Below are 72,089 nucleotides of genomic sequence, written 5' to 3' on the forward strand. Positions count from 1 at the left end.
CTAGTTTGTTTGTAAAAGCATTCAGAGCTGAAATCAGTTGACTTTCAGATGAGGCTATACTGTAATAAACTGCCTGTGTAGAATCTCAAATCCGATTACAATTTAATCATTAACAGGTTCCTCTGAATCGGAGCTATGGTGTAAAGCCCCAGACTACACTTCCTTCTAACTTTTTCCTTTCTTTTTTAAACTCATTTACATATAGACAAAAATGGTCTTTTGTTGTTTGCTGTGAGCAGTGGCTTTCAGTTCCTTTAGAAAGTAACTGAAGAACTAAAATCAGACATTAGCTGTTATAGCTGTGTGTGTGTGTGTGTGTGTGTGTGTGTGTGTGTGTGTGTGTGTGTAAAACAATATATGTATATACAACAACCAATAGCTGTTAGTATTGCGACTAAAACACATTTAATTTTTAGTTCCTTTGTGCTGGGAGTCGATTCCAAAAAGAGTCGATTCCTAGACTCCTAGAATCGAACCAAACACTGTAGAGTCGATTCTATAGCGTGGCATGTATTTGGCTTCATGTCGCGCATGTTAATTGACTCAAATAACAAAAGCACTAGAGATAATAATATAAACAATTATAAAAATGTTATGCAGCAATGAATTCATGATAAATGAAAAAAATCCTCAATAAATCCGACTCAAATGTGAGACTCGTGTAGACCCACAGACCTGCTTTTTATTTACCTGCTGTCCAGGTGAGAAAACTCAATCGGATTTGTAATTAAACTGCAGTTGTTTATTAAGTTTAAATAAATATCTGGTTTGATTTTTTTAGCCATTAAATCTATCATGCACAACAAGTAACCTGATAACTAAATATCTGCATAGGGACTGAAAGTATAACGAATATTGTAACTAATGAGCAATCCTAACAACATTGTATAGGCAATCAATTCAGTTACTTTCCAAACTCCAAACCTTCTTGTCTGAGATAGTCACAATACTCAATATGTCTTAAAATAATTACATTTACGCCTTTTGGATGTATAAAGCTAAAAATGTACAGTATATTATATTTCACAGATATTAATTAAGTAAAAAAGGTGTCAATTCTTTTAAAGCCATGTGGGACATATGAAATGGTATATTTAATTGAAAGACACCAATTTGACAGGTTTATATGTTCAAAACAATGTAAATCATCCGAGTTAAATGAAAGGGAGAGAGAAAAAGGAAGCAGTGGGAGAAGGTCGCCATCTTGTGGCGGAAAATGTGCTCTAAATCAAAGTTATTTCTTGCCTCAGATTTGTTTCTTCCTGGATTTTACAATGTACAATTTCTAAATTATTGCATAAATTGTACAGGACTCACAAATAATTTTAATATTTAATAATAAACATAGAAAATGTACAGTTTATATTTATATACTGTATAGTATAAGATAAAATTGGAGTTTATATTCAATCAGATGTCAGCCATTACATCAGGTGTTTTTCTGGGTCAAAGGGGTCTGTTTGCCATAAGCCCTTTGTGGGCCCTTTTGGGGTACACACTATGTAGCTTGAAACTGTTACCTTAACCAATTGGATGGCAATTTTGCCACTCCTGGGCCCTCAAAAAGGCATCCTATCACGTCAACATTTTCATATTCTTTAAATGGATGGCAAGAGCATGCATAAGTCAGAGCTCGACAGCTGTTATTTTTTTTATTATTTTTTTTTTATTCCGCATTGACTGATTGGGGAGAAGAAATTGATTTGATCACAGATACACTTGTAGAAATGTATTCTGCCAAAATCGTTTGAAAAGTGTTGTTAAGCTTTTTTCATGAACCGTTTGTACTTTTGTTTTCTTTCCTGTTGAATTTGCACAAAAACACAATTTGAATTAAATAAAATAAAATCATCAGAAAAACCTTAATGCATGTACAAAAATGTATAGAAAACCTGTGGTCATTTTTTGTGGTTAATATTGATGCTTTTGCTAGAGATGATGCATGCAAGCAGCACAGCTGTGGCTGCAGTGAAAGGAGACTTGTTGAATCGTGTTCATTGGGGTTCTTGCTTTAGTAATTGCTTTTTCCTCTTGCTGTATAAGATACCTGTCTGTGATCCAGCGCTCTGTAATACTGCGTTACTCTATAATATGGTTTCTACATCCTGCAAAAGACGACTGATGGTCTAAAGCTCATTAAGAAGGCAAGAAATATGACTCATTAGTATTAAAGTACAATTTTGAAAATAAAATAAAAAAATGGAGAAGGTGTACCCAAATGTTTGACTCGTACAGCCTTTTTTTTATTATTATTTTTTTAAACCCAAACTAAATTTCAATTAACACAGTCGAGCCTTTTTATATATGTACAATCAACACTAAACATATTGTGAAAAACAGTGTAAATGTCAATTATTACCACCAGGGGGGGATGGCCGCCAAGTCTTCTTATGTCTTTCAGGAATCCTGGTTAGAGTTGGGATATTCATTCACTGAGGAAATTCAGAGTCGTCAGTCCACCAAGAGTATTTTTGGGAAGTCTGAAAAACAGAAAACATCTAGGAAACTCTCAAACACAGTAAAAACATGCAAAACAAAGCTCAGGATCAGACCTTAGATTTTTAAGGATAAAAATGTAATTATTTTGCTGCATTAATGTTTTGAATTAAACACACCAGAGAAAATATCATTAATAAAATTAATCTCACTATATGTTATGTGCTGATTGTTCTATATTATTTTAATAGTTTGTGTATTACCATCATGCAGCTGTATTTTCTGTGTGTTTGCATCACAATGATTTATTGTTTGTGTGGTTAGGAAACAAAACAATTTTTCTAACTGGAAATTGCATTAAAAGTTTGATGGGATCAGGAGATTCATTGTCTTATAGGGATTTTAATAATAAAAATAAACTTTTGAGCAACAGTTTCCAATTAATAGGTCCATTTATTCCCATGAGGATGTCTGGAGATGTGTTTTGGGCCAGATTTAATGCAAGCATTGGAGGCATAGATGTGATTACTCAGATTGTAATTGAGTTAGTCAAATGTTTTTTTTTGCTTTGTAAAATGAAAAATCCATATTGGGCTTGGACAAAGTAGAGTATGTGTGTGGTTGTTTGTTTGTGTGTGTGGGTATTTACTGCATCATAATACTTCATTTATGCACAGAAATCAGTCACCCATAGCCTTAAAACCACCCGCCAAATATTGTTAAGGTTGCCCCTGTGCCTCCAAATCACCTCTGACTAGGACAGCTGAAAGTATGCTGTGGTATGTGACATCATGTCAAAAGTTATAAGGTGGGGCGGCCTCCAAGACGTGCTGTTTTGGAGATGCTCTGAATGAGTTGTCTATCAGCTTTGAGAACTTTGAGAGCTTTGAGAACTGGCTTAGGAAGAACTTATAAATATATTCCACTTTTTGACAGCTGCAAGATATTAAGGTATCAAGATAATTAATAATGTTCACTTCCTGGCTTTAATGTTAAGGGTGATGTTTAAAATGCTAGAAAACGCCGTGGTAAAGAGGTAAATACTCCGGTAGCACATGGACACGGACCCAAGATCCGTCTCTAACAATGACATTTCCATTCAATTTTGGGTCAGTATTGGCACTAAGAATAAAAGTGTTGACCCTGGTGTACGAAATTGGATTATTCCACTTTTGCCACACAATACTGATCCGGCAAAACAGCTAATGTAACTGGAAAGAGATCCCTTCTTCACCATCTATTCCAGACACGGTATGGAAAGCATTGGGACATCTGACTTATCCTGACATATTACGGTATTCCCAACCTGTTTTTTTTTTTTTCCTTTTTCAAATTTGTTTTATCATAAAGTCCGAGGGCAAAGTACAAGGTTTCTTTGGATGCAGTAGAATAAAATGTTCCCATCACTTGAACTAGGAGACCCAAACCTGTTCCAACATGACAAATACAAAAAATAAAATAAAATGCATGTACATAAGTATTCAGACCCTAGTTAATGCACCTTTGGCAGCAATTACAGACTCAAGTCTTTTTGGGTATGACATACCAAGCTTTGCACATCTGGATTGGGCGATTTTCTGCCATTCTTGTTTGAAAATCTTCTCAAGCTGGGCCGGTTGGTTGCAGACCACCGGAGGACAGCCATTAAGGTTTCGCCAATTGCATGGCATGTCTAGACACTCATAAATAAAATTTAACCAAAGCATGTTCTTATGTATATATATTTTTTTAACTTCACACAAGTGACTGTCCATGACCTCATTGTACAGCAGGGTAAAGATGTGGACTAACAAGAATTAAAGTTGTCATGGCATTAATTAAGAAAACAAAAAAGTGTTCTACAATCTCCTCAAGATTTGTGGAAGATTCTGTGCTGTTAGTTTAGTTAAGTGTGGTGCAAGAGTGCTAATAGTTATGATACATGTGATAAAAAAAAGAAGATTTTAATAGAATTAATGGTTAGAATTAATAGTTAGATGTCTGTCATATTGTCATTATGAGATTGAGGTCATTGATAATAAAGAGTTGTAAAAATCCATATTTGGCTTCAAGGGTGCCAATAAATCTGGAGCTTTGTGTATGTAAATGTTTCTCATTAATGCTGCTAATTCTTGTATGTAATAATCTTTTTCCTTAAGCACAGAAAGCAGTGATATTTTAAAATGACTATGCAAATTTTCAGATTCACATTACACATCTGTGAGGAAAAACTTTTATAAAGAAGGAAAAAACACACACACAATGCTAGCTTGATGATGGTATGTGGATCATTGGTTTTTTGAAAACCATCTTTTGTATTTCCCAGAAGGCCATTCTGCGCGCTGAGGCATGGGAACTCTCCTTCATCTTAGGGCCAGAGTGGCAACATTATGACTGCAGGCAGATGGAGAAAGGTTCTTCTCTTTACTTATAAACAGTCCAGTTCCTTTATTTATTTTCATGAACTATCTATCTATCTATCTATCTATCTATCTATCTATCTATCTATCTATCTATCTATCTATCTATCTATCTATCTATCATCTATCTATCTATCTATCTATCTATCTATCTATCTATCTATCTATCTATCTATCTATCTATCTATCTATCTGTATATCTATCTGTATATCTGTATATCTGTCTGTATATCTATCTTTATATCTGTATATCTGTCTGTCTGTGTTAAGAAATATGCTAATATGAATATTTCTGTTTTATAAGATGATTTTAAAATTACTGTGATATTTTGTCCCATTGATCTTACAATTACAAATAAGTACAAAAAGCACAGTCAAAGACATTTTATATACAGCTACAGTTTCCTTATCAACAACCAATAAACTATTTATTGTATTACTTACTAAGTACTAAGTACATTATAGTTTAAAGTACTATAATGTAAAAAAAATCTGGAACTACTAGAACTCTAGAAAATCTACTATAACTTCGCTTTACCTGTAAATGGAATCACTAGACGTGAATAGAAATACTTGAATAAAATATATATACAGCGCAGGTGAAAAGTAACTAAGCTTAAAAATTGGTGATATAGTCCACATTACTAATACAAATTTATTAAAACAAATTGAACATGTACTTTATTACATAGGAAAATGCACAGGTGGCAGCAACCAGTTTCTTCAAATGGATGAGAATGGAATGCACAGCTGAAGGAAGTCATTTGGAATATTGCTGAGAACCTTCTGAATCAGTGCCTCCAAGTCCTCCACTGTGCTAGGCTTTGCCTATACATCTCCTCCCTCACGTAGCCCTACAGGAAAAAATTACATGGAGTGAGATCTGGACTTCTTGGAGGCCATTCATGAGGTCCGTATCGTCCCAGTCAACGTCCTGGTAAAATGCTGGTCAAACCACCCACGCACAGTAAGAGCAAAATTGGGTGGTGCACCATCCTGCATGAAAAAAAGTGTGGCAAGTTCTATAGCCATTAAATATTACCTAGTTTTCACTTTTTTGTAGGTATTTCTATTCGCCAAACACTATAACTTAAAACAATTAATAGTCTCCTTGCACAGCAATACAGTGCTCCCAGCATTCCTGCCACTTCTGGAATGTGTCCTGGTAGTTTTCTATTCGAAGCGAAGCTTCTATCTATCTATCTATCTATCTATCTATCTATCTATCTATCTATCTATCTATCTATCTATCTATCTATCTATCTATCTATCTATCTATCTGTCTGTCTGTCTATCTGTCTGTCTATCCGTCTGTCTGTCTGTCTGTCTGTCTGTCAAATGTTCAACAGGAAGTTTGCATGATTGGAATTTATGGATGATTAGAGGAAAGAAGAATATTAAGTCCTCCCCCCCAGGTCTTCCCCCAACACATCCTCAGTGATATTAAGAAAGTCGCATAGAAAGTGTAAACCTATTGCCCAAATTTTAGTTTCCAAGTAAATTATATATGTAAATAAAAAAATAATTTTGTTAGTTATTTGCATAAAATACACAAACAAAAAAAACTACTTCTTCTTTCAGCTTCGCCCATTAGGGGGCGCCACAGCGGATCATCCATCTCCATACCCCCCTGTCCTCCACATCTGCCTCTTTCAAACCAACTACCTGCATGTCTTTCCTCACCACATCCATAAACCACCTCCTTGGCCTTTCTCTGTTTCTCCTTCCTAGTGGCTCCAAAATGTCCTACATGTGCTGTCCCTCTAATAAACTTGTTTTCTAATCCTGTCCATCCTCGTCACTCCTAATGAAAACCTCAACATCTTCAGTTCTGCTACCTCCAGCTCTGCCTCCTGTCTTTTAGTCAATGTCACTGTCTCTAAACCATACAACATCGCAGGTCTCACCACAGTCCTATAAACTTTCTCTTTCACTCTTGCAGACACTCATCTATCACAAATCACTCCTGCTATCGCTCTTCTCCACCAATTCCAGCATGCCTGCACTTTTTCTTCACTTTTTCAACACACTTCCTATTACTTTGCACTGACCCCAGCTACCTAAACTCCTTCACCTTCTCCACTCTTCTCCCACCAACCGCACCACTCCACTGCCCTCCCTCTTCTTCACACACATGTACTCTGTCTTACTCCTACTGACTTTCATTCCCCTTCTCTCCAGCGTGTACCTCCAGCTCGCCAGGCTCTTCTCAACCTGCTCCTACTCTCACCACAAATCACAATATCATCCACAAACATTATAGTCCACGGAGACTCCTGTTTGACCTCGTCTGTCAACCTGTCCATCACCACTGCAAACAGGAAAGGGTTTAGAGCCGATCCTTGATGCAATCCAACCTCCACTTTGAACCAGTCTGTCGTTCCTACTGCACGCTTCACTTCTGTCACACTGTCCTCATACATGTCCTGCACATGGGTGTCACATACTTCTCTGACACACCTGACTTTCTCATACAATACCACAACTCCTCTCTCAGCACTCTGTCGTACACTTTCTCTAAATCCACAAACACACAAAGGTCCTTCTGACCTTCTCTATACTTCTCCATCAACATTCTTAAAGCAAATAAGGCGTCTGTGGTGCTCTTCCTCAGCATGAAACCATACTGTTGCTCACAGATGGTTACCTCTTCTCTCAGCTTGGCTTCCACTACTCTTTCCCATAACTTCATGTTGTGACTGATCAACCTAATTCCCCTGTAGTTACTGTAGGTCTGCACATCTCCTTTCTTCTTAAAGATCGGTACCAGCACACTCCTTCTCCATTCCTCATTCCAAAATCTTGTTGAACAATCTTGTTAAAAACTCCACTGCATCTCTCCTAAACATCTCCATGCTTCAAACAAACAAAACAACTAATCCCCCAAAAGATCATTCATTTGTAGTATGACTCTGGTAAATACTGTTTGAGTTGAGCTTTATTTAAACCTTAAAAGTACTCCAATAACTTTACATATAAAGTAGCCTAAATAAAGACATGAGGACTGCTTTTACCTGCACCAAGCAGGGGCAAAATTTCACCACTGAAAACATGGCATCTTCATTAGCAAAGCTGAGTGGAGCTGTATTGTTTCAGAGATCCTGCACGACAGTTACACTGTTGATCTTATGCACTTGCGTCCATTAGGAAAGGTCATGTGCTGTAAGGAACAGAAGCTAATTGGGCATCTGCTGCAGTGAAAATCGTGTAAATCGGAACTGCTCAATGTGTCCTGCAAGGTGGACCTCCTGCCTCACCATGAGTGTTCTTATACATCGAATATCCAGTTTATTACATACATCAGTCTAATAGCTCATATTATACTGCCTATATTGTTTACTGTTTTACTTAATGCTTTCTGTATTATATTTTTTTTGTCCTGTTCTTTCTTTCTTTCTTTCTTTCTTTCTTTCTTTCTTTCTTTCTTGATTTGTTTGCTTGCTTCCTTGTCTATTTTCTTTGCATTTGCTGGTATTTTAAAATATTTTCTTTTTTTGTTGCATTGCATTGTCTGGGATTATTATATTTTATTATTTATTTGATTTGTTAGACATCAATTTACCACAGGAGTATATGCAATGTAAATGTGCTTAGCTTTTCTAGAAATACATAACAATTTAGAAGTTAGCTATGCTAGTTGCTATTAAATTAACTAAAATGAATCCTAGATTCAAATGAGACGGTATATAGCTTTTTTTTAATTAAAATCTTTTTTTATATAGCTAACCTTATAATCTAGCTAGGTAGCTATGCCATGCACTTACTGCTATTTATACTGTTGTTATATTAACACAGTGAATGTGTTTTTGAATTAGCAACATTAACTTGTTAGAGAGCTATGTAGTAGTTAGGATTTGGGCTGCCAAGAAACTTAGATAACTTTTTTATTTTTTTATTTTATTTTTTTTTTTTACACATTTTGATGTTTAATATTAAGCAACGGCTTTTGATTTTCAGTGATAAGTGCCCACAAAATTTCTTGTTTCCAGAAGTTATAGAAAATGCAGACCCCTTTGTAATTGCCATTTTCAATATCTAGCTAGTTGCTAGTCTGTTGAAGAAGGTTAAACGGAAGTGTGTTTTTTTAAATAACATTTTTGCCCATTGGATGTTCACTTTTTTCTTCCCTATTTCCTGGTTTTGAGGTGTAATTGTACTTGTCTGCTAGTTTCAGTCCATGACATGTAACCATATAAAGCTAAGTGATCTAATTCACTACATGACACCTTCAGGGTGATTTAATTGATTTTATTACTCATCAGCCCTGAAACACCTTGTTCGAAGGATAGCAGCCTCGTTTGTAATCATCATAAAATCAATAAATCACGTCCAGATACCTTAAAGTACCTAGTGCAGTCGAGGTGTAGAGAAAATCCTATGATGAATCAGCATGAAGAGGAAAAGGGGCTTTAGGAATTGCTCTCCGAAGCTGTTTATCGTTGAGAAGATACCCATATTAGGTTCACCAAGAGCTGACTGATTGTCTAATGTGTTAGTCTACACAAATGCAGTTCGGCATGTATATATTTTTTTAAATCACTTCACCGCAGCCGCTCTGGAAAATGAAGATTTATCTGTGACACGTGACACCATAGATTAACGACCTGTGATCACAAAGCTGTGTATTAATGTTGCGTGACTGTAGTGTGTAAATAGAGCGTGCAGTCGGTATCTAGGAAAGACCTTGTCTCAGGAGCATACAGGAGGTGTCTGGTGGCAGGCTTCTGTTTTTTTTTTTTTTTTTTTTAAAGCTGTCTATCAAATCCTGTCACGGGGCTGCATTTTAATGCAACGGTTTGCCCTTGTCTCTGAGCATGGCCATTTCTGTCGCTCTGACAGCGTTTGTTTTTGTTTTCTCCCCCGGTCTGGCCCTGCCATTTACCTTTTGCAGAAACTATGAACAAGTAAGCGATAGACCGTTGTTGCATCATCAGTCATCAGTTGTGACCTGGTGATAATAGGGGGTCAGTTTATTGGTGTGGCGTGCTAGTGCAGTAAATACCATACTTCCTTGTCATAGCTCCAGGTTCCCTGGTGCAAATCTGAACTTGGAACATTGTCTGTTTTGCATGATCTCGCCTCCTTTGTGTTCTCTTGTTTCTTTCAAACTCCCTAAGGCATGCTGTTAGGTTTGATTGGTTATGGTGAAGGTGAAGGCTTGGAGATTTGGGCTGTACTTAATGTCAACAGTCTACTACACTGGCTCAGGACCACAAGTTGCATTTAATCAGCTATCACTTCATACCTCAACAACAATCAGGGTTTCCGCAGGTTTCGCCAAGTCAAATTTAAGACGTTTTAAGACCATTAAGAATGAAAATCAAGATCTATATCACAACATCAAAAACACACACAAATATGTTGTTAGTGACTGGTTATAACTGAGCCCAAAATTCATTCTTTTCAAGCCAAATATCGATAATAACGCTTTACGTATATGGTACAATCCGAGAGAGATTTGCCCAATAACAAAAATCTGATTGGCTATTGCATGTTGGTCTCATTTTTAGTCTTAAAACAGCTAATTTATTTAGACTAGCGAAAGAAAGGACTACAACACCATGGAAACAAAGATGCGGATGAATTCCCTCTTGAATCTGGTTCCTCTAACGGTTCCTTCCTCATGCCATCTCAGGGAGTGTTGCCTTCTCACAGTTACCACTGGCTTGTTCATTAGGGACAAACTTATACAATTTTAATTACTACTTCATCTCTGTAAAGCTGCTGTGACACAATGTCCAAGGTTAAAAGCGCTATACGAATAAAAATGTATTGCATTAATTGACATTTACATTTATGGCATTTGACAGACACCTGTAGATCCCTGTGTGACGAGTCTTGAAGCAGGTCTTCTATGTAACCTGAAAGATGGTGAGATCATTCGGTTTTATTTGAGATTTGGAGGTGGCTTGGTGCAGTGTGGGTGAGAAGTGCTGTGAGGTAAATGGGTGGTCCATTTTTGGCTTTCTAGGTAAGCATCAGTGTTTTAAATCCATCCAGATTGTATTCCTTCACCACACCTCGGATAGTTCCTGGACTAATCACGACTCTGGCCAGGATAAAGAAAATGAATGAATGTGCTTTGACAGAACTAAGATGTGGTATCAGTATCAGTATTGATGTATCCCAGTCTTACCATTTGTTATGTCTCCCATTGTTTGTTCTTGGCACTTGAGCGATTTTTCCCTCAATGAAATCCAACAGAAATTTCTTGTTCTTCTGAGAGACTCGTCCATATTACGTGGATCGACAGGGCTCAGCTGGGCTTTTTTTTTTTAATAGCCAAGCTGGAGTATTAATAAACCCACCATATAAACTCATGCTTCATTTCTGCTGCTATGAACCAGAGGGCAGCATCGATCTACACAGTCACACAGCTGTCACATTAATACACCTTCATGCCAAGGAAGCCAGATGCACAATATACACAATCAAGTGAGCCAAGCTGCGTAAATGCCCGTGACTTACGACCACTCCAGCATCAAACGGCGCCCAGCGATGTCACAGTGGGAGATATATTCAGCTTTTTAGTTTTGCGTGTCTAAATTGAGCTTGAGGTCTGACCTCAGAAAAGCACGATGCTTTTCCCTCGATGGCTGCCATTTTGAAACGCACCATTAGAAGAGGCATCTCATTACTGTTTGTAAAGATGCAAATACTTAATCAGTCCTGACATTTTGTTTCTTATCTTTGTTTCATCTTCTTGATCTTTTCTGTTCGGGTGCTAAAAGGACATAGTGGCAGAATAATCCTCATTAAATGTGTTAGAGAATGTGTGAGGAGGAAGCTGGTTGGAGGTTTGAGTTTTCATGTGTCTCCACGCCAGCCTTTGCTCCCCCAGGTTAGCTACAAAAAAAATGTTGCCCTGTCAAAAGGAGTAAATTTGAACAACAATAATTTTACAGCTATCCATGGTCAGGAATCAAGAATGCTAAACTGGATTTATTGGTAGCTTAGCTAGCTTAGGTTAGCGTATTGAATTTTGGATCCAAGGGTCATGATTCCAGTAACATCAAGCAGCCACTTCTTGGCCCCTGAGCAAGGCCCCTAACCCCATAGCTGCTCAGTTGTATGAATGAGATAAATGTAAGTTACTATGAAACGGTGTCTGCCAAATGCCATACTTGTAAACGTCTGCTTCTGAATCACATGCATCTGTGAACTCGTGTATGCAGAAGAGGGCAGATTACACTGTCCTCTGAGGGTATTAAGCTGCCCATTAAGCATCATGAGTTGACTGCCTTTACATGTCTCTGAGGAATCATGTTTGCAGTCTTCCTCTGACTGTCATATGCTTGGGGGGAGCGATGGGAATTAGCAAATTGAACAGAAAAATTTGAAAGAAACAAATTAATGCTACAGTACAGTGTCTGGAAAACCGAAGGAAAAAAATCCTTAGTTTGCATTAGATTTATTTTTGCTGTTTGTATGATTGCAAGGTTTAATCTCTAGTGCTATTGTCGACTCGATTTGGTCACACAACATTAACTCGTCTCACTTTCTCATGTGCAAATTTGGTCTCTTGGTGATATCGCTGCCAAAAACGGCTCGCCATATTTAAAAAATAAGTACGTTACAAATTAATTCTAGAAAACTGGAGAGCTAAGAATTAAAAACAAAATGATGTATGGTGTAGATTTTATTTAATCTAGATTTTATTAACCAATGAATTACATTTTACATATGCTGTTTCTCTGTCATTGAACATTTAAAAGCTCTGGCATAAAGGAGTTGATGTTGACGTTGAATCAATAATGAGCTTGTTAAGTAAGTTGAGCTAGTTTACGAGTTGCTCAGTAGCTCTTGGTTACACAACTCCAACTGACTGCATAAGAAATATAAGAAAGGGCATTACACATCATCACACACTCCAGTGCTCATGATATTTCTCACTCTCCGGTGTTTGTAATGTTTTAATGATTTTTATTTACATGGATGGTGTTCCCATTTTAAGTCTGGTTCCTCTAAAGGTTTCTTCCTCATCACCATCTAAGGGATTATTTCCTTGCCACAGTCACTTCAGGCTGCTCATCAGGTATAAATACACATACATTTAAATATAAGTGAATTCTGTTCTATAATTCCTACATTCTGCAAAGCAACTTTGAGACAATTTATTATTCATTATCATTTGATGTCTTGTTTGTCAGTTCACTGTATATATGTACTGTGTTTTTTTCCCCTCCTCATCCACAGGTTATACTCATATACATATACGCCATAAATATGCCACAGTTGATGGAGTAGGACCATTCTCGTTTAACTTTTCATCGACGTCAGAAGTGACCTTTGATCCGTTTGCGGCGGCATCCCATACTTCCTGCCGCACGACTCTCCTCTTCACCTTCTCGGCCGATGTGATTGGTGGCTCTGCTTCCTTCTCTAAGGGTTATGGCTGCACCTCGACGTTTTAATCAGCTCTAATGGATCTGCTGGCTGGGGCTCAACTTGGTAAAAATCAGCCACACACACACAAGCACGCACGCATACACACACTCAGAGACTCCACCCTGTGTAGATATGACCCTCAGAAAGCCTGATGTGCTTCTGTTACTGATAGAGCCTGAACATCTTGTACAAATGCATCAGTGTAATGATAAAAGCTCGTTTTATAGCGAGGTGCTCTTCATAAATATGACAAATGTTCCTAAGAACATTTTTTTAAGTGACTGCAATGAAAATGGGTATTTCTTATGTCTTTATTTCAAACACTGATACTGTGAAGTGTTATTGGAATGCCGTTGCCTTGAAGCACTGCAAACAGTCATCATGAGAGTTTGGAAAGTATTATATAAATGATCATTATTAAAGAATATATATATTGGTGTATAATCCAGCGGGGATGGTATAAGTCTTTTATTGATAATATTTCTAGAGGTGTTTAATAACCAGTCTATTTCACTAGGATTTGTTTTCTAAACTCTAGAATTTGAAGCACTGATAAACAACACTACATTAAAAAAAATAGTCATGTCCTCACCAACTTCTTGTTTCTCTCTCTCTTTATGTGTCAGAACAATGTGTATTCATATTAACCTGTAAACAATGGTACAGTATTTACTATATGGACAGATTTGTGCTTCTTAAACATCCCATTCCACATTTAAATTTACAGGGAGGACTGTGGTGAGCAGGACTGTTGAATTCCATCCCTGGAATAGGCTAAGAGCAGGAACAAACAGGTCTTCACAAAGAGACAATGGAAACATTGGAGTATAAATACAAAAACTAATCAAAAGGCAAAAAATAAACAGTTGTGGGATGTTATTTCATCAACCACCTCCACACTTCTGGGAAGATGTTCCACTATATTTTAAAATGTCTGTGGAGATTTGTGCTTATTCAGCCACAAGTAAAGTCAGATACTGATGTAGATGAGGTGAGGAGACCTGTGGTGCGGTCAATGCTCCAATTCATTTCATAGGTGTTCAATAGGGTTGAATAGGGTTGAATAGGGTCCACTCTATTATCATGGTGCTGGCATAGGGGCATTGCCATGTTAGAACAGCTTTGGGTCTCTAAGTGAAGGGACACTAGATGTTAACACATCTAGAAACATCCTATACAATTGTATGCATATGTGGTAACAGTTTGTTGAAGAACCACATATGAAGAGAAAAGTTGGATGTTCCAATACTTGTGTCTATATACCGTAGTGTAAATCCCCAACAGTTAAACAAGTTAATCTGACATCTGTCCACATCATTTATTTAATAAAAACCTTTCTTTTCACCAAGGTTCTATGTCACTTGATTACACGGTTTAGATACCAGACGTCAGTTATATTTTGCATGAGTGCCAATCACACCACTGCAGTTCTCCTTCGTCTATGATTGGCATCCAGCAGTGAATAAGTGGACTGTGATTTTTTTATTTATTTTTTATTTTCCCCCACCCCCCTGCAGGGTTTTGTGCTCTTAATACACGGGAGGGGGGCAGGAGTGGTGTATGTGGAGTGTTAGAGTGGTGTATGTGTGTATGTATTAGAGGACAAATAACTGAGGGACTGAAATGGCAAAAGAGAACGGAACGAGCAAGCTTGTGGATGTAGAAACCTTTTTGTCTGCTAATAAAACAGCACTGATTTATGTCCAATCAGCAAGACGTGAGGGAAAGCAGATGCTGCGTCAAAGCACGAGAGCCGAAAGTAACACGAGGCATAAAATAATGGACGATAATGGAAAAAAATGGCATTTATTTTGAATCAAGTAATAGACATCCTTAGGAGAAAAATCCGATTATTTACTATACTCAAATCATATATCTTTAAACCGTTTGTAGGAGTGGTATGTGAATGTTATATAATTTTTTCTCTTATTTCTATGAAATTTCTCTTATTTGTAATAAGGGAACATATTGGAAGATATTTAAGAGAAAATAAAAATTCTAAATTGTTTAATTTTTTTTTTATAACATTTAATATTATGAAATTGGGATTATATTTCAATATTGTCAAATTATTTAATTGGACTGTGTGCAAGTAGGTAGTATGTAGAAAATCATACATGTGAGTCTAAAATGTATTTTGTAAAAGTAGTAAACTTCAGCTTGTTTCATTCCAGCACTGTGTTGCTGAGATGCTCTGCTACATGTCCAACATGCTGCACTTTTTGCTTAAGAGGATCAGATAAAGGTGCAGTGCTCTCATCTGGAACCAACACGACGCTTTATTGAGATAAATCGGTAGAGGAGTGTGTGTGTGTGTGTGTGTGTGTGTGTGTGTGTGTGTGTGTGTGTGTGAGAGAGAGAGAGGGGGGGGCATTTTTGCTTTGCACATCCTCATAGCATTCTTTATCTCTTTCCTCCCCCTCTTTCTTTTATACATACTGCTCTCTCTCCCATTTCCACCCACCATCTTTCTCCATCTCTCTCTCTCCCTCCTTACAAACCCCAATCGTGTCCTCTCTCTCTCTCTGTCCATTTTTCAATTAGACGTCTTGCAATTACATTATAGGGGACATCACTTAAGGAACACAGAAATAGTACAGCACTGTTCAGTTGACTAAAAATGAGGGGGGAGAGGAGGGAGAGAGAGAGAGAGAGAGAGAGAGAGAGAGAGAGGAGCAGTGAGGTTATACAGTTCATATGAGAGAATAAGACAGAGAGACAGCAATATACAAATCGGGTTTATGATTCCAACATGAACAATCCCTTCGGAAAGCAGTAGGGACATTTAATTTTCTTGAAGTGTAGATGTGGATACCTGCATTTTCAGCATTTCATTCATTAAAAAGTGACACATTTTTATCCGTTCATAGTTACATTTAATCCCCTTAAGGGAGGTGGTAGCTCATTGGTTATGGCTCTGGGTACTGATCGGAAGGTCGGTGGTTCAATAGACCTTTGAATAGACCTTTAAGTATGACATTTATGACCTGTATCACGTCTTAAACTTACACAAAAATAAACTGACACACAAATAAAACTTGCACTTCCACATAGCTGAAAAATAAAATCTGTTTTACATCTGTGGAACAGTCCAAGAGAGATTAATATCAATAACAGAAAGCTAAATGACTGTTGCATGTTAGTCTCATATGTAGTCTTAATACAGCAAATTATATTCAGACTAGCGAAAGAAAGAACTGCAACACCACTTAAACAAACAAAAATAAAAGTGCTGTGGGAACAATTTATTGAGCATTAGAGGTAGAGTTACATGGACATCGGAAAATTAAGACCTCTTTAAAATTAAGTCTTAGAACAGCAAAATTATTATGTTTTGAGGCCTATAACTTTTTGAGACCCCTGCGGAAACCCGGTGTATCCTGGCTGATCCTGCGATCGGACCCCAGCTTCTTAACATCACTGGAATATAGGAAAAAAGAATTTTGCTGTCCTGTAAAGTACCTTTACCTTTAATGGTAAGGAGACAAACAAGAAACTGAGAAACAAACACACACATTGAGAAATTTTAAAAGGCCTCCATCCATCATGAAGGCTTGGTTTTAGTTTGACCTCTGACTGGAACAAAGCGTTGAGACTGGAGATTCCTTTCATTAAACATCTCTTAAAATTTTTTGTCCATTTCTGTGGAAGGTCTGCAAATGAAAGTAGTTTGACAAGTGCATTGATACACAGCCAGAACTTTCAGACCTGAGGGGAAAGCTTCTACTTTATATTGCTCTTCAGATGTGTGTGTGTGATGTCTCTTGTGAATTAGTATACGCAGGCTTGTGTAGGCTTTGTAAAAGCTCAGACCCTCTTCTATATCACTGCTTTTGTTACATAACTGAAGCCGTAGCTCATCCCTTGAGGCTTTAGCATGCTGTTCCAGCCAAAGATGAGGAGACGCAAGAGCGAGACACCATTTTAGCATCAGGTCACTTTATTTCTCTGGTTACTGGTTTGTGAGACATGCAACAGCGAAGCATTATCTGTGCTTGAGAGTAATTGAGACACAGATAGAAGGTTTACTGAAAAGTCCCCAGAGGCAAATGGAGTTTGAATGTCTGTCTTCTTCCCCAGAGTGCCATGGACCCGGAGTCACGCCCAGCGATATCGATCACTTAAACAGCTCAGGACTAAAACCTAAAGTGACCTCAGTCGTTCAATTATCATAAAGAGCTCTTTGAATTATTACAGCCGCAAAACACCGGACTAGAAAAGGAAATCGATGAGACTTAGCATAACCACAGTGTCAGTATCGTCTGAAGATTTGAGTAACAAAAATCCACCTTTTTTGTTCTTTTTAAACATCCGGTCACGCTGATGTATAACGACACTTAGAAAAGCTTGAGACACTGGGGCATTCATGTGCCAATCTGCAGCTGTATTGTGACTACCCGGGCAAAAAATGGCCCCTTTACCTGACTGACTGCTCTTTTGATTTTGCTGTCATCAATCAGAACCCTGGCCTCATGACAGCTCTGGTTTGATGTTGACGTGATCTCAGGGTGAGGACCCTCCTGTTACCTGACGTCGGAAAAAAAAAAGGCAAACAAATATAGGGAAAAAAATGTCTCTGGATTCTATTCTGGCAACAGTGACATGACTGCTGTCAGGAGGAGAAAAAAGGAAAATGGAGAGACCGAGAGAGAAGGCATTGTGAATACTAGAGATGCTAAAATAGAAAAAGGTTGATGTGATGAAGATGAGGAATCTTGTTGCTTGGATGATATGCGATGTGTGGAGCTTAGACCCCCATGGCATGTACTGTACACATTTCTGGAGAACGTTTAGATTATTATTTGTCGCACCACATAAGTTAAATATTATTCCAGTCTTTGAGATTACGTGTATCACTTTTTACTAAGTTTGAGGTAATAATACATTTTATTTTTAAAGATGTATTCATACACTATATGGAAAAAAAAGTTGTACACCTGACCATAAGATTTATTTGAGCTTTTTAAAGATCCCATTTCACATTTAGTCTCCATTTGCTCTTATAATAACCTCCACTCTTCTGGGAAGATGTTCCACTAGAGTTTGGAGTGTGCTTGTAGACATTTATGCTCATTAAACCACAAAAGTGTTAGTAAAGTCAGGTACTGATGTAGGTGAGGAGGCTTGGGGTAGCTCATATGTTAAATCGGACCAAACAGACCAGTCTTCGCTCCCAACGTGCCTCAGTGAGCCGAGGCTGTATAGGGATATATCAAGAGGGTGTATCAATATAATGTGTTTTTTTAATACTTCCATTAAACTGCCTGTCTTTATTTCTGCTGAATAAAATCATCATTTTTGACACCACAACCCTGAATGCTGAACTTTATATCTTTATTTGGTATAGTAACATTTTTCATGGATTTGCTCCTACTTAAGGTGAAGGGAGGATTTTATGCTACAGCATCCAAAGACATCCTATAAAATTGTGTGCCTCCAATTTTGTGGTAACAGTTTGGAGAAGAACTTCCTTTTGCTGGAAAAGTCAAATTAGTTTAAAAGAGACAACCGATACCAGTTTCGGTTATGACTGAAGTTTGTAGCTCGGTATGGTCATTTCTTTATTTAGGCAATTTATGCCTGTAGTATAATCATACAAATTTGAAGCTGTTGCCTTCTTAGCGTTACTTCCTGTTTAAAGCTGATATTGTTAAGACTTGGGATTTGAGTAGATTTTTTATTGATCTTCTTTTAATTTCAAAACATTTGCGGCATTTAGCAGACGCCCAAAAGATGAGTCAATTAGATAAAGAAAGATAAAGAAAGAAAGAAATAACCTTCACATCTATGCTAGTTGGTCATGCTTAGCACAGCCATGCGATTTCTTTTTTTATTTAATATTTTTTAAGCAATACACTCCACTCAGGAATCATCACAGAGCTTGTAACTGATGATCAGATCCATCTATTGATCAGTCACAATTCACACTATTTTTTAATAGTGGGCTAATACAGAGGCAAATTTTATGCTAATGTTTACCGATCTATTTCAGGCTTGTTTTCCAAGAATTGAAAACTAGTAAATGACAATATAGGATATTTCCAGGGCAGATTAGAAAACCTGCTATTAGGAATCGATCTCTTCAGAGCCGTTCTGTCTGGCTATTACCAGAAATGGCACCAATGTCATAGCCATGATTGATGTTAGGCCAATGCCCAGAAAAAGGACATGATATGTTTGATCATATATAGTTGGTCAACAAATGGAAAATCTTAAAAATTTTTATTTTCGTTCCGTGCTTATGTGCTTGGTCTGAAAAAACAAAACAAACAATTTGCCATTAAATATTAGCATATCAGGAAAATAAGTCATGGTATCAAGCTATCTCTGGCCATTACGGCTTCAGGCTAGCAAGCTACGGTTAAAGATGTTTTGACTAAAAGGAGCCCAGCTCCATATCCGCTTACATACGACTTTCCTTATCGCTCTGATCACATTAAACCTCACGTCTTCTGGTACGATTACGTTCCCCATCACACTCAATTAGCTAGCGAGCTTTTAACGAGGGTCCGATCTGATTATACGGCCTCCTCTGATAAGACTGATGACTCCTTTACAGATGCTGAGGCAGTGAAAGAAGCTGGTGCTACAGATGGCCTTCTGAAAGGGCTTCTGCTCTCTAACAGCACACAGGGGAGCACACTGGCAGTCTCGCAATTAAAGCCAACAATATTAATAAAACGTGATTCGCTTTACAGGACCGTTTGCTTTCAGAAGGAATGTGCCTTGGGCAAAAGCGTTACATTCGCTTTCATCTGTGTTTCAGGTTGGAAAAATAATGGCACAGGACAGAATGTTACTGGGTTTATTAGGGGCTTGATAGGCATATATCATAAACTGGCAAGTCACAAGTGTGTAATATAAGAAACCATATTCAGAGAACATTAACCTCAGAACATTTCAGGATCAACACTGTAAAGCTTTTCTGACTCTTCAACTCATTTTACAATTTTTAATCAGTGGATGCTTAGTGGTTGGACTTTGAATCAGAAGGTCATGAGTTTTAAATCCCAGCACTGCCAGGCTGCCACTGTTCTGCCTTTAAGCAAGGCTTTTAACTCTCAACTGCTCAGTTGTATGAATGAGATCAATGTGACTCTGGATAAAGGCTGCCAAATACGATGAATGTAATGAAGTATAAGTGAATAACTAGGAATAACTTGGAATATAACACAATCGTGGACTGTCCCATTGTTAATGTAAGTAGACCACACTTTAATGTAGTAAGCTCAGTTAAAGCCATCTATAACTCCTGTATTCTCCTTTCTGCTTGATGTCTTTTGTTACTGTATTTGGTCTGGTGTATCTATGCAACCCTTGTTGCATCTAAGGGAGTTTTTTCTTGCCACAGTCGCCACGGCTTGCTCATCAGGGATAAATGCACACCGTTCACCTTAACTGTTGATTTCTGTAAAGCTGCTTTGAGACAATGTCTGTTGTGAAAAACGCTATAGAAATAAACTTGACTTGACTTGACTTTTACTTGTACTTTTGTAGCTCAGTTTTGCCATGAAGGTAGCTTCAGTTGCTGACAAAGCATTAGCATCTATAGTGCTACTACATTTAATTGTGTAGACATCAACAAATGACAAAAAAATGACATGACATCTTTTTTCTTTTACTTGGTGGTAATAATAAAAACATGATTTGTCAGGTTAATAGGAAATAGCAAAAAAAAAAAGAAGAAGAAGAAGAATAGTAGTAATAATAATGGTAGTAGTAGTAAAATTAATAATAATAATAATAATAATAATAATAATAATAGTGGTCTGAATGAAATTACAGCTTACTGAATGTCCTTGTAAAAAAAAATAAAATAAAATTAATAAAGATGTAAGTTCTAAAAGATTAAATGTATATTGTTTATGTAGAAAATCCAATTGTTACTATGTGGTGTAAAAATGTGTGATTTGTTTAATGAAAATCTAACCAATCAAAAATTTACAGCATTGTACGATAAATAATTTACACATACTGTATTTTTTAGAGGTTTCCCTATAAGTAGCTGAAGTTTTGACAGTGACACCAAGTTTGTTTAATATAGAGGATGTATTGAAAATCAGAGGACAGAGCCCAGACAGTCACTGTCACACTCAAAGACTGAGCTCTATAATTCTATTGTTGTAGAAGAGGTGATTGATTAGACTATAAAGCAAGACACATGTCCACTCTCCATCTCCCCAAGTTGATTGAATCAGAAGTCCCCATATTTCAGAGTGTTCCATTAATAGGCCGAGTCGTCTGTGGGATATGACACCATATGTAAATCAGCTAGCTGATAGAGCATACAAGCGAGTAAACGTATAAACCCTAAAGACTATTTTCACATTCTGTTGATTGATTCGTGTGGAAACTCGTTGGGAGGGTAAATCCTGTGCGTGCACAATAACCAGACTTTTTCCAAGTGCTATTCCGGATGCTCACAAATAGCACGCCCTTAGATCGATTTGATTTATTTATTTTCATTCTGTAGATATTAATCAGGAGAAAGTGCTCTTAGTCATTGTTAGAGAATGGAATCTTTGGCAGCTCTGGCGACTTAACTGAATTAAACTTTCGGTCCAAGGACATGATGGGGGACGAACAAGAGCAAGAGGATCCACGTCACCATAGTCGTTATCATCATCATCATCCTCTCCAACCCCCCAGCCTTCACCACCCTCAAGAAACTGTCGCAGCAGAGAAGAAAACGCCCAACGCCAATCCCAATCAACCCCCCCCTTCCTTCCCCCTACCCCCTCTCCACCTCTGGCAATAGAATCAGAGCACTTAGTGGAATGTACGTCAAACAGGAGGTTTTTTTTTTTTTAGCTACATTCGCTTTCAAAGCTGGGGCTTACACGCAGCAACGACACACAATCGTCCAACTTTGTAATACATAATTTATTCATGGTTTCTTTACATTTAGAATCTTTTTTTATGGCTTAAATAAATAAATAAATATAGATTTTTTTTTTTTTAGCCTAAAATCTTTTTTTCTTCACCAAACTGAGTAACTCCAAGAACACAGTAAAATAAAATTATTGATTTGTACAACTTTAAAATATATTAAAATATACAGTTTATATGTACACATTACACACACACACACACACACACAAATCTGCAAAAAGACAACAAATGAACACCGACTCAAAAATCACAGCACGTATCCTTTACAAGACTTTTGCAGCAGCGACTACCTTTCTTTAGAAAGTTTCTGCTGAACCGTTTGCATATCAAGCTGAAATTGAAATGGCACCCGCATTTAAATATAGTGCACTACATAGGCAGTCGTTTAAAATTTCTAATTGAACAACGCATCTAGTTAAGGCGATTAACATAGCGCTCCCTTATTCTGTTCTTAGAATTACACAAAAATATGAATATACTGGATGTAATTATCTCACAGTTATGCCATATGTTGTATATCATTAATTGGACTGAAAAACTTGCTAGATTAATGGAACAGCTAATATAATAACATTAATACATACATTCAATTACAAGAGGATAAGATGGTAATACTGTTTAAAATGGAACTCTGATTTTGGGTTTATAGCTTTTAAACCTGTTTGCTAATGCACAGTGTATTTTAATTCGTTTTAATAAATAAGTCCTGACCTAGGATAAGGTTATGTAATAAATATTGCCTCAATTAGAACGGGGTGTAGTCACAGTATCTAGGATTTCCCTCAGCGAAGAGGAGCAAAATGAGTTTATACATACCATAGTGAAGCGTTCTGAACCTTCATCAAACCTGTGTCAGGTTGAAATGATGTAATATGTGATGAATATGTCACAATTCTTTCCCACATCTGCTCCTGTTTTGCTATTCTGACTGATCCTGTGGCAGCAATGTAAAATCCAATACATACAGTTAAATTGTCCATTTTCATTCGGTGTCAAAGGCGTACATATGACGAGGTGCTGTCCTTCCCATCATGGCCATAGTCCTAATTGGAAAATTACTCATTTTCATGAATAGGAGACTCTGGGCTGGTGTCCTCCTCCTCTTCAGTCAGGGTTTCCTTCCTGCTGAAGGTGCTGGCCAAAGTGACGCTAAGACGTGGCCTCACCGGCGCCATCTCACTTAGCCCGATAACATTCCTGTTCACCAGTGTGGTCCTGTCCATGATCTCAGCACTGTGTTTGGCCACTACAGCGTCCAGGAAGTCGTACTTGGCTGACAGTGTGCCGCTCTCGAACAAGTACTTGAACAGGTAAGAAAAGGCTACATTGCCCAGGAAGGAGGCCAACATAGAGACCGTCTTATAGGGAAACCTTTGCAATATCAAATTCTCCACTTCCCCTGTGCTGTGGTGCACCTTTTTCATAATGTGCCACCCTGGGTAGAAGATAAAAGGGGGCAGTTTGAGGTAAGGCTCACCTCCACCAATGCGCAAGATTAGGCCAAAGACGTATCCTGCCACCGAGCCATAGGTGTTGGTGCCTCGCACAAACAAGACACTTAGGAGCTGTGGGAAGATGATCACGTAGACCAGGTCTGAGCTTAAGTACCAGAGCCCGTACACTGTACCTGTCAGGAGAGCCATGGCTGTTGCTAGAGCACCGAAAACGAAGATGGTGATCCGCATGACCCAGACTATCTCATTGTCTGATGCCTAGAGCACAAAAAAAAGACCAGAAATGGTCACTAACTGGTTGGATTGTTTTACTGTTTAATGTACAGTTTTAATGCAAACTTTTTTGGAACTCAAATAGTTGAAGGGTAAACTTAACATCATGCTCTGCAACACTTAGGTAATGAGTGCTTACAGATTGGCGGAAGGCCAGCTTGTAGATGTTCCTGGCGAACATGGAACTGGCTGAAAGGATGGATGAGTCAGCAGATGACATCACTGCAGCAGATACTGCCCCCAGCCCAAAGAAGGAGATGTAGGGTGGGCACAGGTACTGCAATACGATTGGAAGAATCATTTCTGACTCGTCTTTCTGCATGGGAGGGATTGGCCCATAAGTCGTCTGATTCCAGTCTACAAACAATAGCACATAGATAGATACCATGACTGTTACTTTCAGCCCATAATTTCTCTAATAATTACTGTATTAGGTAGAAACATTCATTTGCATGCTAGAAATTCCTCAAATCCTCAAGTGTTAACAATACACACTTCAGAAATACAGTAGGGGGTGACCCTTAGATATCAGGATGCTAAACAGCAAAACTTTTGGCCATTAATGGCAAACTTAAGATAAGAAAATTGGGTACAAATCTGCAAAATACAAAACTGTTTTCAGTTGGACTGAGGTGGTCTGGCCATTGTTGAACTGACCAAAGACTTTAATATTATTTCTGTCTATTTCTGTCTATTTACTTCACTACCTTTCAAGGTCAAATAGACCTCAAGGTCAACTACATTTTGCGAAATCAATCGTTCCTTTTTATTTAAGAGTCAATAAAAACTGTTCAACTGCGCAGCAAGCCACCAATCAGGGTCGAGCACGTGCTCTGTTTTGAACTTGTTTTGATTGTCTCTTGGTGGCATCTACTCATTACCAACGTACAGTTCAGCATTAGTTCAATAGCAAGAAAAACATTTTAAGAGGAATATATAATGAAAAACTCCCAAATCCTATCTTGCCATAACACTTGTGGCCTTATTTGCGTGATCTTTTTGAAGTAGTTGAAAAGAAGGTTTTAGGCTCATGAAAATTTTAATAATGTAAGTGTTTGACTCATTATTATTCTATTAATAGATCGGTGTGCTGAGAGTAACACATAAGCTAAGTTGATTAAGCAAACAGCCTTGTGACAAAAATAATTATAGGGACATTATAGCCATATTAGATTATAATACTGTGGATACTTAAGTACATTTAAAGGCAAATAAAAAGTTTAAATGCAGCGCTTTTACTGCAGTAATATTTTACCTACTGTATCTTTACTTTAACTCAAACACATGGTTTCATCCACCACTGAATTCAAGACAAATATGTATATCAATTAGATACACTGTCCTACTGATGATACTACTCGTAACATCTGGTTGCATTGATATTTCCTAAAAACCCAGGCTTCACTTCCACTTTGATAGTGAAAATCAGTAGAATAAATCTGATTCGTCAGGCCTGCCTCAGATGTAATATTTACAGAGTTCACATCATTAAACGGATAAACCCTCAATAATAGATGAGAGAGACCAGCTGTTGTTATTTACACATTTCTTTAGAGATCTAACAGGAACATGGCCGCCACCCTGTGTTAGTACAGGCAGGGGAAAGATCTCCCTGTTGTGAGAGTTCATTTTAGAAAAAAAAGAAAGGAAAAAAAAAATTATTTGACAGTAGCAATCAAAATATTTCCCATGTGAGGTTCAGCAGCTGGCACATAATCATCAGTACATTTACGCTCTAGTGCTGTTTAGGTACCAAGCAGGAATGAGATTTCATGTACTAAAGAGGTCTTAGGCTAGAAAAATTGCTTCATCACCTGTATGATTGATTTAAAAGTCAATGTAGAATGAAAGCCTGGATAATACAACAGTGTCATATTATAAATGAGGGGACTGGAACATTTATTAAAAGGGCTGGTTGTTTTGAAGAGTGTGCGATAATGTCACTGATGGCTGCCATACTGTTATGCTAAGAAAGCCAGCATCAACTAGCATTCTTATTGAATTTCATCTTGTTTGAGTTAACTTAGCATTTGCCGTGAAACAAAAAACAATGCATTAAATAAACTAGCAAAATCCAGACCGTTGATCCCATCACATATTGAGCTGATTGTCTCTACCAGAGAAAAATGAGAAATACTGAACAGTGATAGGGCTCCTAATTGATCTTGCTGCTGTTTAAAGATTGCAAGTTAGAATAATGGCGTTGAAGCTATCTAGCCAGGATTTAGCTGGTTTGCTTGTTAGCTGCCCCATGATGGTGTAAAAGTGGCATTTTACAGAAGGACTTATCATGGCAGATGCTGCCCTTAAGGAATATTTGGCATTTTTGGTAGCAGTAACTGTGCTTTAGCTTTGGCTGCTTTTGCTATGCATTTGATTTATTTTTCTAATAACAGCATGCACCACATGTCTTTCACCTTCTTTGGCACTACTACTTTAACTGACCCTATGAGAATACCAGACCATGTACCAGCTCCAGTTGGATCACACTTAATGAAGATTTCGGACATAGGACTTCGAGAATAAACAACCTCTAAATCAATACTCAATGTTCTCCATCATTGAACCTTTAAAGGCTCTGGCAGGAGCTCCTGGTTCCACAACTGGCTGTATAACACTATAGACGGGGCTTTACTTAAAATCACAAACTCCAGTGTTTGATATTTCTCACTGTCTGGAGTTTGTAATGTTTTAATGATTTATAATAAAAAAATAAAATTTAATTGAACAACTATTTAATTTGCCTGGTCCATATGCTTCAGCTGACCTGTGGAGGCACCAATAGCTCCGATCAGGACAGAGGGGATGGCCATAATGATGCAGCCGAAGGCAGCCAAGAAAGAAAGGACCTGGGCATAGGTAGCTGAAGAGGCAGAAAGAACCCGTTGAAAATAGACCTGCCAGGGAATTCCCCCCAACATCTAGGAACAAGAAGGGCATTGTTAAATACAGACATCAAACAGCAAGACAAAACAAAAAGCAACAGTTAACAGGCTTTATAGCTTTTAGATGCAAGTCAACACGAAATTTCACAGGCTACATTATGTCAAGTCACAATACAAAAATCTGTTTTGCTTTCAGCTATAGTTTGATGATCATGAGTGACCCTTCATACATAGATGGGGTTTGCTGGCCGTTTCTTGCAGCACAGACACGACAGAATTGCTTGCTTTACAATTTCATTACAAGCCCTTGACATTTAGAAATACATATTGCTTTCTTTTTGAGCTTTTTATTTGGAACAAGTTACAGGGTTCAATTATATTTTAGCATTTAATATTATTCAGTAATTTGGTTTGCTGTATGTGTGGCAGCCATAGAATTCTAATATTTTCTTCTACAGTATATACACTATATGGACAAATGTATTGGGACAACTGACTATTCCAGCCATGTGTGGTTTTTCCCCTATTTTTACCACAATTTTTCACTGAACTAGAAGAACCAAACCTGTTCCAGCATGGCAATGCTTATTCGCACAAAGTGAGCTCCATGGAAATATAGTTCAAGTGTATATTTATTTATTTTCAACTTGATAATTTGACAGCTGTTATCTGATCACAGTTGATTAGGTGTGTCTGTTTCACTACAGTATGTAGATATAATACATTCGTATCAAAGCAAGATAATGAAAATTGCACTTAGCTAGCATGCTTAGCTAGTTCCAAACACCTTATTGACAGTTCTCATTGATTGGTTCCGCTTGAGGCATAAAATGATGCTTGTAGGAAGAAAGCCTAGTCAAGGTCTTAGTCACAGTATATAGAAACATGTTGCTATATATAGCAACGTGTGTGTGTATAACATAAACAGGTTAATAACTCGTCATTTGGATGGCACTAGTTTTTTTTAACGCGCAATTAATGCAGTGGGTATTTCTGTTTGACCATTTTTATAAAAAAATAAATATAAAGAAGGTGAAATATAAACATGTCCTTTACTGACGATGTCATTTCTTTACTCAGATATACATATAAAAAAAAAACTCAACTAAAAAATTACTGTAAGCATAAACAGTAAACATTTGTTTTACTGATGTGCCAAGTCTCAAATCAGCAACAAAATCCACCAAGATGCACACATCCGACAACTAAAACCATCCGTGTGGAAACATAGCAAAAGTTCCATTCGGAATCACGTCATTTAAAACACCATAATTAATTTAAAACATTTACAAGAATAATTTGTCCTCATGCTCTATGTTGAGTTTGGTTTATATAATAATATACATACATTTGCGCAAAGAATCCATATTTGTCCATGCTGATAAGAGTATTAAAACTTGAAAAGTATCAATTTAAGGTACATTTATAACAGATAAAAATGTGCAATGATATATATAATAATAATATATGAATGTGTGTGTGTGTGTGTGTATATACAGTATAGTATATACAGCCATAGTGATATCCAATAGGGTTTTCCAGACTTCTTCACATCTATTAGGGCTTTAATATGAAAAAGACAAAACTGCAATGTACCAGCATTGGACATTGGGCAAAGTAAAAGGTATAGAATAATTGTGCCCAATAAAATAAAACCGTAAACTAAACGGAAAAATCTAGTAAATAAAATGGCTGTTGTTTATAGCAAATGTCTCTATGTTAAAATAATGACTAGTGAACTAGACTCACTAGAAGGAAGAAGTTGTCTGCCCACATCCATTTATCAGCGCTTTTGATCGACCCCAGCCAGGGCTCCTGGTAGAGCTTCTCAACTGCAGTCAGGCCGATGTCAGACACAGCAGGGTTGGACAGCGCGAACGGGACACTGATCCACTGCCGAGAAAACAAAAACACTTTCATTTGCTTTGTACACATTCTGTTTCAGCTATAGCTATAAAAAGTATTTATTTATTTACCTATTTCACACTAAAAAATACATCTTTCTAAATATAACACAAGTATCAGACTGTCTTGAATACGAGTTCCTTTTACACTCAAGAATTTTGACACCAGTTTTGTTGGTTATAAAATCTCTTAGGTTAACTCTGTTTAGTAATGTCCGGCAGGTCAGATAGAACATATGGTGCTAAATCGTACTCATTTTGTACTGCAAAAATATTGCCATCCTTGGTATAGAATTGCCTGTGAATCTATGAGACCTCAAAACTTGAACTGAAGTCAATATATTTTGTACTCTCCAATATCCTGTGTTTCAAACAGAAGCTCCTGAAAAGATATTTTAGCCATTTGGCCTTTCAGTGACCTTCACCCTGGTCAGATCTATTTGAAAATCCAATCAGTCTAATGCTGGTTGCAATAATACTTCAATATCCTACATTCAGATTCAGATAATTGAAAGAATTGTTTTTTCCTATTCATGATTTCCCGTTTCGCTGGGTAGGAATATTATGCGACAATATGATATAAAATTCCTGACTGTAGGACGAAGAAAGGTTTATCTTATAGTATCTTGACACAGATGTCAGATTGTCTCACTTATTTGTTAGCATGATTAAATATATACATACAATGAGTCAAAAGAGAAACCTGCATAAAGCAGCAAATGGCTATAATTTCATTGTTTAAAACATACTTCATGTGGGTGTGAACAGATTCCTAAATAGTATCCTAAACTCACTAGACTCCCACAACTGTATATAAAGATAAAACATAAATGTACCAGTCCCAGAAAGATGCAGAAGAGCTGAACCACATCTGTGTAGGCCACTGAGTAAACACCACCCACCAGTGTGTAGAAAATGGCGATGAGAGCAGAAATGATGACCGACATGTTAATATCAATGTCCACAATGACGCTCAGTGTTGCTCCTGTTGAGAAATAAAGTAATGGTGTGTGATTTATAAATTAGGCATGCTGTCAATGCTGCCTTAGTAATGAATTTGGGGAGGTTTTGCAAGGCTTGTTTAATTCTTTAATCTTCTAGGACTGTTGATGTATATGGGTTTCATCTTATTTACTCTGATTTACACACCAAACAGCATTTATGCAACATTTATTTGTTGTTCAGGCCAAAATCCTGAATGTTGCATGGATGATGTATAAGCTACATAATATATAAAAATAGGATTTGCAATATTAGAAAGAGATACACACAACAGGAAAGAGCACTATTGTCTATTCAACTTCAACTATAGATGCATTTCATTGTTCTAGACATGTTCTAGAAATCTCTTTGTTTACTCAGAATGTGTTTTGAATTATCCTCATCCATTTGGACCGCTTATTAAAGCATAAATTAGTGAACATATACAGGTATTAAATATTTATGGTACACAGGCTTCAATTAAAAAATAAGAAGTCCAGGAAATGCTGGACAGCTTCCTGGATCCTGGATCCTGGAGTTCACCCTATTCTGTATGTTTTTAGGGTTTTCCTGCAGTAATCCACCTGATTCTACATTGGTTGGTTATTAGCTGCTAAGCTGGTTAGTTGTTAGCACAGAAATATATGATAAAGGGCTGAGATTTATGGGCAACTAATCAGAAGGTTGTATGGTCAAATACCAGCATTGAATAATGGGTCCTTGAGCATGATGGTTAAGCTTCTAACATTGCATTAGATGTTAGATGAGAGCTCAGAACCTAGATCTTGTTGTTGGATAGTTACTTATGCATTTAGACAGATGACCATCCTACTAATGTACTGTACAAATCTAAACACATTATGGCATACTTAAATAATAAAATATTATTTCTTCAGAATCCATGAATTCTTCATTTATTTTATTTTTTCCCTTTTTGCCATCACAACCAAAGTGCTGTAAAAAAAGCTAAACACACTTTATGCAATGTAATAACATTAAACAAAGTAACTATATATCTTTTGAACATCTGTGTGTACTGTATGTGTTTCCACGAACTTTCCTCTCTGTGCCGCTGATGATATTGGATTTTTTTTTCTTTCTCTAACTCAGGCTCTGGCATTGATTGAGCTCCCAGTGTTCCTTACCGAGGGCTGATAAGATGGCGGCCGACCAGAACATCTCCCCCATGAGTGCGGGGATGAAGAGCAGGCCACCCATGCGCTTTCCGTACAGCTGCTGGAAAGGGTCCAACATGGTGACGTAGCCACGGGAGCGCATGGGCTTGGCGAAGAACAGGCCACCTTATTGTCAGAAGAGAGAGAAGAGAGTAGATATGGAGACGATGATGATGATGATGATTGGCCATGGATGTGAGATAATGCATGTAGAGTACTCAGAGAGAGCACATGGTGGTGCAAAAGAATAATAAGGATTTGAACATTGATATAAATAATAATAATACATTTCCAATCAGAATAATTTTATTAATTATGATCCTACCTAATACAAGACTCATGGCGTATCCAAATGGAGCCTGCGCCCAGGCCAAGCCAAAACCTGGTAAATACACATTCTCAGCAGTGCCGTTAATGTATCCACCTCCCACCCATGTAGCTGCAAATATAATACAGCACACACACACACACACACACACACACACACGGGTTAAACACATCTTTTTTACCTGACACCACGAATTAAATGCAGAAACATGCAGATATTAAATACATTCATATATTCAAAGTATCTACAGCCTAAACTCCCAGGCACCAATCTTTAATTTTTTCATTGTCACTGGTGATTTCTACTGGTGAAACTTTTTTTCCCATGTTTTTTTTTTTAATAATATATAATGATAATTAGATTCTGGCGATACACCCCTGTTGTATATCTAAATAAAGAGAAGCCAAACATGGATCTTCATGTGAAAGGATCAAGGACATGCACAGAAAATGTACCAACAAATATACATGAGCACAATATGTTTCATGTTTTACTTATATCTTAAAAAAGATGCATAAAAATATATTTATTTCACTTTTTTCCTTTTCTTGAACAAAAAGACGCAAAGCGCATTTCTTTCTCTTTCTTTTATAAAATGAGGAGAAAAAGTGTTTTGTGTTTCGCAAAAAAATAAAAAAGTATTAAATCATTTTACTAATTAAGAGACACGATCTAACACAAGGATTAAACCCATGCTTTTCTCCTCCCAGAGTCGTACCCGTCATGGTAAACGCTCCCACAAACAGTCCGATGTCTCGTCCCCCGACCATGATGGTCTCACTGCGGTCCGTTCCCTCCTCCACGCCGGAGTTCTTGTTCTTCCAGGCGGCCCATATTCCCACTCCGAGGATCAGCAAGTAGAAGATGACGATCGCCACCAACCCTTCCACGTGGATGGCCATCTTCACTGCGCTTCCGAACACCTCAATGACATGGAGGAGACCTGGTGCGCGGAGAGGAGCGAGGAGCGAGGAGCGACCACCACACAATGGATCAACAGTTCACAAGTGTGCGAAGGGATTTCAACCCGACATGAGATTAGTAAAAAAAATAAATACATATATACACTTTTTGAAACCTTATTGAAACGTTTTTAAAATAATTATTTGCTAAAATTATGGAGATTCTTTTCAATTTTTTATTCTTGTGAACATTTAATGTTTACTTTCCACCATGCAAAATGCCTGAAACTCCATTGAAAAGGAAAAGCAATGCATCATAACGTCTATTTCATGGTTTAAAGTCTATTTTGGGAACGTGTCTGTATCCTGAGCTGAGTGAATCCCGAGTCTTACCTTTCTTTTCGGAGTAGCGGATAAACCCCAGGCATCGACCTGCAGGGAAATGAGTGCAGGGTGTTGCGGTGCGCGCATTGACGCACGGAGCGCAGTGGTGGAGGAGGCAGTGCTCCGCACTTTGCGCGCTTATACGAGAGTAAGATTTCGTCAGAAGGTCGATGACGGACGTCAGAGTTGTGAATGGAGGCCTTGCAGTTTAAAGATGTCGAACAAGTCCGGTGGAACTCAGCCAGCGGTCAGAGCCAAAAATAAAACAGGTTTGGCTTCACCACATTTAGTTTTTTATTATTAATATAAAATGCATTTACTTTTATTTATCGATTTCAATTGTTTTGAGGTTCATCACAAGTATGTATATAATATAAGATGTAGAATATTTTGAGATCATTTTTCTATGCAACAAAGAATTGTACTGTGATTGACTCGTGGACAAAGGAGTCCAAATTGGAAATTTGTCTTTAACAAAAGAACTTCTTTTACACAGTTCAGGAGAAAAGATGTTTTCAGACTGCCTCACCCCCACAGTCAAACATGGAGGTAGATGCTTAATGTTTTGGGGATGTTTTAAACCAGGGTGGGTTGGAGACTTATTCTGGGTAAAAGAAACCAACATGGCTACCATTCCATATTTCAACACCATGCAATTCCATCAAGACATTGAGCCAACACAACAACAACACAACAAAGGAATCTCCAAATAGTAAAGAGCACATTTGACAAGTTTTACAAGAGGCACAGCAAAGTATTTTAGCCAAATGTTTGGAGAAACATTACATTTTTTAATTTTGTTGCATAGAAACTCAAGGAACATGCATGTGTCTCTTGAAAACCATAAAAGACAAGGTGTTTCCATGGTTATTTTACAATCACTTTAAATAAATTGTCTCCAAAGTAAATTAAAAAAGCTATTACAAGAACCTGACGTTGAAGTAAACTGTATCAAACTATTGATATATAAACTTTCAGACAAATTATTAGAACATAACTTTTTCAGCCATATGTGGTTCTTCTCCAAACTGTTATCACGAAGTTGGAAGCACACAATTGTATAGGACGTCTTTGGATGTGGTAGCATGACTTTTTTTTTTTTTTTTTAAAAGCCCTCGCCTGCCAACACTTTCGCAATTTTTATAAACACTACCTCATCGTGACACTTGACCACATTCTGACAGCCATAAACAATTAATTATCCTCTGTGGAGGTAAACATTTTAAATAAAAAAATTAGCAGACCATGGTCATGCAGGAAAGGGTGTGTTTATAATAGCTCTCAAAAATATACGAGGAGAGGAACTTGCGGCGAGAGAGAGCCAATTTACTGGTGACAAGACTCCAACTTGGTCTAGCTGACCTCAACTCAAAAGAGTCGACTAATTTGACTCAACAAAAAAAATAAAATTCGGACAGCCTGCCAAGATGCTTCCAATTACGAGCGTTGGGCCTCGGACATGCTTCCCATGCAGATGGTAATGTAGAGGAAGGAGATCCTCATTTCCTGTTCAGCATCATACTCCATAAAAACACTGCAGCAATTTGAATTTTCTAGAAATTGAGTCATAAAAAATTAATAACCGTGCTTTTTAATCTGGATAATGAAATTAAAACCTGGGTGTGCCTTTATGACCTACAGTACAGACCAAAAGTTTGGACACACCTTCTCATTCAAAGAGTTTTCTTTATTTTCATGACTATGAAAATTGTAGAGTCACACTGAAGGCATCAAGGGCTATTTGACCAAGAAGGAGAGTGATGGGGTGCTGCACCAGATGACCTGGCCTTCACAGTCACCGGACCTGAACCCAATCGAGATGGTTTAGGGGTGAGCTGGACCGCAGAGTGAAGGCAAAAGGGCCAACAAGTGCCAAGCATCTCTCGGGGAACTCCTTCAAGACTGTTGGAAGACCATTTCAGGTGACTACCTCTTGAAGCTCATCAAGAGAATGCCAAGAGTGTGCAAAGCAGTAATCAAAGCAAAAGGTGGCTACTTTGAAGAACCTAGAATATTACATTTTTCAGTTGTTTCACACTTTTTTGTTATGTATATAATTCCATATATAATTCCACGTGTTAATTCATAGTTTTGATGCCTTCAGTGTGAATCTACAATTTTCATAGTCATGAAAATAAAGAAAAATGGACACAAGATTCTGTCTTTTGACGCACTGACTTATAAAGGTTGGTGCTCCCTGTGACTGTGTGTGCAGCCTTGTGCTGCCATCTGTTGGCGTGTTACAAAACTAGTCTCGGAACTTTTTGAAACCACTTTATATATACTGTAGGCTACAGATCCAGCTGTCTTATAATATACCATATACATATCTTTCCAATTTTACTTATGTTAGCTAGCTACACCCAAGACTATGAACATTCCTAAATATTATTATATATTAATCTCTCACAGAAATTGTCAGCTCAGTGCAGTTCCTTTCAGCAGCGAGGATAGGAACTAAAATTAACATGACCTAAAATTTTTCAGAGAATCCTGTCAGGCATAAGTCATATCTAATAAATATTAGCTTCTTTACTGTTCTAGCTTTAAGTAGCAAAAAATAGAAATTGCCGAATGTGGACAGGAAGTGGATTTCAAAGAGGTTTTGTACTGGTTTTGTAGTCTGTGGAAAGTATCATCACATACACTGTAGGCTACAGGTCCAGCAAATGTTGATGTATGTCAGAAAAACAGCATGTGGCTGGGTGGGAAACTTGGCCTGTTGGGAGTTGTTGTGCGAGTGGTGCGTGTTCGCTCGGTGCAGGAGACCACAAAGCTTTAATGAGCACCAGACGCATCTGTCAAATGCCCTTTGAAGTGTGCACTAAGCACAGTCAAGCATGCAATACTCACTGCTAATGGCAAATTAACACCAAAAGTGTTTACACAGTCTTAGTAATTCATGGGTGTGGCTACATGGGCAGTACTCAGGATAGATCGCCTTCAATATATACCTTTTCATCCTAATTTCTACTTCAAATTCTCCTATAGTTTTTCACAAATGGAATCAGTGTTTGAGAAATCACCGATGAGAGTGGAATTATATGCACTTGATACATGTTTCTGCATAACGCCTTAAGCATTTTCTCAGCTGTTCTTCAGGTTTTGTGGATTTTGCTCAAGATATTCCTTAAGGTTGCAGACTTTCACCGACACCTTGGATAACTACAAAGCCAGGTCAGTAATAGCGTCATTTTGTACCAAAGTAATAATAATCCTGTTGTGCCACCTGCTGGTGTGCTTCTAGAAACTGTGTTTAAAATAAAACGACATCATCCGTGTCCATTAATCAGTAATTTCACTCTGACTTTTTTCTGTAATACTTCAGTTGAAAGACAACAGGATGTTGCTGGATTTATGATAGAATGCTGCCGCTTCGTGGCAAAAAGTGGTCCTGCATCCACTATTATAAGAAAAATGAAATACAGTTAAGTAGTGATTGCAAAAGAAGGTAGCATCCTCAGTCACATAATATTTTTTCAATAAAATTTTCTAATAACTGTCAAATAAGGTTAAAGATTGCTGTGCTAGAAGACTGATACAACACTTTGGAACATGCACATATGTTTTACGCTTGTCTCTCTGTTTTATCTGTCAATTTAGTTGAAAGTGAGTTTAGCACCTAACTTTCTTCATAACTCATTCACGTTCTGGTTTAACCCTTAAGAGAATTTTATTTACGTGTCGAAGAGATGTGGGAAAGGTAAAGCGAAGGTGGGCATTTGTTCTTTACTGAGTTTTGGTACTGAACGCTTTTCCAGACTTGCACACTGGAAGCTTGGGTTCTCAGGGGGAATGTAGAGATTTGCAACAAACAGGCAGACAGGCTCATTAGTGCCGGACAGCTGTTGAGGAAAAAAAAAGTTGGTGGTTGCTCTCTTTTCTGCTCATGAGTTAAAACTTGTGCAAATTTCTTGCCTTTATGAAGAAGTGAAAATGCATCCAAAGGCTTTGGCAGGCAGGGGACCACAGGCAAACATATCCAATGTTTTTACATTTGTCTCCTTCATGTAGATTTGAAACAAGTGATCTTTGAACCTGCATTACACATCCTTCGTATAATCTGATTCCTTCAAATCTTAGTCCAGACTGAACTTTTTAACAACATCGTGAATCATTTCTATCTTTTACTCTGGAAAAAAGTTTCATATTAATTAATGATGATAATTAAAATTGTGATCACATGCAATCAGAGTCTTGGTGTGTGTTTCACAATAAAGGAAGGAGTCTCCAGTGTCAGACCTTTGTAAGTAGGAGGATGTTTGGTTTCTCTGCAACAAGATGTTTTTATTGTGTAACTTTTTATTCATCATGTAACTCGATAGAGCTGCAGGGGGAAAGGTGGAATAGAGCACTGGGTCGTTGAGCCATTGATTTATCTTTCTGAGCCCCCAAGTGTTTTATTCATAATTTAACAAATATGCAAACGCACCCTGGTTGTCTGAAGTAATTATTTGTTTATGGCTACATATCTATTTATAAAACACTTTATTTATCTTGTACATAAAACAGAATTAAAGCCCAAAGACAACAATCTTACTGTACAGTCAAACTAGATCTATTTCTCAGATGCTGTGTAGAGAAACATCACTCTTTAACCCGAGAGACGCCTCTTCTTCAGTGCTAATTCCAGAAGGCAGATGGGTTGCTGATGAGACTGCGTTTACGCCGCTATGGAGATCTTAATGGAACAAATCTGATTAGCCACAACTGAAGCTACAGGTCAGCCCTCCTTCTGCAGCTGTTCATTTATTCACACCGACCAGCCCACTGACCAGGGTCACACTACAGCCTTCACTCGTTTATATACATTACACCAATTAACGCCAAATCATACTCTTTACTGTAGGCCTCATTTCCATTACAGGTTGGTCCATTTCTGTCATCACAAAGTTAATCACCATAATTTGTGTGTGTGTGTTTACAGTATATATATATATATATATATATATATATATATATATATATATATATATATATATAATGCGGCTGCTCTGCCATAATAAGCCATGCTGCATTCATAATAAAGATAATACACCCTTCCTGACTAACCAATTCAGAGTTCAGAATTTAATAGTGTTGTGGAAAAATGTTTATGTATAAATGTATATATATATATATATATATATATATATATATATATATATATATATATATATATATATATATATAATTCTAAATATGAATATAAAATCATTGTAATGTTTGATCGCATAATTGTCACGAGTTAACTTGTGATTAATCGCAGCTTAATCGATTATTATTATCTGTTCTAAATATACCTTAAATTAATACTTTTAACGTATTCAATACTCTAATCAACATTGTCATGGACAAATATTGATGCTTTCTGCAAATGTACGTTTATTATTAGTGAAACCAAACTTAACATGAAGACAAAATATCCTTGTAAATATTTTAAAGTAATTATGGTGTTGTAAATTACATAAATCATCAGGAGACCAAACGGAGTTTTTGTTTCCACACGGACGGTTTTAATTGCCGGATGTGTGCATCATGGCGGCTTTTGGTACTGATTTGAGACTTGGCGCATCAGAAAACAAATGTTTAGTGATTAAAAAAAAAATGTTGGTACATTTTTTAGTTTTTGATATCTGAGAAAAAAAAGGACGTCATAAATAATTGTGTGTTGTGTTGAAAATAGCTCTTTTATACTTTATTAATAAAAATATCCAAACAGAAATGCACTGTAACTAGACGTGTGAAGTGATTTATTTGGTAGATTTATAAATACATAGAAATAAACTGGTACACCATTTAAACTGCAGTACGAGACGCTACTATCAATTTTAGAGATAATTCCTTATTATTTATGAACTGCTGACTCTACAAATCACATTATGAAACATATTTGAGTGAAAATGAGTAGAAAACTAATTTTTTAAAGCACAACACACTATATATTGTAGCCTTATATGGATATAAATATAAAATTATGCAAAGCAATGATAAAAAAAAAAAAACATCTGCTAAAAGTCTTTTTAACTTACACATTTTCCCCGCTCTGAAACCATGACATAATAAATACATGATATGTGTGTGAACTGTTTTGCACTCATTTTTTTTTTACAATTTATACACACTATAACTAGTGATAATTGACCTAATTTTCAAGAAAATAATCTTAAAAACAATATGCGTGGAAACGAACTCTGCGATGCAACAGAATTAAAGCATCTGACACTCCTGAACCCTGAGCTTCGTGAACAGCCGACTCAGCATGCCCCGTGAGGAGGTTTGGTGAAGTGGACGCGGCGACGTTGTGGAATTCTCTTCCGGATACTATGAGCGTTTCATGTTCTCATGGTTCGGATTTGATCTGTTTGGGAAAGGAAGCAGTACAGTTAGTAAACACTCTGTATACAAACTGGTGATTGGCGATTCATGAAGTCGGGGTACGTTGAAAAACTAAGACTTGGACTACGTTGTAGACACGATGCTAAAGTCTAAAGATTGTATTCACGATTTTAGATGTTATAATTGTATTTGAAGGTATTTGATCAATGTACCTATAATCACTAATAAAGTGGACGTGATATCACTTCACTACATCACCACAAGTTTGTTTAAATACTTACAGTGCAAATTGTTCTACAGAGGACAAAAAAACAAAACAAAAAAAATACAAATTGTTCAATGATATAATAATATCAGCCCTGCCACTGGAGTTAATTCGGGAGAAATGAAGCATCATTCATTCACATACACTGTAGTTTCACCTGAATAAATAGACAAATCTGTACCTTGCAGCCAGTCGACTCCCTCCTGCAGACCCTCCCCCTGGACAGCATTACTAGCACTAAAACACACACATAATAAAGGTAACAACACAAATGAGCAGTTGTGGGCCAACACCAGAACCATAGGATGTAAATCTAATGAACTGAAGGGCCGTATTGTCTTACCAGATGTGCCATGGTTTATCTTTGATGTTCTCCAGACAGAGGAGCTGAGAGACCTTCACTGAGGACAGAGCATCCCGTAGATCCATTTTATTAGCGAAGAACAGGATTGGGATTCTCCTGTGTTTGACATCTGCATACACACACACAAAAAACCAAAAACATTAATTTTACTATATGCATAACTGAAACTACTACATTAGGAAAGATCAAAATGTCTATTACATCTCCAAATGTATAATTATCATTACAACAACTATTTCTACTTCAACAACTACTACACCTTCATTATTAGTATTACTACTACTGAAAGAAACTACCGTAATTTCTGGACTATTAAGCACACCCAAATATAAGCCACACCCACTGAATTTGACAAAGATTTTTATTTTGAACATAAATAAGTCTACACTGAAACTAATGAACTTTACACAGACTTTAACGAAAGATAGTGTCTGTTACACGGCTTGTATCCAAACAGTAGTCTACCAAGAAAGTCATTGTTCACTGTCTTCCTCCTTCCTTTCACAACAATTTCTCTCAGGAGTTTATCTTTTGGCATCGTCGTGCGTTTAAAAATCACCACCGGTGAATCTTTTCTCCGGATGCCGTGCAGCTCAGAACACAGGTGAAGTGTGTGTTTTCATGCTCGGATGTTTTCAGCGTGACGAATGATTCTCATTTCCTGTAGACAGTCCGAGTGAGCGGCAGGTAAAACGTCAGAGGAACCTCATCCATATTTATGATGTGGTGCGGCCCGATTCAGTGGCAGCGCATCTGATTTAATATAAAGAGTTTTATAGGTTTACCTGAACCCGTTCCACAATTTCATTGGTCTAATGTTATGGGGCTCAGTTTTTTTGTCTTGAAGTTTGTGAAACCGGGAAAAACCCATAAATTGGCTGCTTCATTGTTTAAGCCGTGGGGTTCAAAGCGTGGTAAAAAAGTAGCGGCAAAACAAAACAAAAAACCTATATATACACCTACAATTACTAAATACTTAATACTAAAACTACTAAAACAAACACAATTAACACTACTACCATTAGTGCTACAAACAGTAACAGTACTACTAAATAAATAAAACAAACAACTACAATTACCATTAGAACAATTTTACTAATAACAATCATTACTGCTGCTCTCACTACTATCGCTACTCACTACTACAAAAACTACTACAAGAAAAACATCTGCTACTTTTTCTACTAACATCACCACCACTACTACCTTTCCAACTCCTTACTTCCATAACTGCAACACTAAGCTGCTCACCAGGATGGTTGAGGAGAGTATCGAGCTCTTCCTTGGCGACCACCATTCTCAACTTATCACTGCTGTCAATGACGAATATGATGGCCTGTCCTTCCCTGGTCAAACCGAGACAAAAAAGAAAATGCAGTTCTTCCAACCCTTGTGACATTTCTGCATTCATGTGAAAGGTTCAGGACAATGATAAAGTAGCAATAGAGAAGTGACACACGTGTATGACTGAATCTCACGGTTAGAAGGGTCTGTGTATATTTTCATAAATTCATAAATTCTTTTCAACTTTACATTTTTGAATCCAAAACTAAACTGAAAAGTAAATCGACACCTTCATTCATTCATTTGGTTTATATTCAATGCAGAAACGGCTTTTTATTTTCTAAACACACACACACACACACACAAAACCGAGAAACTGAGAAATTGACACACACACACTCTCACAATGCCAAAAATGATTAGTGCCCCAAACTGCATAATCTAACATTCGATCCTAACCTGGAAGTAATCGTGAATTTCACTGGCATCTTTTCTTAGGATGAAAAGTCTAAGTGCAAATTAGAAACTAGCAGAGATGGAAAGTAGTGAGATGCGTTTATTTGCGTTACTGTAATTGTGTGTTTATTTTTGTTTACTTCTCCTTTCTAAAGCATTCTTTAAAATCTGCAATTTTAGTAAAAGTAACTACATTTTAAATCATATTCGTTACTGAGTTAAAAATAGATTTCAAGGGGAAAGAAAAAAAATGTAATAAATACAAAATCGCACCCAAACTACTGCACTATAACTGAGGTATATTTGAAATATTTTACATTTTGACCACTAACAGTTTTTTAAACATAGTTACTTCAACATGTTTTTCATTTTCAAGACAAAACAAATGAACCCAACACACATACACAATACTGGATATTGTTACACCACCAGTACCAGCAGTTCCACTTACTTGTAATAGTGCTCCCAAAGGTTCCTGTACCTGCCCTGGCCCGACATGTCAAACACTGTGAACGACAGACTGTAAAGACAACAAATCTGGTCAATGCATAATCAATTACAACAATAATTGAAAACAAATATAGCAGTAAAAAGACACCGTGTCCATGCTCACCTTGAGGTTTTGAATTTCTCGATGCTAAACCCAATAGTAGGGACGATGTCTTGCGCTTGAGCCTGTAGAGAAAAAAAACGTTTCATGTTCTCGAAATAATTGAAAAGTTTCCATTCCATTTCCACTTTAACAAAAAAGGGGTTAAAAAGTCATGTTACAGTGAAGTAAACATTTAACACGTGACATTATGTGAAGAATTACGTTGGATGGCTTCAGCTGATTGATGATGGTAGTCTTTCCGCTGTTGTCCAGACCCAAACAAAGCACGTTGACCTCCTTCTTCTTCAGCCCCAGCCACCCTGCCAGCTTGTCGAAGAGCCCCATTGGCCTTTTTTGAAATTTGTGACTCTGTTCAAAGCAAAAGGTTCAAAGCTCAAAGAGGGGCTCAGCTGCACAACGCCAGTGTGCTGGTGCTTCATAATCTGTAAACATTCAGGCAAAGGCTTGCAAGGACATGAAAAGCGATAAAATAAACACACCACCCTGGCAGGTTTATTTTATTATTTATTTATTTTATTTTAAACATTTCTGTGATAAGGGAGCAGGTTGTCGTTCTAGTGCCATCTGCTGCACGTGAGAGAAATTACAGGTTCTTATTAATGAATGAATGAAATAAATTAATGACTTTAGAATAATACAGAGCCTGTCAAAAGTTTGTAAACACCAAGCTTTTATGGGTTTTTTTGTCCAGATGTTCGACTTTATTTTCATAGAAAAATCTTTCCAGATCATGAAGAACACTCCAGATAGCTGCAAATGTTTCAAGTTTTGGCAGAATAAAAAATATCTTGTTATATATTATTAGCCACTGTAAGTAATGGCTTCTTTCAGAAAGTACTGCAAAGATGTTCAATCTCACAGCTGATAAGAATACATTATTTATTACCGTATTGTAAAAGTAAGTGAATTAGCAAATTCCGACCTAATGCAACATTGTTTTTGCAATCGACGTATTACACACTGTTTATAATCAGTACTGCTTCTGTACTATATAAACCCTGCTTCCTTTCCATTTTTAATATGCACTATGCTGAGTAGGATAATGTATGCTTTAACAGCTGGCTGCACACGTGTTTTAATTCAATTGTCGCCAACTGTCGTGATCAGCCGTTTTGTTTTACGACATTTACAATCATTTTACGGCGCCCAGATTTCCCACTATAATCCGATGAGCTGCTTAGCAACTCGTCTAGTTTAGCTAATCAGGCCTTAGTCCTGTTGTATAACTAGTATTTTCCAGCTAAGTTTCATCTTTGCTTGTCGTTTGGTTTCATTTGCCCGATCATTATTCTTTTTCCTGTGTGTACCCGAAGCGAGGTTAGCATGCTAGTTCATCACGCAGATCCTACCTCGATTTCTTTTTTTCTTTTCCTCCGCGAGTTTGGTTGCTGTTTATCGCCGCATTTTACTCCAGTCGGCGATGGAGACACTGAAATCTTATGCCCGAGTCGTAACCACGTGTTAGTGTTTAACACTGAATGAAACGGAGATGCAGGGGAGGAAACGCGGCGCTGCTGCGGGGGTTGCAGGTTGACACGGCGTTGCTTGGCGACCAGACATTGAACTGCGCATGCGCGTACCGCCGCGTGGTCAAAAGTGATGCATGATTATACACCATGCTCTCCACCAGAACCCCTTCCTCTCGCAAGAACTTTAAAGTCATGTTTTTAAATGAAGATACCATAAGTTCGGCCTGAAGGTTCATAAATCGCAGCTTGGACATCAGTGTGTTGCAGACCATCAGTATGATCACATTCCTGCGCTTTCCCGACCAACTTACACTGTAAAACGCCTGTATATCTCTATTCCAGCGCAATGTAGGAGAATCTCCAGCGTCAATATTTCATGGCCCATTTTGTGAACACAATCCTATTCGAGTTCAGTATAACACGTGTCCTGTAGAATAGCTCAGGTTAATGATGAAGAGTTCCGGCTTTGCTGTGACGTCAGAAGAACGCTATAAAAAGCAGTGCTTTTACCGAACGCATTTTATTGTGTGAACTCCTCTTGAGGGATAAAGCAGTCACTAGGAACCGCTACTGCTTACTCTATCCAAATCCTTTACAGACTCTACTAAAGTCTTCGGAAAGGATTTATTTGTAAGCAGATCCTCCTCTGTTCTAATGTCCAGTAGGATGAGCAGCTTCTCGTGTCCTCAGCAGCGTTAAAGCCGTGGACATGATAATGGAGTAGAACAGGGGTGGCCAACCAGTCAGAGACCAAGAGCCACATCATACACAGGGGCACACATAAACATCACCCATCCCTTCCTCTTACACACACACACACACACACACTGTCAGTTCAACCAAGTCCACAATCAAAAATATAATAATTTACAATAGCGTTTTTATTTTACTATGCATGTTGCTTAGTGGGACTTCTGGCATTCCAGGTCAGAGTGCAACTGTGATTCAATAGCCGTGTTAATGTCCGATATTCTATGTTTAACAGCGTGGTGGGACAGTTGCACGTCTGATACAATGCATTTTAGTTTGTCGTTTTCAGAAGACAAGATTTCAACAACGTCACTGAGGCATTATTTTACGAACTCCCCTTTATTGCATGGCTTTTTAGCCCGTGCAATTTTCCAAACCAAATTTAAGGCTAAATTATTGGGAAAATTGTATCTGCTTTTCTGCCTGACTTTTCAAAGTGACCAACTTGTGCTTGTGAAGTTCAGTCCCTTTTTGGAAATTCCTGGTTGATGTTAGCATGGAGTGAGCTGAAGTGGTGCTGAAGATTTAAAACTTTGACATGAGGCAGAATGACGTCATTACATTCAACAAAAAACTATATAAACTCTCTCACTCTGTTAAAAACGTCCTGTGTTCATCTTCATATTTGTGTTCGCTTCGCTTGAGTTCAATACGGTATTTTCGTCAAATGCGCATGTGCGTGAGATGAAAACACCGCAGTTTCCCAGTAGGGGGAAGATCATTTAAGTCTTAAAAATACCGTATTGAACTCAAGCAATGCGAACACGCACATTAAAAACAAACACAAACACAAACTCCGATATGAACGTAAGAGCCGCGGGTTGGCCACCCCTGGAGTATAAGAACTAACGTGCATTGATTTTTTTTTACTGTTATATTTCTTAATGTACTCCCTTCTTACTGAAACACACACATATAATTCTGTTTCTTTTTTCCAGCATCCACACATTTCTTTTAGACTCTTTCAATGCCTGTTACAAACATGCCGGTTTTAAACCCAACACAAATACACCCTGGTTTGCCACTCAACGTTATTGCACCACACATGATGGCAGAGAGACAACCGATCCCATCAGTCCAGGTATAATTAATTAATAGATAGATAGATAGATAGATAGATAGATAGATAGATAGATAGATAGATAGACAGATAGACAGATAGAGAAATATGTAAGATAGATAGATAGATAGATAGATAGACAGACAGACAGACAGAAATATGTAAGATAGATAGATAGATAGATAGATAGATAGATAGATAGATAGATAGATAGATAGATAGATAGATAGATAGATAGATATGGAAATATGTAATAGATAGATAGATAGATAGATAGATAGATAGATAGATAGATAGATAGATAGATAGATAGACAGACAGACAGACAGACAGAGAACTATTTAAGATAGATAGATAGATAGATAGATAGACAGACAGACAGACAGACAGACAGAGACAGAGAAATATGTAAGATAGATAGATAGATAGATAGATAGATAGATAGATAGATAGATAGATAGATAGATAGATAGAGAGAGATAGATAGATAGATAGATAGATAGATAGATAGACAGACAGACAGACAGACAGAGAAATATGTAAGATAGATAGAGATAGATAGACAGACAGACAGACAGACAGACAGACAGACAGAGAAATATGTAAGATAGATAGATAGATAGATAGATAGATAGATAGATAGATAGATAGATAGATAGATAGACAGACAGACAGACAGACAGACAGACAGACAGACAGACAGAGAAATATGTAAGATAGATAGACAGACAGACAGACAGACAGACAGACAGACAGACAGACAGAGAAATATGTAAGATAGATAGATAGATAGATAGATAGATAGATAGATAGATAGATAGATAGAGATAGATAGATAGATAGATACATAGATAGATAGATAGATAGATAGATAGATAGATAGATAGATAGATAGACAGACAGAGACATATGTAAGATAGATAGATAGATAGATAGATAGATAGATAGATAGATAGATAGATAGATAGATAGATAGATAGATAGATAGATAGATAGAGAAATATGTAAGATAGATAGATAGATAGACAGACAGACAGACAGACAGACAGACAGACAGACAGACAGACAGACAGAGAAATATGTAAGATAGATAGATAGATAGATAGATAGATAGATAGATAGATAGATAGATAGATAGATAGATAGATAGATAGATAGATAGATAGATAGACAGACAGAGAAATATGTAAGATAGATAGATAGATAGATAGATAGATAGATAGATAGATAGATAGACAGACAGACAGACAGACAGACAGACAGACAGACAGACAGACAGACAGATAGATAGATAGATAGATAGATAGATAGATAGATAGATAGATAGATAGATAGATAGATAGATAGATAGATAGATAGATAGATAGATAGATAGATAGATAGATAGATAGATAGATAGACTGTTTATTACTTTCTGTACTTAATTGTTTCTGAAACAAATGTGAAAAAAAGTGTTTCTCTAAAACCCAACTCTGTTCCTTACTTTAGTTTCGGCATCAGGAGAATGTTTTCTTCATGCCTGTCATGCGACCCCAATTTAACCCATTGTTCCATCAAATCCTTCCACATCATTTTTACACACCACACACAATGATGGAGATGCGACAACAATACTTCACCCAATCAATCCAGGTATAACACTCCACTGTAGTTTATATTGAAGCATCAAATCTTCGAATATTCGGGGTCACCCCTAGTATATGTATACAAGTATATAAATATACACATCTATATTTTTCTCTTCAATTAATCTACACTCAGTACCCCATAATAAAAATAGTGCAAACAGAGTTGTCAGAGAAATGTCTGGAAATTAATAATAATTTAATAATTTAATAAAATATCATGTGCACATCAATATTTATACACTTTGAAACAATGGTTGAAAACTAAATCAGGTGCCTTTGTTTGTTGAGATGTTTCTACCTTTTGGAACGGTTTATTGATTGGACATGATAAAAGGTTTTACAGCTGACAATGCATATCAGAGCAAAAACCAAGCCATGAGGTCAAAGGAACTGTATGCAGAGCTTAGAGACAGGATTTTTGCAAGCACAGTGACGTCCATCATTCTCCAGTGGAAGAAGTCCAACCAAGACTGTTCCAAGAACTGGCTGCCTAGACAACTTGAGCTATCTGGTGAGAAGGACCTTTGTAAGAGAGGTGAGCAAGAACCTGATGGTCACTCTGACTAAGCTCTGGAGATCCTGTGTGAAGCTTGGAAGTTACAGAAGGACAACCATCACAGCATCTCTCCACCAATCTGGGCTTTATGGCAGAGTGACTAAGCGGAAGCCTCCCCTTGATGCAAAACATGCTTCCTTCACTCCCCATGTGCATCAGTGAGCTTGGGCAAGCCCATGACCCTGTCGCCGGTTCACCACTGTTCCTTCTTCAGAGCAGTTTTGATAGATACTGACCACTGCAGACTGGGAGCATCCCACAAGAGCTGCAGTTTTGGAGATGCTCTGACCAAGACGTCCAGCCATCACTATTTGCCCTTGTCCAACTCGCACAAATCCTTACGTTTGCCCATCTTTCCTGCTTCTAACACGTCAACTTTGAAAACAAAATGTTCACTTGCTGCCTAATAAATCTATCCCACCCACTAACAGGTGCCATGATGAAGAGATCATCAGTGTCATTCACTTCACCTGTTATACTGTCAAAATGTCATAATGTTATGTATGTTATATTTTTTTTACCTTTTTAATATATATACATGCATTTCTAGAATTCTGCCTTTACTTTGACACTATGGGGTACTGAGTGTAGTTTAATGCAAATGAAAACATCTAATTAAATGATTGTAATTTTTTTTGTTTGTATTTGTTTGTCTATTGCATTTTCCATCTTTACTCCTGTTAATAAACTTTATTCTTTCTTTTGATTTTTATCATATTAATCATACCATGACTCTCCCTGTGTTTATCAGCAGAGTCCAACAGCTGGGAGAATTTCCAATGATGCTAGTCTGATGACCGGTAAGGGGCATATAAACTTTAATTTTTTCCATTTCTGCACAGTGGTGCAGTGAGTAGGTGATTTGGGACAGGCCATGAGATGTACCCAGAATGTCCTAAGGTTGGTTGTTTTTCTTGTTTTAGCTAGAGGCTTTTATTCCACTCCCCAGCCTCCTCGGCGCGACCTGCCACTTCTGTCTATAAGGCAGAGTAAACCGGTAAGTAACCAACAAAATCGTTACTGAAAAAATGTTTAATGTGCTCATAAAATGTTATTCCTCTATATGTTTTCATGGTGTGGATGGAAAGAGAAATGGTGTAGGGGTGATTCTGAAGGAAGAGTACAGTAAGAGTGTAGTGGAGGTGAAGAGAGTTTCTGATAGGGTGATGAACGTGAAGCTGGAAGTTGAAGGGATGATGATAAATGTCATCAGTGCTTATGCTCCACAAGTCGGCTGTGAGATGGAGGAGAAGGAAACATTCTGGAGTGAGTTAGATGAAGTGGTAGAAGGTGTACCTAGGAATGAAAGATTGGTGATTGGGGAAGATTTTAATGGGCATGTAGGTGAAGGGAACAGAGGTGATGAGGAGGTGATGGGTAGGTATGGTTTTAAGGAGAGAGATGTGGAAGGGCAGATGGTGGTAGAGTTTGCTGAAAGGATGGAAATGGCAGTGGTGCACATTTATTTTAAGAAGAAGGAGGATCATAGTGTGACGTATAAGAGTGGAGGAAGGTGCACACAGGTGGGCTATGTTCAATGAAGGAGATGCAACCTGAAGGAGATTGGAGACTGTAAGGTGTTGGCAGGGGACAGTGTAGCTAGACAGCATCAGATGGTGGTCTGTAGGATGGTTTTGGATGTGAACAAGAGGAGGAGGAGAGTGAAGACTAAAAGAAGAATAAGATGGTGGAAACTGAAGAAGGAAGACTGTAGTGTGAGATTCAGGGAAGAGGTCACACACAGGCGTGGTGGTGGTGCTGAAGAGGTGCTGAATGATTGAACATCTACTGCAGAAGTGATGAGGGAGACAGCTAGAAAAGGTACTTGGTGTGACATCTGAAAATAGAAAGGAGGACAAGGAGACGTGGTGGTGGAATGAGGAAGTGCAGGAGAGCATAAGGAGAAAGAGGTTGGCAAAACAGAAGTGGGATAGACAGAGTAATGAGAAAAGTAGGCAGGAGTACAAGGAGATGCGGCAGCAGGTGAAGAGGGATGTGGCGAAAGCCAAGGAGAAGGAATGAAAAAAGGTTTATATCGATTGGCCAGACAGAGGGACCGAGCTGGGAAGGATGTGCTGCAATAAAGGATGGAGATGGAAATGTGTTGAATAGTGAGGAGAGTCTGTTAAGAAGATGGAGGGAGTATTTTGAGCAGCTGATGAACGTGACAACTGTGCAAAGTAATGGAGAGTGTGTTAGAGAAGTGAAGAAAAGTGTGCAGGCAGGGTGGAGTGGGTGGAGAAGAGTGATAGCAGGAGTGATTTGTGATAGAAGGGTATCTGCAAGAGTGAAAGGAAAAGTTTTTAGGACTGTGGTGAGACCTGTGATGTTGTATGGTTTAGAGACAGTGGCATTGAGTAAAAGACAAGAGAGGTAGTAAAGCTGAAGATGTTGAGGTTTTTGTTGAGAGTGACGAGGATGGACAGGATTAGAAATAAGTTTATTAGAGAGAGAGTGCATGTAGGACATTTTGGAGACAAGGTGAGGGAGGCGAGATTTAGATGGTTTGGACATGTGCAGAGGAGGGACATGGGGTATATCAGTAGGAGAATGCTGAGGATGAAGCCACCAGGAACGAGCAAAAGAGGAAGACCAAGGAGGAGGTTAATGGATGTGGTGAGGGAAGACATGCAGGTAGTTGGGTTGAAAGAGGCAGATGTAGAGGACAGGAGGGTATGGAGACAGATGATATGCTGTGGCGACCCCTAATGGGAGAAGCTGAAAGAAAAAGAAGAAGAAGAAGATGTTTTACACTTCTAGATTTCTGCAGACTGTCTTTGTTTATTATATGGTTCTCCTCAACTGCCTCTATATCTCTTGTAGCTCTACATTTTAATTCATTGTTTAACTTGTGTTCCCTACAGATTAGAATTCAAGACCCCAATAAAGGAGGCCAAGACGTCTCCCTTGATGAGCTTCGGAGAGGAAGAACTGTGCTCTCTGTGACACAATCTCCTCAACCTGAACCTCAGCGTCCAGTCCAACCCGTTGGAATTCCTGAAGGGTCTGTACCAACAACCTACACTGGGAAAATAATCGTTCGGACCGAAATTGTGGAGAAGGATGAGAACAAGGAGGAGCAGACTGAGAAAGTCATGGGGCAGAACAAGCAAGTTGCTTCATCCACCCCAAAATCTTCTAAAAGTCCTACATGGGCAGAAGTTTTGAGGGGAGGGAAGCGGACGGAGAACGTTGAGACAAGCAGGGAGGAGAAAACACAGGCTGAGAAGCCTGAAGTGCGAAAGAATCAACAACAGCTGTCTGAAAACACCAGGAAATCTCAGCTCAGCGACTATGCTAAGGTAAGGTCTGTCTGCAGATCACAGGGCTGAGAGGGCATGGGTCCATATTTGGACATGCTGTTGTGTCTTTGGTTTTACTCAAAAGGTTTAATTGCTGCTTCTCAGACTTTTTATGCACAGATGTGTTCTGTCTCACGTTAAACTTTTTGATGAATATTGACTTTGTCTTCTGTTTTGTAGAAAGTTGAGCTTTACATCTGGAACCTCGACTACAGCGTGGACAACAAGCGCCTGTACAAAGCTTTCCTCCCATTTGGAACTATCATCCATGCCAAGGTCAGCCCTCCATTCTCTTCCTTTTCCAATCACCTGTGTGATAATAGCTGCAGCATGTAATGCTTATTCTTTGCTTATTGTATCTCCTTGCTGCCTCCTACAGGTGATGATGGAGGACGGCCGCTCCAGGGGATTTGGCTATGTCAGCTATTCCTCAACAGCCGAAGCAGAGACAGCCATTAAAGAAATGAACGGGAAGATGTTGGGAAGGAGGGCATTGAATGTGTCTCTCTCTAAAGCTAGAGAGGAACGACCGCCTTACCACACCCGGGGAAAGCAAATGAGCAGTCGACCAGCCAAACCCCTGCAGTCTTCTCAAAAGGAGACATAAATGGATTGGTTCTTTATTACAGTATATAAATTTTGGTGTAAAAACAAACAAACAAACAAACAAACAATAAATCAATGTAAATGATGGATGAAGGGATGGATGGATGGATGGATGGATGGATGGATGGATGGATGGATGGATGGATGGATAGATCTTTGATTTCAGGTTTCTCTGAACTGTCACTGGGTTTCTAAATTGTTATTTTGGTACTACTTTGTACTACACACAGTGGTGGGCTGTCAGGGCCAGCAAAGCTTTCTCTGCTGACACTATCAGTACTGACCTACATTTACAACCTAAGTTCTAATATTTGTTCCATGAAATTTTATGAATTTATTCCCAACAGTTTATTCTCTTAATTTCATAGCATTTCTCTTGGCTGCACTGCTTCCAGTATGTATATATGGATCTTAGACTTTTTTTTCCAATCAGATTTCAGCCTCTATATGCTGTCGATCTAACCTGCCCAGGACCTTTAAAGTGAGTAGTGCTGTCCTTTTTACTCTAGTCTATATAAGAAAGTGTTGTGCTAGTTACTAAGAAATAGTAACTAGTTACAGTTACTCGGTACTTCATTCAAAAAGTAACTCAATTACTTTGTTTATTACTTACACCAAAAAGTAATGTGTTACTGTTAAAAGTAGCTTTTTAGTTACTTTTTTAAAGAATGTTCTTTAATGTTCCCATTAATGCCCTTTTATGCGTTATGGTGTATACAAACACAAAACTGACTTAAACACAAAGTCATTTTTAAACACTATTTTATTAAAGTCAGACCAGCACAAACTGAATATATCACAAGGATTTCTGAAATAAATAACAAAACAAGCTGAATAATATATTCACAATCAAAAACTAAAGTGGCTTCTGCATCATAAAAGCTGTTGTGTTGAGCTCTTAAAAATGTTCCTTTCACAGCTTTAGTATGAAAACTATCAACAATGTACAACAGAACACCGGGTTAGCTTCTAGCTTCTAGCTTCTAGCTTTGTCGAGGCATGGAGTTTCTGAAGGTGCTTCAACAGATTGGAGTTGCTGTTTATCGCAGTAGATACGAGCTTCAAACCAGAAAGACACAGCTTACATTTAACTAAAAAGGTTTTGTTTTTCTGCTCAACTAAAGTGAAATAATGAGCATATTTCCACTTTGAGAAACACGTCTTGCTCTCGCCTCGACTCGCCATTACTGCCGCACAGACCTGAATAAACGGAAACACGCCCACAGTGCATCTTCTTCGTGTTTACAGTGGTTCATCCACCAATCTTACAATGCGTCTCTGCTGTAAACAGGTTAGGCTGTAGTCTACACTTCAGCCGAAATTCAGTCATTAAAAAAAGTAACGGACAACACACCATACGGTAACAGTAACTAACTAATACTGTAACGGTTAATTTATTTAAAAAGTAATGCATTACAGTATTAGTTACTGTCAAAAGGAACTGCATTACAGTAACGCACTATTGCCCAACACTGGAAATGATTCTGTTTTTTAATCAATCAGATTTTATATTCGCCTCACAGGGCAGCTAACTGGCCCAGAATAGCGTCAGCATTTTTCTGTCCTCTGATTGGTTGGTCAGAGGGAAACTGTTACAGCCAAGTTTGACTGGCAAAACACATCTGTAGCGTGCTGCATACGTTAATACGATAATACGATAAGATAATACATTTCTCTTTCTCTATAGGCATAAAAAAGTTAGACTTTTTTATGCCGAGGGAGAAAGAAAAATTTATTTGGTCTTGGACATAGTTAAAAATCCATTTTCAAGAAAAGCTAGACATCATGAGGAGAGGTCGGCCAACCCCGAAGCTAGCTAGCTTATCTCAGCCCGGGAAAGGGTTTGTTCGCCACTTCCAGATCGGTGCCTATGAGTGGTACCACTGGCTTACAACCTCTGAGGAGCGAATTATGACTATGCATCTATGGTAAGTAGGTTGTATTTTATTTTAATGTTTAATGTTTTTGTCATGTTATTAGACAAATATTGATTCTGAACTGCTTCAGATGATGTAGGTGGCACAGTTGTGGTTGTAGTGTAGATGTTTGGAGTCTTAACTGGGATTCTTGCTTTAGCAAAATGGTATTCACCCTCCATATGTGAAATGCCTCTCTGTTTGTAATGCCAAGTGTTGTTATATTGCGTTTCTGTATAGTATTAATGGTTTCTATAATTGCGACATGATAGTGGTGGTATTAGGTGGATTATGTTGAGGAAATCCCCACTGAAGGCCCAGGTACCAAATGCAGGGCCCTCCAATGACTACACAATCTTCCCTTTCTTCTTTTTCCGGCTGTTCCCATATGGAGCTCCACAGCGGATCATCCTTCTCCATACCCCACTGTCCTCTACATCTGCCTCTTTCAACCCAACTACCTGCATGTCTTCCTTCACCACATCCATGAACCTCCTCCTTGATCTTCTTCTTTTCCTCCTTCCTAGTGGCTCCATCCTCAGCATTCTCCTACCAATATACCCCATGTCCCTCCTCTGCACATGTCCAAACCATCTCAATCACACCTCCCTCACCTTGTTTTCAAAACATCCTACATGTGCTGTCCCTCTAATAAACTCATTTCTAATCCTGTCCATCCTCATCACCCCCAATGAAAATCTTAACATCTTCAGCTCTGTTACCTTCAGCTCCACCTACTTTTAGCCAATGCCTTTTCACATAAAAAGGTCAAATTACCTTTTGCACATTTATGGTGCCATAATTCGCATATCTCATCATTTCGACCAAATATCTTACTATTTAGATTTAATGTCTTTTTCTTTTAGAATATAACAGTATGTCACAAGACAAGTTACAGCATTTCAACACATTTCTTTTATATACATTATTTGTAGAGGCAGGTTTCACAGATTGGTGAATCTCTGCCCACTTTTACTTCTGAGAGACTCTGCCTCTCTTTTTATACCCAATCATCTTAATTTACTTCCTTTATTGCAACATATTCCTCTGCAACATATACTTCCTTCTTTTTTTTTTTTACTTTAGCCATTTGAAAATTGTACATTTTCTCAGTTTAAACATTTCATATAATTTTTATATTCTATTGTAAATAAAAGGTGTTTATGAGGTTTCTAAATTATTGCATTCTGTTTTTATTTACATTTAACACAATGTGTCTCAACTTTTTTGGAATTGGGTTTGTAATCAGTTTTCCTCAATAACTTATTTCAGTATTTATTACAATATTTTTTATATAATCTTTACACATTATATCAATATATTTAGATTGGACATATAAAGATATCACACACAATACTTTCAAGAACATACAAACGTAATATAACTAAATTATTAAATGGCAATATACGTACAGTCGAACCCACTGATCTCGACCTTGGTTAACTCGCCAACCCTATTAAATCGACGTTTTTGAAGTGGAACCGTCAAATTCTCTCTTTGTCTTAGCATGTTTTTAATCGGTTATGTCGATTCTTTTATGTCGACGAACCCTAATATCTCGAGCACAAGGGGGGCAAATTTGCCACTTAACGTCGGTTATCTCGATCCGCATGACCAATCGCCGGCTTTTGCCACTTCACCATCTCACTACCGTATTTTCGCGTATATGAGACGTGTCCTATAGAAAGTTTTACATACCCCTCACCCAGGGTGCATCTTATATACAAGAAAATACGGTAGTGAGACGGCCGCAGAAGAACTCGCGGAAGTGGCGGAAAAATCAAGCCTTACAGATGCTACAGGTGTAGGATACTTTTCAGAGCTGTGTGTCAGAGTGAAATTACTGAAGAATTTAATTCTGACACTGGTTAGCTTTTTGTAAAAACGAACTACACACCGCACGTTTTTTTGTGATTTTCTGAGCGATCTTTGTGTTTGTAATGTTGGAGAATATAATAAAGGTTGGTTTTGAGAATCGACGGTGGTTTGTATTGTATACTGGTGAATCTCTGCTGTTAGTTGGTGCACTTATGCATTTTGTTGTTAACAAACATGTATGTATATTTTCATAGCATGCCTTCATCAAACAAATTGCGGCAACGCTGTTGTGTAAAAAACCTCCAAAAACACGTGCATGCACATTCTCATTTAATAACGCACCTCATGTACATAAAGAAATTTTAAGCACGTTAATATATTGCCGCCATATTGGTTTTCGTTTATCTCGATCATCGGTTATCTCGGCGCTTTTTGGCACATCCCTACGCCGGCGACATAACCGGGTTCCACTGTATATATATTGCTTTTTAATAGTATGAACTTTGCGTTGGCAAGAATGAAAAATCCAATAGATTTTGCCCTGATCTATAAATCCTGTTTCCATTTATTGGCCTGTTAACCAGCCCTGGATGAGCTGCATGAGGTCACCAAATTATATATACCCAGATTTTATTTTTCTTGTTCAATTTATACTGAACAAATTTATAAATGCAACACTTTTGTTTTTGCATGAGCTGAACTCAAAGATCATTTTTTATGTACACAAAAGGCCTATTTTTCTCAAATATGTTTCCAAATCTCTGTTAGTGAGCACTTCTGCTTTCCCGAGAGAATCCATTCTCCTCACAGGTGTGGCATATCAAGATGCTGATTAGTCAGCATGATTATTGCACAGGTGTGTCTTCGGCTGGCCACAGGAAAAGGCCACTCTGAAATGTGCAGTTCTACTGTATTGGGCCCCCGGGGCAGTCTGAAACCCAGTCAATATCTGGTGTGACCACCATTTGCCTCACGCATTTTGCCCTGTACAGTGAAAACCGGGATTCCTCCGTGAAGAGAGAACACCTCTACAAAGTGCCGGATGCCATAGAATGTGAGCATTTGCCCACTCAAGTCGGTTACGACGACAAACCGCAGTCAGGTCGAGACCCCGATAAAGATGACGAGCATACAGGTGAGCTTCCTTGAGACGGTTTCTGACAGTTTGCACAGAAATTCTTTGGTTATGCAAACCGATTGTTGCAGCAGCTGTCTGGGTGGCTGGTATCAGACAATCTTAGAGGTGAAGATACTGGATGTGGAGGTCCTGGGCTGGTGTGGTGTACTGAATTTTGTTCAGTATACATCAAACATTTTAATGATAACACGATTTGACTTAATAGTATTAGATAGTAATGCATTTCCCTGTTTCCTAGCTTTTTCCCAAATCACTTCACTAAAACAGAAATAAACATGCAAATAAAGGCACAGGAGATTCTTAACAGTTTTCTTTAATTCTTGTTCATTTTCTGACTAAGGATTTGTTATTACGACCATTAAAATCTTAATTGTTGGCATTTTGGACTTGACCCAGGAGTGAAGATTCCTTATATTTATATAAGAACCTATTTTATGGTGGTACATTTTGCTGAAAACCTGTTAACCCTGGCTAATGAGATCACCACAAACACAGTTGAAGAAAGGTATGTTTAGAATCCCTCAGAGTGAGCTGCCAGACAGTAAGCTGGATGATTGAATGTTGGTAGCTTTGAACTGCCTACTCTTATTCCCTACATAGCAGTGTGTAGGACATGTCAAATGTGATGATAATGCTGTCTTTATCCACTATAATATATGGCCAGGAGACACATCTGCCCTTCAACTAAAAGGCAAATTTGTTCATTTTCTAAAGCTCTTTAGGTGGTAACTCAGTGGTTAAGGTTTTGATCGGAAGTATGGTATCATAACCTGACCTGGTATCATAAGGCTGCCCCTCTCGGGGCCCTTGAGCAAGGCCCTTAACACTCTGTGTTGTATCATGGAACGTCTGATGGAAAATATACACATAATCAGGACATACTGATTTATTTTATATTATATTATATTATATTATATTATATTATATTATATTATATTATATTATATTATATTGCGTAGCGGAAGACTCTGAGACCTGACCTCCTGATACATTAATTACTTGCAAATGTAATATTATCATGGGGCCATGCCCTCAAGGTGCACTGGCACCCTGTTCTTATTCTACCTTTTCTTTTCTTCCTCCGCTTCCTCTTCTAGCTGGATTTGCATCACATCATCTTGTCACCCTGCAGTCCATTTGTTCATTCAGCTCTTCAGTCCTACAGTCAGAGTTCTGTCAGAGTTCTGTCTATGCTCAGAACATACACATTATAAGTGAAACTACAAATCACTTGAATCCCTTTGCACAAGTTTCCTGTAATTACTTGCATGCTTGTGAACTTGACCCCCTGGAAAATGTTGCTTGCAGCTTTAATCTAAGTTTTTTTCCTATAACTGGGCAACTGCTAATGACAGCTTAGTCATTGAATTAGAATAGTCTAATAGCTCTGATTTACATAATAGTCACACTGGCTCATAGTATCTTAACATATTTAAATGAAGTAATGAAACAAGTGCACAAAGCCATGAAGCTACAATATAAATGCAGATACGATATAAATGAAGAGGCTCATTGAATAAGGTTTTGGGTTACTGCATGGAAGGTTGAGGGTTTGAGCCCCAGTGTTGCCAAGCTGACACTCTTGGGCCCCTTGAGCAAGGCCCTTAACACCCTGTGCTCCAGGGGTGCTGTATCTTGTCTGACCCTGCACTCTGACTCTGCAGTCCGACTCTATCAACTTCTGAAGATTGATAACTTGGAGTTAAAATGTACACATAATCAAAACATACACTATATGGACAAAAGTTTATTTTCTTTCTTGGCCACTGGGACCAAAAAAGTTTGGATTTTTTAACATTCTTTTTATTGGAAGAGCAGAGAGCGCACTAGTCAGAGCTCACAACCCGCATCTGTAGCAAACTGCACAAGTAAAAATATATTTGTGTGTATTTAATAGCTGTTTTATTTTTTTTGGATTCCACAGAGGCAGACAGAAGAAAAGAAATTGATTTAGTCGCACAAGGACATTTTGCTGGACATGGTGAGGAAAGGTCGGCCAAAAGAGTTCAAAACAGTTGTTAAGCTTCTTCAGTAACCATTTATAATTTTTGCGTTTTCTTTTCTGTAGAATTTTCCCAAAAACATACCATTTGCCTTCATTTCAATTACACAGGCAAACCATAATGCACAGAAAAAATGTGCAGTTGTGGCTACAATAAAAGGAGACATGTTGAATTATGTTCATTGGGTTTCTTGCTTTAGTAATGCCATTGATTCTCAGTGTATGAGATTCCTGTCTGTGATGCTCTGGTATACTGTGTTTGTCAATAAAATTGATGTTTTTATTGCCATGGCATCATAATGATTGTAGTAAGCGGTGGATAAATTCAGGCAGGACACCACTGAAGGATCAGGTGTAAAATGCATGACCTGCCACCGGTAAATGGCAGTGGTTCTCACAGTGGGATCTGCAGACATTTTTTGGTCTGGAGAAGCAAAGCCAGGGTGTTGAGTTATGATTACATTACAAGACATTTACCATAACCAAAGATACTGTATATTTACATTTACATGTATGTCATTTGCCAGACGCCCTTATCCAGAGCAACTTACAACTGAGCAGGGGAGGGTTAAGGGCCTTGCTCAAGGGCCCATCGGTGGCAGCTTGGTGGTGGTGGGATTTGAACCTGTGATACAAAGTCCAATGCCTTAACCACTGAGTTACCACCTCCACCTGTATATAGATATTAACCTGTCCAACTGATTCATTGATGTAATTTGAGTAATTAATAATATATCTTAGACTTTATATGTTAAGAAATTCACAATATGCTCTCAAGTTCCAGGCAATTGGAAGAACATGACCTTTTTATACAAAAATATTCAGTACCCTTTACATATGCAATGCTATAGTACATGCCGCAGAATTATCCAGTGGCACTGACTGTCTTTATTGGTATCCGACGGAGTCGCTCTTACGGGACCTGCGGAGACGCATTCCGTCAGTGTGTCCTGCTAAGAAAAACGAGACGAAAACACACAAAGCATCCATCGTCGTTTATTTCTTACAAACATCCAGCCTAATTGATCCACTTAAACCTCTTAATTACTCCATAATAAATTATAAAAAATAATATACTATAGTATTACTAGTCCCTATTCATTCTAGCGTGTGCAGAAACAATTCATCAGCTTTCCTTTTTGACGAGTCCCCGGTGTCCCGAACGTGTGCTCCTCTACAGGGACAGCCCGTGTGCGTGTTTGGTTATAAGTAATACAGTGCATTAATAGGAGAATACACTAAACTGCAAAGAGTGTGTGTCAAGTAAGCAACAAAGGGCATTACTGAATTATTACTGCTAGGTAAGCATGATAACCTGTAAGGTGTGTGTGTGTGTGTGTGTGTGTGTAAATGAGAGCGAGAAAGATACCAAGGACTTTCTCTGCTACACACAATCCTACATTCAATAAGCCTATTTATACTATAACCCGAGCCCAATCTAACTCGCCGTGAATTCGGAATACCTCGTCTCCGTCCGACTAAATAAATAAGTAAATAGATAAATAAAGATAAAATAACAGAGCTTTGTTAATCTTGTGCATCACAGCAGAGTATGTAGGTCTGTAAGTTGAAGGCCGGCATGTACATTTAAATGTGTGAGGTCCAGTGCTGAAGAGCGAGACCATGGCTTTCAATCTTTTCAACAGGTCCAGAGCGTTCTTGTGCGGCGCGGCATGGCATACATGACTGCCTGAGGAGGTCGTGGTTTCGTGTGGCATTTTTTTTCTTTCTCCTTTTTCCAATTCTCTACTCCCCCTCCCTTAAAATCTTCTGAAAAGACTGCACATATTGCTGCAAGAAAAAAATAAGGAAAAGAAAAAAAAAAAAATACATAAAATAAAATAAACAACCCCCAACATACACATTTACATATAAATACCAGCATAAATATCAGATGATAAACGATGTTAAATAGCAGTATACAAATCGACACACTCGACATTCAGCGTCTTCTCTGGTTCCTGGAAGTAAATAAATGATAAATATCTATTAAGACACGTACTTTGTTACATTAAAATAGCAAATCTACTATTTCGAAGTTCTCCGACTGTGAATCCAGCCAGTCACGGAACTCGTGTATGACTGACAGATGACATCACCGTAGCACAGCGACAGCGCCATGTTTTTTGTTTTTTTTTTCAACCCTGATTGGTTTCGTCCATCTCCCAGAGACTCTTTGTTTCCCCCCCTCCCTTTGATTGCTTTTTCGTTTGGAAGCCTTCGACGGCCAGGTTTGGAGAAAGTTCTCTCATCGCGGTTAGTAAAACAGCCCAGGCCTGACTATTTGTGTATGCGTGTGTGTTCATGTGTATTTGTGTGTATGTGTGTGTGTTTGTTTGTGTGTGTTGGTGTGGGCCGGTCCGTCTCATACGTGGAAGCCACTCTGTTGAATGTGCAGGATTTGCAGTCGCAGTGTCTGTATGCTGCTCACTATCCTCCTCTGGTGGCCAATCAGAGACACGCCAATCCTCCTGACGTCGCTGCCGAGGAGACAAACGACACAAATACTTGGTCAGGTTAAGAAAAACTACAATACACCAAAGTATTGAGATCTTTTGAATTGCAAAACCTCTGACTGTACGTTCAAGTTCTATATTACACCCTATACAAGGTATCAAAAAAGTTCAAGACTAGTTTTGTAACATGCCTACAGATGGCAGCACCGACCCTCATTAACCAGTGTGCCCAAAGACATCGTGCATTACCATGTCTGCGATTTCCGCAAGTTAGAACAAAAAAATTAGAAATTCTGTGTGAAACTGGGCAAATCTGCAGCGGAGACGTATGGAATTATTCAGCAAGTTTAAGAAAATTCTGCAATAAATCGTTTGAGGTATTTTGAGTGGCACATGCGCTTCAAGAGCAGAAGAACATCACTGGAAGACCTTCAATGAGTTCGACCCCCGTAAATGTCTAAACTATTCGGCAACTTGTGCATGATGATCATCGGAGAACAATCTACAAATCAACACTCAACAAACAATAACAATCAACAAACAATTGCTGCTATTGTCGGTGTGTCATACGGAAAAGTCCAGACGATCCTCACATGTAATTTGAACATGCCCAGGAGGGGCGCTAGTTTGAAAACTTTTGGATACCACCTTGTAGACATGATCCACAACCAAAAACTAATAAACAAATAAGAATAAGATTTAAAAGACATGTTAGATGTCGGGAGATATTTATAGAAAGGAGTCTACAGTGGTAGTGCTTTGGAACAGTTTATATGACAAAATGTATTTTTTTTCTTGATCTTTGCTGAGTTGGCAAGTCATTTACAGAAGTCTCTGTTTTCAAAGTCCACACTGAGATGAGCTTTCAAATGTAATCAAGCGTTTTTAAAAAAGTTACGTTTCTGTTGACTAAAAACGGCATATCAGTGTGGACGGAAGACCAAAATGTAGATAAACAAATATGTTTTTAAATAAAAATGTATTAGTGTGGATACGGTCTAAGTGTATAAAAAAATCTTAGGTGTTTGTAATGCAAAAAAAAAAAAAAAAAACAGTTATGTCTTCACATTATGCTTGACACTCTATGCAATGAGTTAATTGTACGTTTTTTTTTTGCTGATATTACAATAAGGGTGCAAATAATCTGATATATTTTATAATAAAAAAAAAAAAAACCACTGTAATTTTAATAATTCAAACATTTTAAAAACATTTCCCCCTGAGGTTTATTCGTTTTACTCACTTTCTCCTATTATAATTTGTTTTGCAGTTGTCACACAGTCGTACTCACTCGATGCTCATGCTGGAGATGGAATCCAGAGTCGTGTACCCTGCAGCTATGAAGTTGCTCTTGTACTGACTCATTTTGATGGAGTCCAGCCAGTCGCCGATGGAAATAAAGAGAGGATAGTCAGGCAGGTCTTCTGGGGATTCTGGTAAACTGTGCAAACACAAAGGACAAAAAACGGAGACGTTTTAAAGGTGTACAGAGAGCTGGGGGAGATAGAACTCGGCCTTATAAGTCGACAGGTTGCGGTGGGAAACAAATCGAGCCGAAAGAAAATCCTCTGCATTTGGCATGACAAATTCACCCATAGAAAGTGGCAAATTGGTCTCATGTGTTACCGAAAGCAGCACGAGATCACCTCGGCAAGGACGGCACTCCCACCGGGAAGGACTGAATAATTAGCTAGAGTCGATAAAGTTCGTCATTAACATTACTGGGGTCATCTACAGACATCTATAATTTATAATTATTACAACCATTCTGCACTGTTAGTTCTGTATGAGCGCTTAAATCTCAATCGTTGCTACTCTGTGAAAATTACAGAGCAGATTGTACATTATCATTTCATCAAATTGTCCAATCTGTAAATGATGTAAAGACTGTATGCTACAAGACATTGTGCAAATAGTAAAGCCATCGATGGCTGTCATTATACAGCGACCAGGCACACTGTTATAGCCACTGATCAGGCATAATATTATGTTGGTCCCCTTTTGCTCTCAAAAGTCCCGACACGTCAAACATTAACAGCATTCATTTCTTCAGCAATTTGAGCTACAGGAACTCATCTGTTAGATCAGACCACACGGACCAGTCTTTGCTCCCCACGTGCATCAATGAGCCTCGTACGCCCATGACCCTGTCCCCAGTTCACGACTGTTCCTTCCTTGGACCACTTTTGATAGATACTGACCACTGCAGACCGGGAACACCCTATAATAACAGCTGCAGTTTTGGAGATGCTCTGCCCCAGTTGTCTAGACATCACAATTTGTCTCTTGTCAAACTCGCTCAAATCCTTACGCATGCCCGTTTTTACTGCTTCTAACATCAACTTTGAGGACAAAACTTTCACTTGCTGGTTATAATGTCAAAATATTATGCCTGATCAGTGTCTATAACTGATTTGCAGCTAGGATTAGGGTTGACACGTACAAAATGATGCATGACAGAAGTAGTAGCGTATTGGCTGGAACTGCACCTACCTGTGGACATCCTCCACCAGTGTGAGGAGGCTGCTGGGATTGCGGATGAGCTTGTCCAGGAAGCTAAGGATGTCATGGAAGCGAGGCCGCCTGCTGCGCTCCTTCTGCCAGCAATGAACCATTAGCTGGTGCAGAGCCACGGGGCAGCCCATGGGCGCTGGAAGCCTGTAACCCTCCTCTATGGACAGGATCACCTGCAGGGAGAATACACACAGTAGACATTTACACACTCAGGCTCATCTTTCAATCTGGCATCTGAATAAAGTTTTAAAGGATACAACTATCAGTGAACAATGGCATGGAATTGCAATGCCTATATAATGTCTTTGCTTGGATCAACAATTCAAGAAAAAGTACAACATTAAATTAAGTATAAAAAAGTAAAAGTATTGATCATTGACAATTCTATGTGACTAATGGACGCAGTTCAGCATCCCACTGTCCTGCACATCAGACCTTTATAAGGAGTTTTCTTCATAGGTGGATGAAGTACACATACCATGTATTTGAGTTCAAGTAAAGATACACTCTGTAAAATATTACTTAAGTATTGAAAGTACTATGATTTATTATGGCGATAATGTTCCTATTACCATCAACTCTAATGTTACTCTTAGCACACCAGTCTATTAATATAATGGTATTAATGAGTCAAACACTGACTGATACCTAATAAAATGAAAATAAAAAGTAAAACATTACACATTCTAATGTAGAAATAGAACTGTTTCACAAATGCAAATACTCTAATAACGTCCTGAACAGACTACCAGACTAAGGATTTACAATGTCAAATCAGAATTGTCAGGTTTTGCCCATAGTCAACTGATTAAGGGCAATGTGGATAAACATTCATAAAACAATTTCATATAACAGTTTAAAGCCACGAATTACAGAACATTATACAAAGATTGGGTGGGCACTCTACAAAGACTGAAAAATAAATAGCAGACAGGATTTGCATTTCACATGTTGGCAAATCAAATTAAATTGGCAAAATTGTCTGTGTGAGTGTGCTCTAAGTACAGTGCAACTTTAAAAAACAATTAAAAAAATTTACAGAATTAAATGAAAACAGATTATACCTTTACGGACAGACATTGTTCAATATTTAAATTCCTGCCACCAAGATTCTTCTGTGTCGGTCACAGAAGGTAAATAAAACTGCAATCTGTCACGGGGGAGTATCTTTCTTTTCACATTTTTTTACAGCATTATCATCATAGGGTGTATAATAATTTATTGGGAGAAAACTGGTAGTTCTATGTGAAATCAGGCATCTCATCACTTTGTTGATCCCAATTCTGTTTTGCCAACCTTTCTCCTTATGCTCTCCTGCACTTCCTCATTCCACCACCACGTCTCTTTGTCTTCCTTTCTATTTCCAGATGTCACACCAAGTACTTTTCTAGCTGTCTTCCTTATCACTTCTGCAGTAGTTGCCCAATCATCCAGTACCTCTTCACCACCACTGAGCCCCTGTCTGACCTCTTCCCTGAATCTCACACTACAGTCTTCCTCCTTTAGTTTCAACCATTTTATGCTTCTTTCAGGCCTCACTCTCCTCCTCTTCTTCTTCACCTCCAAAACCATCTTACAGACCACCACCCGATGCTGTCTAGCTACACTGTCCCCTGCCAACACCTTACAGTCTCCAATCTCCTTCAGGTTGAAAGGTGGTTCTGTCTCCTGCATAAAACATAATCCACCTGTCTGTACCTTCCTCCACTCTTATGTCACCCTATGCTCCTCCTTCTTCTTAAAATAAGTGTTCACCACTGCCATTTCCATCCTTTTGGCAAAATCTACCACCATCTGCAATTCCACATTCCTCTTCGTTAGGTCATACCTACCCATCACCTCCTCATCACCTCTGTTCCCTTCACCTACATGCCCATTAAAGTCTGCCCCATCACCAATCGTTCATTCCTAGGTACACCTTCAACCACTTCATCGAACTCACTCCAGAATGTTTCCTTCTCCTCCATCTCACAGCCCACTTGTGGAGCATAAGCACTAATGGCATTTATCATCACCCCTTCAACTTCCAGTTTCACGTTCATCACCCTATCAGAAACTCTCTTCACCTCCACTACACTCTTACTGTACTTTTCCTTCACGATCACCCCTACACCATTTCTCTTTCCAGCTACACCATGATAGAACAGTTTAAACACCTCCAATGTTCCTGGCCTTACTCCCTTTCCACTTGGTCTCCTGAACACACAACATATCTACCTTTCTCCTCTCCATCATATCAACTACTTATCTCCATTTATCGGTCATAGTACCAACATTTAATGTATCAACCCGAACCTCCACTCTCCTACACTTCCACCTTTCCTGTTGTCTCTGTAGACGTCTTCCTCCTCTCCTTCCCCTCCTTCAGCCAACAGCAGCCCAATTTCCACCGGTACCCTGTTGGCTAAAGATACCTGTGGGGGTCATTGGTAACCCGGGCCTCGACCAATCCGGGATAAAATTCTGATATAACAAAACATAATGTTTATATTTATGTTTACATATGATACAGTTTGTTCAAATTTATAATTAAATCCTATAAATTCCTGGGAATTCCTATATATTCCTGATAAGTTTCCAACTTGGAAATTTTCCCATATTCCCCAGATGAAGCCTCAATAGTAAGTTTCCGGAAATTCAACAGACATTTTCCACTCCTTTGCAACCCTAGGAACGACTGATATGGTGGCGAAGTTTCATTTTATTTAACCGTGTCGCATTGTGCTGTTAGATGGGCCAGCATGAATATACTGTAGTGACTGTAGTGATTTGTAAGGATAATGTGTTCTATTGTGAGTCTGGTTTTCATTCTCATATAGTCTTTTTTGCTATTAAAGATCTAAATCTACATCAGGAAAGCATGCACTGTGAATGCAAAAAAAAAAAAACACCTTAACAAATAAAATTAAAGTAAGCTCACATCCTGATTGGACATCTCCCAGTATGGCCGCTCTCCATAAGACATCACTTCCCACATGACAATGCCGTAGCTCCAGACATCGCTGGCTGAGGAAAACTTCCTGTACTGGATGGCCTCCGGAGCTGTCCAACGGATGGGAATCTTCCCTCCCTGAAAAAAAAAAGGTATCAATATCTTTTCGCTTCAATCTTCAACTTCATCTTCGTACACTTCAGGTCAGTTCATCTTTCTTAAAAAAAAGATCAGTCTAGTTGTAAGAGGGTTTCGTGTCATCCAGAGAAGATCCCATTTCCACATAATTCACTACTCCTGAAAATTCAATACGTGAGGATTGTGTTAGCCGACCAAAGACTTTCTCTCATACGGCATTAAGAGTAGATTTTTGCAGACACTCCATTATCTTCTCACGCTATCATCCTACAGAAATGGCTCTCAAAGTCCACTTATACTCCACACACTCAACTCGGTTACACAGCCTGGACCTGGGATAAACCGCTTTTGGTTTTTTGAGTCCAGCTGCATAGCCGGGTCTCAGACTCATAATCCAGACAAATTAAAGAAAATGATAGCAAAAGACTGTTTTGGAGCCAGTATCAGCATGGAGCCAGAGATCATCTGACCAATAATACAGAAGTGGAATGTCGTTTTGGGGTTTCTCAAGTTCAATCTTTATCAATTCTATTTACCATAAACTTTTTATTTAATCAGTGTTACATGAGATTTAGCACCAGTGTGATTCAGGAAAACATAAGTGTCGAAACAAAGCCAGACAGACAGAAAAATATCAGATAGACAGACAGACAGACAGACAGACAGACAGACAGATAGATGGAGAGAGAGAGAGAGAGAGAGAGAGAGAGATAGATATGTCTATATACTAGAGTTTTTGTAGAGCAGGTGTGTGTGTATCTCACTGTAGTGGTGTAGGATGCCTCTGGGTCGTCCTCCAGGACCCTGGACAGGCCGAAGTCCGACACCTTACACACCAGGTTGTCATCCACCAGAATGTTCCGTGCTGCCAGGTCCCGGTGGACGTATCCGATGTCGGACAGGTACATCATACCGGAGGCGATGCCGCGCAGCATACCGACCAGCTGGATGACGGTGAAGTGTCCGTCGTGCTTCTTCACAGTAAAAGAGACAAAACACACACATGCACACAAGAGTTAGAAAGCCATTGCTAAAGAAAATACAGCCGGTAACAATCTCACCCATATCTGTTTGTAACAGATCAGTAAACAATTTGCCTCCAGATCATCTCTGAATTTTTAACCTATAAAATATTAATGTTTAATGTTTTTATGTTTAAATGCCCAAGAAACTGCTAAAAATGGTGTAATGTGCATCTACACCTTAACCTCTTAAAAATGCAACAATCTATTCATATTCATGATATGCAAATTGAAAACAGCCCACCTTTCCCAATGTTAGTATGGTTCTATTAGAAAAAACAGCCTTTATGCCAGTATTATTATTTACTTATCTTTAAAAAAAAAAAAAAAAAAATTTCTACAATAATGAACGGCAACACGATGTACTGCACTTTAGCATATTTATAAATGTACAGTATATAATTCAAATTCTATCAAATTATATACATTTACTATTTAAATATGTATATATTGCATGTATCAGGCATTAGACCATTGTCATTGTGCAAAGTAATATCTGCATACTCTTTTTTTTTGCTATGTATCAGAACTCTGAAGGCATTTCAGCTTCTCCTAGTTATTTACAGTCACGCTTGAAGAAAATACTACCACGCGTTTTCACGTTAAATGTTTTCAAAGCACTAGCGGAGGAAGATGGATGGAGAAGCAGATTTATTTTTATTGCTAATCTCCTACTAGTGCAGCGTGTGAGGAAAGTAAGACAAGGCTAAAAAAAAAGCATGTGGATTCCTGACTGTGAGTCTGAGAAACATCTCGAAACAGTCGAACATTCTAAATAGTTGAAACAAGTCCATCTGATAATATTAATTCGTTAACTAAATGAATAGGCGGAAATTGAGAGAGAAGTGATAGATAGATAGATAGATAGATAGATAGATAGATAGATAGATAGATAGATAGATAGATAGATAGATAGATAGATAGATAGATAGATAGATAGATAGACTTATGAGGAAGAAAACAGTCAGTCGGACGGGCGGACGGGCGGACAGACCGACAGACAGACAGACAGACAGACAGACAGACAGACAGACAGTTGGACAGACAGACAGACAGACAGACAGACAGACAGACAGACAGACAGATAGATAGATAGATAGATAGATAGATAGATAGATAGATAGATAGATAGATAGATAGATAGATAGATAGACTTATAAGGAAATAGACAGACAGACAGACAGATAAAGAAAGTGTCTTTATCTCATGACTGCATTTGAAATTCGACTCTCGAATATTTTAATTTAATTACACAACAATGCCCCTGTACACAAAGCCATCTCCATGATAGCATATGCTTTCCTTGAGTTGGAGTGAAAGATCTCCTGTTACAGTCCCATGACCTCACCTCACCTACAATAGTACCTGAATTTACTGAGCACAAAATCTCCACACTCCAAAATCTAGTGAAACATCTTCCCAGAAGAGTGCAGATTTTTATAAAAGTAAACGGGACTTAATTTGAAATTATATGTTCAAAAAAAACATACAAATCTCCTACTCAGGGGTCCACAAACATTTCGCCTTATAGTCTATTAGGTATATATAAAAGTGCTGGCTTAGAGGTGTGTGTGTGTAAATATACCAGGCTTCATCATGCAAGTCAAAAGTCAAATCAAGAGGCTTTTATTGTCATCTCTACTATACACGGTGGTACATAATAAAAACGAGACAATGTTCCTCCAGAACCCTGGTGCTCCACTAAACAACATAGAGCTACAAAACACAACATAATGCAACTTAAAGTGCATCGATTGCAACCTAGTGCAAACAGTGCAGACGAAAAACAGTACAGACAGACAACACAAGACAGTGTGGGACAAATACACATAACACAAGATAGCACCGACCAGTAAACCTACTGTATACTCCGAATATAGAGTACTGTGCAAAGAGGACTATAAAGACTATAAACAAGAGTATATGTAAACAGTTAAAAATCAGTTAAAAATCAGCAGGAATAAATGTTTCCTGAGAGCCAGAACAGTGTGAACACCAGGTTAATAATTCTTTAAAGCTTGTTTTAAGTTTTCATTACCCTCAGAAAAGAGTCCAATGAGCCATTCTCCATGTACTCCACCACGATCATCACAGGACGGCCTACACACACACACACACACACACACACACACACACACACACACACACACACACACACACACACACACAAACACACACACACACAAACAAAAAGCGGCATAAATTAATCATGAACAATATAACAGGCGGTAAATAGAGATTGATGAAGTAACAAGAACGGAGGAATAAACCATATTCCCTCTATTCCTAAACCTATTAGGAGTGGAGTCACCGAATAATCAGTTTCAGCGACTCGACTTCACAACAGGCTTCTTATTTTCTTATAACACAACACAAGACTCAAGGTCTTTTGCGGGTTTTTTTATCCCCCTTATATACCACAGGCAAATTTACAATGCAGTGTCAAATCCAACACAAATAATCTTAATGCTGATGGTGATTAGAACATTTTTTCCCTGATTATACTGTATGCCAAACTCCTGCCATCACAGCTGGTCATTTTATTATTTAAATACTCATTATTCCTGTTTTATCTTTTGAGGCAATTAAATGTGAACAATTCAACCATTTATCATGATTTTTATTTGCAAGCAGGGTATACAAATCTCTATTCCCATAGTGTGTGAACCGAAACAGTAAAACAACGAAAACAAAACACACATTAAACAACTTAATAGTCAAAACAATACTTTCAGCAGTTTTCATTTTAATTATAGATGCTCTCAGTTTCTATTCTACGGAGGCGTTTTACTGCCATGTTAAAATAAATAAAATAAGATTATGAGATTAAAGTCCTAAAAATATGAGTCGAAATTTTTTTTAGAATAAAGTCGAAATTATAGAATACAGTCGAAATATTTTGAGAGTAAAAGTCAAAACCGCAAGACTAAAATAGATTTTTATTGAGAATAAAGTAAACATTTGTGAGAATAAAGTTAAAATTACAATTGAATTTTATTGAGAATAAAGTCGAAATTACGAAATTGCGTAAGAAAAAAGTAAAAAATTACGAGAATAAAGTTCGAATCTAATGAGAATAAAGTAAAAATTACTAGAATAAAGTTGAAATTACAAGAATTAAGTCAAAATGATGAGAATAAAGCAAAATATTTTGAGTATAAAGTCAAAAATACAAGAGTCAAAATATTTTGAGAAATAAGTCGAAATTACAAAAATAAAATCAAAATATTTTGAGAATAAAGTCGAAATTACGAAATTGCGAGAATAAACTAAAAATCTTGAGAATAAAGTCAGAGCAATACAAGATTAAAGCGGTAATATTTTGAGAAACGTTCGTTGTCTTGTGGTGCATCAGCATGGAGTTATATTATATAATTAGTAAATGGACACTGCAGCAGTTATGTGGGAAAATTAATTTATTCAGAAGAAAATATATATTATGTGTAGTCTGAAATATCGATGGTAACATCTGCATGCTATTCGAAGAGATTTTTTTTCTCAAGAGACTATGAGGATAATGATCAAAGAAATTGCCCTTAAAGGAGTTGAACGCCGACTTTCTTCTCCTCAAAATATTATGACTTTATTCTTGTATTGCTACATCTTTAATCTTATAATCTTAGATAAAATTTTTTTTTAACATGGTACTAAAATGCCGTCGTAATTTTCTGCCGTGTGTGGCTGTGGCCATTTTGTTGCTCTGCACACGTTACGCATATGTCCCTATTAAATCTCCAGCATGGGAGATCAGAATGGATGCCAGGTACAACACTTATCACAATGCATTGTGGGATTGAAAGCAAAATAAATAAATAAATAAATAAATAATAATAATAGTGCACAAGCTTTAGTCTTTATAATCTTAATCTATTTTATATAATAGTTCCTACACACACACACACACACACACACACACACACACACACACACACACACACTTATAAAGCAACTGAAAAGCAGTTACGCAATTACACGTCCCGAGTACAACCCGTGTGATTGGAGCACTTCATATCACGTTGTTCTGCCCCTCAGCCAATCGGCCTGAACATCTCGCCTTGATTTCTCTAATTATCCCAACACCGCTTGAGCGATTACACTGATTAACAGATTCCCCCCCTGGTGTGAGAGGCATTAAGGAGAAAAAAAAAAGAGAGAGAGACAATAAATAAATAAATAAATAAATAAATAAGAATAAAAATGAATGGAGAGAAAGGACATGGGATGAGAGTTTTGGTGACCCTGTAATTCCTGCCTGATCTGTTTGTTTATCTGAAAAGACGTCGGAGATTATCTGATATAATGGCAACCTGAGGAGCTTTTATAAATCACATTTATAGTGTAGTAGATCAATTTTTTTTTTACAGCTGTTTTATCGAGTGCTGCATTAAGATAGTGATGATAGAAGTTATACATAATAATAATAATGCACTTTTTATGATATTTTCATATTGTACGTTATATGGACTTAAAGTTGTTTATAATAATGTAACTTCTTTAAGAAATGTAATATAATGTAATTAATAATGTAACTGGTTTTAAACAAGAAATTAAAGTCATAAAGGCACGATGTCACAGGAAAACAATGAACACATAAAACAATAGTTACATTGTTGGAAACCAACATTAGAGTTTTGTAGTTTAATGTGCTGACACTGGAAACTCCTTCTATAAACGTTATATGTGTTTCCTTACAATAAAAATTCAATATAATGGATTAAACATTATTCTATTATTCGCTTAAATAACAAAAAAACTCTCAAAATTTCTCCAAATATTCGTTCACTGAGCTAGTCCATGAATATAATAATTTCTATAGAAACAATAATGTATTAGAGGTTTTTAAACGTATATGAATATAAAGCTGTGATCTGAATTACAGCCATAAATGCTATTATTATAGAGAGAATTAGCCAACACCAAAATCTGACCAATCATATTTAAGAATTTAAGTTAACACTAGTAAAGAAAACACCATTTGATAATTTGATAATATTAAAATATATTTATCTGTTAGAGATTAGAGACTTGTTTTGAAACGCACAACATGGCAACCCTGAGTCTACCTCCCATTTCTGTTAAAA

The 72,089-nt window shown here is 37.9% G+C and overlaps 4 protein-coding genes and 2 long non-coding RNA genes across 9 annotated transcripts in view; 3 read left to right on the forward strand and 3 right to left on the reverse strand.

Moving 5' to 3' along the window:
- Positions 1-488: 488 nt before the first annotated feature.
- On the forward strand, positions 489-5,829 carry LOC124378505. The gene is made up of 3 exons (XR_006924259.1): positions 489-701; positions 4,742-4,829; positions 5,528-5,829. It is a non-coding gene; the product is annotated as an uncharacterized LOC124378505 (long non-coding RNA).
- Positions 5,830-22,091: 16,262 nt separating this feature from the next.
- Positions 22,092-32,542, reverse strand: slc5a7a (solute carrier family 5 member 7a). The gene is made up of 9 exons (XM_046837138.1): positions 32,411-32,542; positions 31,834-32,058; positions 31,113-31,226; positions 30,758-30,913; positions 29,468-29,616; positions 28,477-28,620; positions 26,610-26,763; positions 23,982-24,199; positions 22,092-23,827 (listed from the first exon to the last, which is right to left on the reverse strand). The coding sequence occupies exons 2-9, from the start codon at positions 32,015-32,017 to the stop codon at positions 23,171-23,173; spliced, it is 1,776 nt and encodes a 591-aa protein (XP_046693094.1). The 5' UTR covers positions 32,018-32,058; positions 32,411-32,542; the 3' UTR covers positions 22,092-23,170.
- A 5,574-nt stretch (positions 32,543-38,116) lies between these two features.
- On the reverse strand, positions 38,117-43,574 carry arl6 (ADP-ribosylation factor-like 6). 2 transcript variants are annotated; one of them, XM_046837061.1, is made up of 9 exons: positions 43,051-43,574; positions 41,903-42,049; positions 41,702-41,763; positions 41,540-41,608; positions 40,600-40,694; positions 39,328-39,457; positions 39,166-39,221; positions 39,001-39,013; positions 38,117-38,741 (listed from the first exon to the last, which is right to left on the reverse strand). In XM_046837061.1, exons 2-9 carry the CDS (start codon positions 42,023-42,025, stop codon positions 38,705-38,707), a joined length of 585 nt encoding a protein of 194 aa, XP_046693017.1. In that variant the 5' UTR covers positions 42,026-42,049; positions 43,051-43,574; the 3' UTR covers positions 38,117-38,704. The 2 variants fall into 2 exon arrangements, with proteins under 2 accessions (XP_046693017.1, XP_046693018.1); XM_046837062.1 differs by lacking the exon at positions 39,001-39,013.
- LOC124377782 (RNA-binding protein 42-like) lies at positions 42,874-51,132 on the forward strand. Of its 3 annotated transcripts, none has more exons than XM_046837059.1 (8): positions 42,874-43,018; positions 44,859-45,001; positions 46,469-46,612; positions 47,916-47,964; positions 48,088-48,161; positions 50,029-50,466; positions 50,647-50,742; positions 50,846-51,132. In XM_046837059.1, exons 2-8 carry the CDS (start codon positions 44,888-44,890, stop codon positions 51,071-51,073), a joined length of 1,143 nt encoding a protein of 380 aa, XP_046693015.1. In that variant the 5' UTR covers positions 42,874-43,018; positions 44,859-44,887; the 3' UTR covers positions 51,074-51,132. The 3 variants fall into 3 exon arrangements, with proteins under 3 accessions (XP_046693015.1, XP_046693016.1, XP_046693014.1); XM_046837060.1 differs by lacking the exon at positions 42,874-43,018 and adding an exon at positions 43,685-43,800 and having other exon boundaries at positions 47,919-47,964; XM_046837058.1 differs by lacking the exon at positions 42,874-43,018 and adding an exon at positions 43,686-43,800.
- Positions 51,133-58,855: 7,723 nt separating this feature from the next.
- Positions 58,856-68,589, forward strand: LOC124378221. Its single transcript, XR_006924182.1, has 3 exons — positions 58,856-59,292; positions 66,734-66,741; positions 68,574-68,589. It is a non-coding gene; the product is annotated as an uncharacterized LOC124378221 (long non-coding RNA).
- epha6 (eph receptor A6) overlaps positions 59,806-72,089 on the reverse strand; it is a 178,902-nt gene continuing 166,618 nt past the window's right edge. Inside the window, exons 12-17 of the mRNA XM_046837773.1 lie at positions 69,047-69,108; positions 66,751-66,960; positions 65,837-65,986; positions 62,896-63,089; positions 61,694-61,843; positions 59,806-60,426 (exon numbers count right to left, since the gene is read on the reverse strand). Coding sequence (XP_046693729.1) covers positions 60,312-60,426; positions 61,694-61,843; positions 62,896-63,089; positions 65,837-65,986; positions 66,751-66,960; positions 69,047-69,108 — 881 coding nt within the window. The 3' untranslated portion in view covers positions 59,806-60,311. The remainder of the gene's footprint in view (positions 60,427-61,693; positions 61,844-62,895; positions 63,090-65,836; positions 65,987-66,750; positions 66,961-69,046; positions 69,109-72,089) is intronic.

The sequence above is a fragment of the Silurus meridionalis genome, chromosome 24, assembly GCF_014805685.1.
Source record: "Silurus meridionalis isolate SWU-2019-XX chromosome 24, ASM1480568v1, whole genome shotgun sequence".
Taxonomy (NCBI): Eukaryota; Metazoa; Chordata; class Actinopteri; order Siluriformes; family Siluridae; genus Silurus; species Silurus meridionalis.

Excerpts from the sequence above, each read along its gene's own strand:
- slc5a7a (XM_046837138.1), bottom strand. The coding sequence starts at position 32,017 with ATGGCCATCCACGTGGAAGGGTTGGTGGCGATCGTCATCTTCTACTTG. Across the intron at positions 31,227-31,833 it reads GGGAGCGTTTACCATGACGG|CTACATGGGTGGGAGGTGGA; the intron begins GTACGACTCTGG and ends TTATATTTGCAG. Across the intron at positions 23,828-23,981 it reads AGCTGGCCTTCCGCCAATCT|GCATCAGACAATGAGATAGT; the intron begins GTAAGCACTCAT and ends TTTGTGCTCTAG.
- arl6 (XM_046837061.1), bottom strand. The coding sequence starts at position 42,025 with ATGGGGCTCTTCGACAAGCTGGCAGGGTGGCTGGGGCTGAAGAAGAAG. Across the intron at positions 41,764-41,902 it reads ATCAGCTGAAGCCATCCAAC|GCTCAAGCGCAAGACATCGT; the intron begins GTAATTCTTCAC and ends TTTTCTCTACAG. Across the intron at positions 41,609-41,701 it reads GAGAAATTCAAAACCTCAAG|TCTGTCGTTCACAGTGTTTG; the intron begins GTGAGCATGGAC and ends TTGTCTTTACAG.
- LOC124377782 (XM_046837059.1), top strand. The coding sequence starts at position 44,888 with ATGCCTGTTACAAACATGCCGGTTTTAAACCCAACACAAATACACCCT. Across the intron at positions 47,965-48,087 it reads TGATGCTAGTCTGATGACCG|CTAGAGGCTTTTATTCCACT; the intron begins GTAAGGGGCATA and ends TTCTTGTTTTAG. Across the intron at positions 50,743-50,845 it reads GAACTATCATCCATGCCAAG|GTGATGATGGAGGACGGCCG; the intron begins GTCAGCCCTCCA and ends TGCCTCCTACAG.